Source organism: Triticum urartu, chromosome 7 (assembly GCF_003073215.2).
Source record: "Triticum urartu cultivar G1812 chromosome 7, Tu2.1, whole genome shotgun sequence".
NCBI lineage: Eukaryota > Viridiplantae > Streptophyta > Magnoliopsida > Poales > Poaceae > Triticum > Triticum urartu.
Genome location: NC_053028.1, coordinates 81,377,823 through 81,449,911, shown reverse-complemented (window position 1 = coordinate 81,449,911; position 72,089 = coordinate 81,377,823). Strand labels below are relative to the sequence as shown.

At 46.7% G+C, this 72,089-nt stretch overlaps 2 protein-coding genes across 3 annotated transcripts; both read left to right on the top strand.

Annotated features, from left to right (window-relative positions):
• The first annotated feature begins 37,048 nt into the window (after positions 1 to 37,048).
• On the top strand, positions 37,049 to 40,189 carry LOC125523765 (F-box protein At5g67140-like). The gene is made up of 5 exons (XM_048688835.1): positions 37,049 to 37,268; positions 37,372 to 37,518; positions 37,627 to 37,762; positions 39,342 to 39,440; positions 39,714 to 40,189. Exons 1-5 carry the CDS (start codon positions 37,123 to 37,125, stop codon positions 39,912 to 39,914), a joined length of 729 nt encoding a protein of 242 aa, XP_048544792.1. The 5' UTR covers positions 37,049 to 37,122; the 3' UTR covers positions 39,915 to 40,189.
• Positions 40,190 to 40,927: 738 nt separating this feature from the next.
• Positions 40,928 to 46,028, top strand: LOC125520434 (F-box protein At5g67140-like). Of its 2 annotated transcripts, none has more exons than XM_048685352.1 (5): positions 40,928 to 41,288; positions 41,380 to 41,526; positions 41,662 to 41,788; positions 42,293 to 42,391; positions 45,542 to 46,028. In XM_048685352.1, exons 1-5 carry the CDS (start codon positions 41,161 to 41,163, stop codon positions 45,740 to 45,742), a joined length of 702 nt encoding a protein of 233 aa, XP_048541309.1. In that variant the 5' UTR covers positions 40,928 to 41,160; the 3' UTR covers positions 45,743 to 46,028. The 2 variants fall into 2 exon arrangements, with proteins under 2 accessions (XP_048541309.1, XP_048541308.1); XM_048685351.1 differs by having other exon boundaries at positions 40,929 to 41,288; positions 41,653 to 41,788.
• Positions 46,029 to 72,089: the final 26,061 nt, after the last annotated feature.

Genomic DNA, 72,089 nt, shown 5'->3' with positions numbered 1-72,089 from the left:
GAGCTAGTTCTGTGTCACCCTATGTTATGACTGTTACATGATGAACCGCATTCGGCATAATTATCCATCACTGATCCGGTGCCTACGAGTTTTCCATATACTGGTTTACGCTTATTTACTTTTCTGCTGCTACTGTTACAATCACTACAAAATACCAAAAACATTACTTTTGCTGTCTTTACTTTTGTTGCCGCTACCACCACTATCATATTACTTTGCTACTAAACACTTTGCTGTAGATACTAAGTTTCCAGGTGTGGTTGAATTAACAACTCAGCTGCTAATACTTGAGAATATTCTTTGGCTCCCCTTGTGTCGAATCAATAAATTTGGGTTGAATACTCTACCCTCGAAAGCTGTTGCGATTCCCTATACTTGTGGGTTATCATCGCCTAAGTAACAAAACTACTCCGAGTGTAGAGCAATCCTCCCACTCGGGGGCTTAGCCACGATCCCATACTCGCCTAAGTTACAAAACTACTCCGAGTGGAGATAAATCCTCCCGCTCGGGGGCTTAGCCGCGATCCCGTACTCGCCTAAGTAACAAAACTACTCTGAATGGAGAACAATCCTCCCACTCGGGGGCTTAGCTGCGACCCCGTACTCGCCTAAGTTTCAAAATATGCTTTGGGTTAAGAACAACCTTCTCACTCGGAGGCTTGGCCACGCACCTTGAGCTATGCCACTAGTACAATATCTGGCTGTACTCGGGCCTGCGCCACAAGTACAACGTCTGGGCGCACTCGTAGCTGCGCCACAAGTACAACGTCTGGCTGCTCTCGGAGCTGCACCACAAGTACAACGTCCAGCTGCACTCGGAGCTGCATCACAAGTACAACGTCTGGTCGCACTCGGAGCTGCGCCACAAGTACAATGTCTAATCCGAGTGAAGAGCGACCCTATCACTTGAAGATTCAGTTATGATTCCCAATTCGCTCGAGTCAAGAAACCTGAAGGTGATAAAGACAAAGCAACCACATTCAAAAGAAAAACCAAGGTCGGATAAATACATAAAGGTTCAGAACCACCAGCAGAAGAACTCGAGCATCAAGCTCGAAAGATTTTTAACGATTATAGGATCACTCGGCATTCCGAGGCAAATAAAATCAAGTTTTCACTTGGCAGGAGTAGGACTTGCTGGCTCAACGAAGTTGTCAAGGTCGATGCCGTCTGCAATGTGAGTCGTTGTGTCGATGAAGGTCTCCATGAAAGATTGAAATTGAAGCTTCTTGGTGTTGGCAACCTTGAGCGCCGCCAGCTTCTCTCCTTTGACTTCCTTGCAATGGACCTGGACCAGCGATAGAGCCACGTCAGCACCGCAGTGAGCGGATGACTTCTTCCACGCCTGCACTCGTTCAAGGATGCCATTGAGTCGAGTCATCAGGAACTCGAGGTCATTCTAGAACGTCGCACCAGGCCAGAGCTCCGTGTCGATCCGCGACACTGCTACTTTCATTCGGCCAAGGTAGTCCAAAACATTGGCAAGACGGGATTCCAGTTGCAACACGTTCATGGCGGCTTCATCCTTGACGGGAGAATTGATAGGGTCCAAGTTTGTCTCGATCCGCACGGTTTCTTCCTGATCAAAGTTCTGACAGAATTCTGCACAAACAAAAAGGTGTTGAAATGACAGAGACACAACAGAAAAGTTCTTTGCAGTTAGTCGGATAAAGAACAGTACCTTCAAGCATGAGGAACATCTTCTTGGCAAGACCTCCCAAATAAGCTTCCAACTCGTCCCTCTTCCGAATGAGATCGGTGACTCTGTCTGTCAAGGCCACCTTCTCCTCTTTCAGCTGCACGACTTCCTTCTTGGCTTCATCGACAGTGGCTTTCAACTTGGCGTTCTCTTCTTCTAACTTTCCGACTGAAGCCAACTTTTTGTTGGCGAGTTCAGTTTTCTCCCGTGCCGTCTTCTGTGTTGCTGAGAGGTCAAGATCCTTCTGCTCCAGAGCCTGCTTCATTTTGTCTAAAGAAATAACATTCTTCAGACGATCCTGGAGTTGACGATTTTCAATACGCACATCTGTTCGAGTGGAATCACTCGGTTTAAAGGGTGAAAATAAAAGATGGCAAGACTGACAGTCGATAGAATTGTTACCTCCCATAATGGTTGCTTCGTCTTGGGCCTTCTTCAAATTCTCCTTGGCCAGCTCCAGATCGAGGTTGAGTCGAATTTGTTTCCTCTGCAATTCAGCAAACTGGGCCCCAAGCTCAAAAGATTTCTGCAGTCAACGAATAAGACTCGTAAGTCGACAGAAACAAAGATCGATTGCTTTTGAGCGATAAGTTACAAGTTCAAATTATTGCGACAAAAAGAGTTCCAAGACTACTGCCGAATCGAACATTCAACAGCAGTCTCCGTGATTACACGCAGTGGGTGCACTTGGCGTGCCCCCACTGGTTCGATTTCCCACTCGCCATGGCCCGTCCAACCCGAGTGGAAGGAGTAAAACAATAGCAACATTTGTTCTCAAACCACCACCGACTGCCCGCAGTCGGCCGCGGTCTCGGGAACTACACCCAGTGGGTGCACTTAGCGTGCCCCCACTGGCTCGGAGTTCACTCGACACGATCCGTCTAAGACCGAGTGAATGTACTACAAACAAACAAGTTCTAGGGATCCCGTGGTGAAATAACACTTTGGAAAGACCCCCGCTGAATCACATTCGACGGCGGTCTTAGGGACTACACCCAGTGGGTACACTCAGCGTGCCCCCACTGGTTCAAGAGTTCACTCGACACAACCTGGTCGATTCAACTGAAAAAGCTACGAAGCAAAAGAGGACACCCACTGGGTGAACAGATGCAAGGTGCAAATTCATGATAGATGCTCATAAGGTTTGAAAACGCTCATCCACGGACATCTTACAAATAATAAAGCAGTAGTTTTCAAGTAGCATATCCTAACAGAACAAAGATCAAGCTGAAGACCAGTCAGAAATCAACTTACAATCCCACTTACCTATACGTTTGTTTGAAGGGCAGAGCTAGCATCATAGGCAGCCTTGCTGGCCTCATACACCACCTTCATTCGGTCCATCATTAGGCCTGCTTGGCGTATGGCTTCCTTAGCAGCGCCTACCTAGTCCTTCGGGACATGATGGCTAACAAAGAGCAGAGTTGGTGGAACAGACGAGGCAGCTAGGGGATCTGAAGCATGGAGTTGCACAGTTGGAACAAGGGCTTGAGCAGTCGATGCCGAAGGTTGATCAGTCAGCACAAGATCAACGAAAGAAACAGAAGTCCTAATTGGATCTCCATATTGCTGAACGACTGGTTCTGGCGCTGAAGTTGAGTGAGACACTTTGCTGGCAGGCACCTTCTTGCTCGAAGTCCTGCCCCTTCTCCCAGTGTTCTTCTGTGGCACGTCTTCATGGTCATCGTCGTTTGGAAATTCAATAACATTTGGTGGCGCTACAAAACAATCGACCATAAGATTTCAGTCGACCAACAGGACAATTGTCAAATTAAGAGCATGGCTGTGGAGCTGTACCTACTCGAGAAGTGGCCGCATCTGAGTCTCCTCGTCATCTTGCTCCTTGTCGATATCCATGGACGTCCCTGAAGTAGCAGCACTTAAAGTTCCAAAACTCACTCGGTTAAGCAAGCGGATGAGTCGACAATAACATAGAAAACAAAAAGAAGAAGCAAACACTTACGCAGAAGCAACAGTGACATGCACCTTGATCTTGGGCAGGGCCTTCCGAGTCTTCGGTGGGACAACCTTGGGCTGCTTAGCGGCCTTCTCTGACGGTTCTGGAGATGAAGTCTGAGTGCGCTTTGGCACGTGCGTGCTTGGTGGAGCTGCTTTGCCACACCCACCTGCAGGGTCTTGGGATTGTTTGGATCGATGCTCTGAGCGGGCCAGTGAGCCGACCTCCTCCTTGTTACCCGAGTCGTCACTGTCGTCTTCACTATCATCTCCGGATTGCCAGTCGGCGCTTTCGTCTGCGCTCTCCTCTCCCTCCTAGAGTTGTTTCCTGCTTGGCATCGAGTACATCTTGGTGTAAATCTGCAAGGCGCAAGTCATCAAGACTCAATCAGATTCAAGGACAATTGCAAATCGGAAGGAAAAAGCACTCGGTATTTTGGGCCTGACCTCTTCTGGCTCGCGGTTGGTGTCGAATGGCTGAACTCTCCTGGACCCCCTGGGGTTATCCTTGTTTCCGGTGATGCTTCGCAGCCACTGAGCCACCATCTCCTCGATGACCTCCTCTGGATGGACCCGAGCGGTGTCTACAGGGCCTAAGTACATCCACATCGGGTGGTCTCTGATACGTCTCCAACGTATCTATAATTTTTGATTGTTCCATGCCATTATATTATCTATTTTGGATGTTTAATGGGCTTTAATATGCTCTTTTATATTTTTTTGGGGACTAACCTATTAACCGAAGGCCCAGTGCCAGTTTATGTTTTTTGCCTATTTTAGTGTTTCGCAGAAAAGGAATATCAAACGGAATCCAAATGGAACTAAACCTTCGCGAGGATCTTTCTTGGAACAAACGCAAACCAGGAGACTTGGAGTGGAAGTCTGGAACTCCGCGAAGCTTCCACGAGGCAGGAGGACGCGCCCCCACCCTCGTGGGCCCACTGAGCTCCAGTGACGTACTTCTTTCGCCTATATATACTCTTATATACCCTAAAAACATCAGGAGGAGCCACGAAACCACTTTTCCACCGCCGCACCCCTCTATACCCGTGAGATCCCATTTGGGGCCTTTTCCGGCGATCTGCCGGAGGGGGATTCGGTCACGGATGGCTTCTACATCAACACCATAGTGTCCCCGATGATGTGTGAGTAGTTTACCACAGACCTTCAGGTCCATAGTTATTAGCTAGATGGCTTTGTCTCTCTCTTTGGTTCTCAATACAAAGTTCTCCTCGATGTTCTTGGAGATCTATTCGATGTAATACCTTTTGCCGTGTGTTTGCCGAGGTCCGATGAATTGTGGATTTATGACCAAGTTTATCTATGAACAATATTTGGTTCTTCTCTAAATTTTTATATGCATGATTTGATATCTTTGCAAGTCTCTTCAAATTATCGGTTTAGTTTGGCCTGCTAGATTGATCTTTCTTGCAATGGGAGAAGTGCTTAGCTTTGGGTTCAATCTTACGGTGTCCTTTCCTAGTGACAGTAGGGGCAGCAAGGCACATATTGTATCGTTGCCATCGAGGATAAAAAGATGGGGTTTATATCATATTGCTTGAGTTTATCCCTCTACATCATGTCATCTTGCCTAAAGCGTTACTCTGTTCTTATGAACTTAATACTCTAGATGCATGCTGGATAGCGGTCGATGTGTGGATTAATAGTAGTAGATGCAGAATCGTTTCGGTCTACTTAACACGGACGTGATGCCTATATTTCATAATCATTGCCTAGATATTCTCATAACTATGCGCTCTTCTATCAATTGCTCGGGAGTAATTTGTTCACCCACCGTAATACATGCTATCATGAGAGAAGCCACTAGTGAAACTTATGCCCCCCGAGTCTCTTTCTTATTATATTACATCTCTTTTATTATCGCATCTCGTTTACTATTTTGCAATCTTTACTTTCCAATCTATATAACAAAAATACAAAAAATATTTATATTACAATCTCTATCAGATCTCACTTTCGTAAGTGACCATGAAGGGATTGACAACCCCTTTATCACGTTGGTTGTGAGGTTCTTGATTGTTTGTGCAGGTACTAGGTGACTTGCATGTTATCTCCTACTGGATTGATACCTTGGTTCTGAAAAACTGAGGAAAATACTTACGCTACTTTGCTGCATCACCCTTTTCTCTTCAAGGGAAAACCAATGCATGCTCAAGAGGTATCAAGAAGGATTTCTGGCGCCGTTGCCGGGGAGATCTACGCTCAAGTCAAGACATACCAAGTACCCATCATAAACTCTTCTCCCTCGCATTACATTATTTGCCATTTGCCTTTCGTTTTCCTCTCCCCCACTTCACCTTTGTCGTTTTATTCGCCCTCTTCCGTTCGTCCTTATGTTTGCTCGTGTTACCATGCGCCTTCTATTAGCTTGCATCTTCGCTTGCTAAATATCTATTGTTATGGATCCTCATCCTCTTGCTAATCTTTTCAAAAGATCCAATTATGATGAACCAATTGCTAGTGAGTTGAGTGCACTAGATTATCTTTATGGAGTTTTGCTTGAAATCCGTGAATCTGAAAATTGTGATGAAGTGCTTTATAAAGTGATTCACGATAGATCTTTGAATAAAAATCATGATTGCAATGATGTTATTATAAATTCTATGAATGTCAATTGTGCTAATAATATGCAAAACCCTAAGATCGGGGATGCTAGTTTTGCTATGTCCACTACTTGTTGCAATGATCATGATTGGGGTGATTCTTCTTATGATCTTGAAAATTTATTTAAGCCCCATGATGAATATAAGATTGATAATAATGTTTGCAATATTGAAAGTGGGTTTGGAAGAGTGTCAACTTTAGATCCCATGTATTTGGAGAATGTTCAATCTTATGCAATTTTCGATAAAAGTGGGTTTGGAGAGGTCATGACTTTAGTTAATGTTAATCCCACTATTTTGGAAGAGTGTCAACTTTGCATGCATGTGGATCGTGTTGAAAATATTTTATGTGATAGCTATTTTGTTGAATTTTCTTATGATCCCACATGTAATTATTATGAGAGAGGAAAATATGATTGTAGAAATTTTCATGTTACTAAATTACCTCCCGTTATGTTGAGATTGCTATTATTTCTTTCCGCTTCCTTGCATATGCTAGTTTTTGCTTGCTATGATGATTTGTTTGCCTATAAGATGCCTATGCATAGGAAGTATGTTAGACTTGGATGTGTTTGTCTCGTGTTTCATGATGCTCTCTTCGCGCTTCAATTCTTGTCTTTCATGTAAGCATCATTGAAATTATCAATGCCTAGCTAGGGCGTTAAACGATAGCGCTTGTTGGGTGGCAACCCAATTTTATTTCTATTATTTACTTTTTGTTCCTTTTTAGTAATAAATAATTTATCTAGCCTTTGTTATTATTGTGTTTTCTATGTTTTAATTAGTGTCTGTGCCAAGTAAAGCCTTTAGGATCTTCTTGGGTGATTGTTGTTTGATCTTGCTGAAAAAAAACAGAAAGTATGCGCTCACGAAAATAATTTTCCTTTTTTACCAGAGTGCGATAAAATACCAATTCCAACTGCAGTAGATCAATATACATTTTATTTAGGTCGTCCTAATTTTTCAGAATTTTTGGAGTTACATAAGTATTCGAAACCTCCAGATTTCTACAGACTGTTCTGTTTTGACAGATTCTGTTTTTCGTGTATTGTTTGCTTATTTTGATGAAACTATGGCTAGTATCGGGGGATATGAACCATAGAGAGGTTGGAATACAGTAGGTTTAACACCAATATAAATAAATAATGAGTTAATTACAGTACATTAAAGTGGTGGTTTGCTTTCTTATACTAACGGAGCTCATGAGATTTTCTATTGAGTTTTGTGTTGTGAAGTTTTCAAGTTTTTGGGTAAAGATTTGATGGATTTTGGAACAAGGGGTGGCAAGATCCTAAGCTTGGGGATGCCCAAGGCACCCAAAGGTAAAATTCATGGACAACCAAAAGCCTAATCTTGGGGATTCCCCGGAAGGCATCCCCTCTTTCGTCTTCATCTATCGGTAACTTTACTTGAGGCTATATTTGTATTCACCACATGATATGTGTTTTGCTTGGAGTGTCTTGTATGATTTGAGTCTTTGGTTTTTAGTTTACCACAATCATCCTTGTTGTACAAACCTTTTGGGAGAGACACACATGAATCGGAATTTATTAGAATACTCTATGTGCTTCACTTATATCTTTTGAGCTAGATAATTTTGCTCTAGTGCTTCACTTATATCTTTTTAGAGCACGGTGGTGGTTTTATTTTATAGAAATTATTGATCTCTCATGCTTCACTTATATTATTTTGAGACTCTTTTTATAACAGCATGGTAATTTGCTTTGGTTATGAAATTAGTCCTAATATGATTGGAATTCAAGATGGCTATAATAAAAACTTTCATATAGAGTGCATTGAATAGTTTAATACTTGATAATTGTTTTGAGATATAAAGATGGTAATATTATAGTCGTGCTAGTTGAGTAATTGTGAAATTGAGAAATACTTGTGTTGGGGTTTGCAAGTCCCATAGCATGCACGTATGGTAACCATTGTGTGACCAATTTGAAGCATGAGGTGTTCTTTGATTGCCTTCCTTATGAGTGGTGGTCGGGGACGAGCGATGGTCTTTTCCAACCAATCTATCCCCCTAAGAGCATGCGCGTAGTGCTTGGTTTTGATGACTTGTAGATTTTTGCAATAAGTATGTGAGTTCTTTATGACTAATGTTGAGTTCATGGATTATACGCACTCTCACCCTTCCACCATTGCTAGCCTCTATTGTGCCGCGCAACTTTCGCCGGTACCATAAACCCACCATTTACCTTCGTCAAAATAGCCACCATACCTACCTATTATGGCATTTCCATAGCCATTCTGATATATATTGCCATGCAACTTTCCACTGTTCCGTTTATTATTACATGCTTCATCATAGTCATATTGCTTTGCATGATCATGTAGTTGACACCGTATTTGTGGCATGACCACCATTCATAATGTTTTATACATGTCACTCTTGATTCATTGCACATCTCGGTACACCACCGGAGGCATTCACATAGAGTCATATTTTGAGTGTCGAGTTGTAATTCTTGAGTTGTAAGTAAATAAAAGTGTGATGATCTTCATTATTAGAGCATTGTCCCATGTGAGGAAAGGATGATGCAGACTATGATTCCCCCACAAGTCGGGATGAGACTCCGGACGAAAAAAAGAGGCCATAAAAAAAGAGACGGCCCAAAAAAGAGACAAAAAGAGAGAAGAGGCAATGTTACTATCCTTTTTCCACACTTGTGCTTCAAAGTAGCACCATGATCTTCATGATAGAGAGTCTCTTATTCTGTCGCTTTCATATACTAGTGGGAATTTTACATTATAGAACTTGGCTTGTATATTCCAATGATGGGCTTCCTCAAATTGCCCTAGGTCTTCGTGAGCAAGCAATTTGGATGCACACCCACTTAGTTGCTTTTGTTGAGCTTTCATACACTTATCGCTCTAGTTCATCCGTTGCATGGCAATCCCTACTCACTCACATTGATATCTATTGATGGGCATCTCCATAGACCATTGATATGCCTAGTTGATGTGAGACTATCTTCCTCCCTTTTGTCTTCTCCACAACCACCATTCCATTCCACCCATAGTGTTATGTCCATGGCTCGCGCTCATATATTGCATAAAAGTTGAAAAAGTTTGAAAAGGCTCAGTATGAAACAATTGCTTGGCTTGTCATCGGGGTTGTGCATGATGGGAGCATTTTGTGTAACGGAGATGAAGAATACCCAAACTATATGATTTTGTAGGGATGAGCTTTCTTTGGCTATTTTATTTTGAGAAGACATAATTGCTTGGTTACTATGCTTGAAGTATTATTATTTTTATGTTAAGATTAAACTTTTCTCTTGAATCTTTGGATCTAAACATTCATGCCACAATAAAGAAAATTACATTGAAAATATGTAAGGTAGCATTCCACATCAAAAATTCTGTTTTATCATTTAACTACTCGAGGACGAGCAGGAATTAAGCTTGGGGATGCTTGATACGTCTCCAACATATCTATAATTTTTTATTGTTCCATGCTATTATATTATCTATTTTGGATGTTTAATAAGCTTTAATATGCTCTTTTATATTATTTTTGGGACTAACCTATTAACCGGAGTCCCAGTGCCAGTTTCTGTTTTTTTGCCTATTTTGGTGTTTCGCGGAAAAGGAATGTCAAACGGAATCCAAACGGAACAAAACCTTCGTGAGGATCTTTCTTGGAACAAACGCAAACCAGGAGACTTGGAGTGGAAGTCTGGAACTCCGTGAAGCTTCCATGAAGCAGGAAGGCGCGCCCCCATCCTCATGGGCCCCACGGAGCTCCACCGACATACTTCTTTCGCCTATATTTACTCTTATACCCTAAAACATCAGGGGGAGCCACGAAACCACTTTTGCACTACCGCAACCTTCTTTACCCATGAGATCCCATCTGGGACCTTTTCCGGTGACCTGTCGAAGGGGGATTCGATCACGGAGGGCTTCTACATCAACACCATAGCCTCTCCGATGATGTGTGAGTAGTTTACCATAGACCTTCGAGTCCATAGTTATTAGCTAGATGGCTTCTTCTCTCTCTTTGGTTCTCAATACAAAGTTCTCCTCGATGTTCTTGGAGATCTATTCAATGTAATACTTTTTGCGGTGTGTTTTCCGGGATGCGATGAATTGTGGATTTATGATCAAGTTTATCTATGAACAATATTTGGTCCTTCTCTGAATTCTTATATGCATGATTTGATATCTTTGCTAGTCTCTTTGAATTATCGGTTTAGTTTGGCCTACTAGATTGATCTTTCTTGCAATGGGAGAAGTGCTTAGCTTTGGGTTCAATCTTGCGGTGTCCTTTCCCAGTGACAGTAGGGGCAGCAAGGCATGTATTGTATTGTTGCCATCGAGGATAAAAATATGGGGTTTATATCATATTGCTTGAGTTTATCCCTCTACATCATGTCATCTTGCCTAAAGCGTTACTCTGTTATTATGAACTTAATACTCTAGATGCATGCTGGATAGCGGTCAATGTGTGGAGTAATAGTAGTAGATGCAGAATCGTTTCGGTCTACTTAACACGGACATGATGCCTATATTTCATAATCATTGCCTGGATATTCTCATAACTATGCGCTCTTCTATCAATTGCTCGGCAGTAATTTGTTCACCCATCGTAATACATGATATCATGAGAGAAGCCACTAGTGAAACCTATGGCCCCCGGGTCTCTTTCTTATTATATTACATCTATTTTATTATCGCATCTCGTTTACTATTTTGCAATCTTTACTTTCCAATCTATATAACAAAAATACCAAAAATATTTATATTAATATCTTTATCAGATCTCACTTTCGTAAGTGACCGTGAAGGGATTGACAACCCCTTTATCGCGTTGGTTGCGAGGTTCTTGATTGTTTGTGCAGGTACTAGGTGACTTGCGTGTTATCTCCTACTGGATTGATACCTTGGTTCTCAAAAACTGAGGGAAATACTTACGCTACTTTGCTGCATCACCCTTTCCTCTTCAAGGGAAAACCAACGCATGCTCAAGAGGTAGTATTCTCGGGCTTGGAGAGGCTGGATGCGTCGACTGAGGAACACCTCCAACAGATCCATGCCAGTCACACCCTCCCGGACTAAGTTGACAGCCTGGTCGACTAAAAGAGACACCTCGCCTTTCTCCTCTGGGGTCACAGTCAATGAAGAAGGTTGGCGGAGTCGCTCCATAGTGAAGGGGGGAAGACCGGTCAACTGACCAGGAGTCGGGACGTCCTTGCAGTAGAACCAGGTCGACTGCCATCCCCAAACTGACTCGGGAAGGGTTATGGAAGGAAAAGTGCTCCTACCCCTAGTTTGAATTCCTAAACCCCTGCACATTCGGATCACATGTGTCTTCTCATCAATCGGATGTGCCTTCTTCACCGACTAAGAGCGGCAAGTGAATATGTGTTTGAACATACCCCTGTGTGGTTGACAGCCCAAGAAACTTCCACACAGCAAGATGAAAGCAACAAGGTACGTGATTGTGTTTGGGAGGGTGATGAATCTGAGTGTCGAAGAAGTTCAGGAAACCCCTAAAGAACGGATGCGGAGGAAGAGAAAGACCTCGGTCGACACGAGTAGTGAGGAGGACACACTCACCCTCGCGCAACTGAGGCTCGGTTTCCCCCTCCGGCAACCTTCAAGATTTGTCAGCAATCATACCGTCCACAGCAAGCCTCTCCAGGTCATCCCGCTCGACGGTGGAGTGGATCTAGTCCCCCTGGATCCAGCCCGGCGGCAGACTAGACGGCGACGACATCCCCCGAGCCGTCTTCTTGCCCTTCTGTAATGCCCTCGATGCGGCTATATCTCCTACGTGTCGAAGCACGACTTAGAGGCATAACCGCATTGAAAGCAATGCCGCAAGTAAGGTAATCTTCACAACAACCCATGTAAATATAATGATAAGGGGAAAGGAACATAGTTGGCTTACACTCGCCACGTCACACAAAGTACATAAATAGCATTACATCATCCAATACACTCATGGTCCGACTACGGTACCAAAATAAAAGATCAACCCCAACATGCGACATGGTCCCGATCGCCCCAACTGGGCACCACTACTGATCATCAGGTAAAGACACATAGTAACGGCGTGAGTCTTCGTCGAACTCCCACTTGAGCTCAAGCGCATCATCTGGAACGGAGTCATCGAGCCCTGCATCTGGTTTGGAAGTAATCTGTGAGCCACGGGGACTCAGCAATCTCGCACCCTCGCGATCAAGACTATTTAAGCTTATAGGTAAAGGCAAGGTAATATGTGGAGCTGCAGCAAGCGACTAGCATATCTGGTGGCTAACCTGTTCGCAAATGAGAGTGAGAAGAGAAGGCAAAGAACGAACGAAGAACTAGAGAACAACCTGCGCAAACATTACTCCAACACCGTGTTCACTTCCCGGACTCCGCCGAGAAGAGACCATCACGGTTACACACGCAGTTGATTCATTTTAATTAAGTTAAGGTTCAAGTTATCTACAACCGGACATTACCAAATTCTCATCTGCCCATAACCGCGGGCACGGCTTTCAAAAGTTCAAATCCCTGTAGGGGAGTCCCAATTTAGCCCATGACAAGCTCTCACGGTCAACGAAGGATATACCTTCTCCCGAGACATTCCGATCAGACTCGGTATCCCGGTTCTACAAGACAACTTCGACAAGTTAAAACAAATCCAGCAACACCGCCCGAATGTGCCGACAAATCCCGATAGGAGCTGCACATATCTCATTCTCAGGGCACACTTAGATAGGTCAAGCTACGAGTAAAACCAACCCTCGAGTTTCCCCGAGGTGGCCCCGCAGGCTGCCCAGTTTGGACCAACACTCAGAGGAGCACTAGCCCGGGGGGTTTAAATAAGATGACCCTCGGGCTCCGGAAACCCAAGGGAAAAAGAGGCTAGGTGGCAAATGGTAAAACCAAGGTTGGGCATTGCTGGAAGAGTTTTAATCAAGACGAACTGTCAAGGGGTTCCCATTATTACCCAACCGCGTAAGGAACGCAAAATCCGGGAACATAACACCGATATGACGGAAACTAGGGCGGCAAGAGTGGAACAAAACACTAGGCAAAAGGCCGAGCCTTCCACCCTTTACCAAGTATATAGATGCATTAAGATAACAAGATAATATAATGATATCCCAACAAGAAAATAATGTTCCAACAAGGAACGATCTCCAATCTTCACCTGCAACTAGCAACGCTATAAGAGGGGCTGAGCAAAGCGGTAACATAGCCAATCAACGGTTTGCTAGGACATGGTGGGTTAGAGGTTTGGCATGGCAATTTTGGAGGCATGATAAGCAAGTGGTAGGCAACGTAGCATAGGCATAGCAAAAGAGCGAGCATCTAGCAAAGTAAAGATAGAAGTGATTTCGAGGGTATGATCATCTTGCCTGCAAAGTTGTCAGAGTTGACTGGATCCTCGAAAGCAAACTCAACGGGCTCCTTGTTAGCGAACTCGTCTCCCGGCTCTACCCAAACAAGACAAACAAGCAAAAGGAATACAATCAACCACGTGCAAATGCTCGAACAACATGATGCAAACATGGTATGCTATGCGGTATGCGATATGTGATGCATATGCAAGATTTGACAAGGAATGATTGAACCTGGCCTCAACATGGAAATCCAAATGTGCCACTGGAAAGGTGAGGTGATTTCGGTTGAAATCGATATAAAGAACACCAGAATCGGAGACACGGTTTGGAAATGGCAAGCAAAACAAATATGGCACCGGTCTGCGATAAACAGCAAGTAGCCATCTAAATGCATCGAGATAATTATGCTACAGCACTCAAACATGACAACAAAATACATGGAATGGATCCACTCATAATGCTTGACAAAAGATGAACACTGAGCTACGGCCAATTCATCCATTAACAGATTCAAAACAAGCATGGCAAAAGTGCAATTGGTAAACAGGTTTTAGACTTGGTGAAATTAACACAAGCCTGGAATTTCAGATCAGGTAGCACACTTTGGAGCATGAAAACTATATGCTACAGGAACTTAACATGACAAAGAAAAGCATGGCATGGAGATACTCAAAGAGCTTAACAAAAGTCCCTTAGTGACCTTGAGACAAAAGGGATCATAAAATACAATTGCAAGCATGTGAACATGGCAAAAACATAATCAGAACTCGGACTTAGAGAAAAACTGGAATATGCAAATTCTCTTAACAACTAGGCATGTTTACGAGCTCGATGCACTCACTACAGAGAAAGGAATGACAAACTAAGCATACACCCATCAAGAACACACATTATATAAGCTAGACATGGCAAGAACAACAACATAGCATGCACGGATCAACAACAACATCCTCGGCAAAATCGCTAACAAGTAGATAATCTGCCCAGATTCACGAAATAGCAAAAGTAGAGCTCGATTGACTCAAGCTAGGGTACTCCATAAATGCAAAAAAAGACATGGATGGATAGAGCACTACAAGATTAACAAATCATCCTTACTGATCATCCTCAAAAGAGGCACGGATCACTAGGAAACAACATGAACATATGGCATAAAGATAAAAACAGACCAAGGACTTGGTGGAATTTCTAAGTCCCTGAAATCAGCATTAACGAATGCACCACTTTGCAAGCTTGTGCTAGTCACCACACATATCACACAAATACATGGATATCACCTCTGGAAATATGGCATGACATATAACAAAACACATGTAGAGCTCAGGAGCATATCATGCACACATTAATCATGGCAAAAATGACAAATAGCTATTTGGTGCAGCAGATCTGACAAATGACTCAAATAGCTCTCTTCCAACAGCATTTCGGGCATCAAGATGAGCTCAAATGAAAATGATGAAATGAGATGAAATGATGTGCTCTCTGAGACGAACATTTTGATATGCTACACACCCAAAACGGATCTATGGATGCGGAGATATAGCATGATGAAAATGTAAAATGTCTAGGGTTTCGGGAGGAAAGTCAACTGAATCAGATCTGGATCTGGGAACACTGTAGCAGCACGGACTTTGAGGTTGAACGTCGCCGGAGTCAACGTCGCCGGAGGAAGGAGGGGAAGGAGCTTCCCGAACTTGGGCCGGCCGGAGCTTCGCCGGACGACGAGGAGGATGAAGGCGGCGGTGGTGGCGTCCGCGGCGCCGGCGCCCGAAGCGGCGAAGTGCGGCGGGACCGGCGCCTTCCGGCGACGAGGCGCTCCGCGGCGGAGCGGGAGGCCGGCACGAGTGGCGCTGCGAAGGAGGAGAGAGGCGCGGGCGGCGCCTGGCGGCTGGGCCGCGGGGGCCGGCTCCGGGCCTGGCGGGCCCGCACGGTCGGCGGCAAAGCGGGCGCCCGCCCAGGACACGTGGCGCTCCCGGAGTGACCGGCGGGGGAGCGGACAATGTCCGGCCTGCGGGATTTCGTCCGGCGGCGGCGGGGAAGATGGATCTAGGGTTTAGGGGGGAGAAGAACCGTGAATTTCGGAGGGGGTGCTATTTATAGACATAGAGGGAGCTAGGAGTGTCCAAATGAGGTGCAGTTTTTGGCCACGCGATCGTGATCGAACGCTCTAGATGATGGAGAGTGTTTTGGTGGGTTTTGGGCCAAATTGGAGGGGTGTTGGGCTGCAACACACACGAGGCCTTCTCAGTCCCTCGGTTAACCTTTGGAGTATCAAATGAAGTCCAAATGGTACGAAACTTGACAGGCGGTCTACCGGTAGTAAACCAAGGCCGCTTGGCAAGTCTCGGTCCAATCCGGAAATGTTTAACCCCCACACGAAAGGAAGGAAGAAAGGACCACCGGAGGAGATAGGAGCGCCGGAATGCAAAACGGACAATGGGGGAAAAGCTCGGATGCATGAGACGAACACGTATGCAAATGCAATGCACATGATGACATGATATGAGATGCATGACAACGACAACAACACACGGAGACAAAAACCCGAACCCGAGAAAATAAAATAACTTAGCGCCGGAAACGGCAAGAGTTGGAGTACATATTAGGTAAATTACATCCAGGGTGTTACAACACTCCACCACTACGAAAGGATCTCATCTCGAGATCTAGGACTGGAAGAACGCCGGGTACTCAGAACGGAGGTGATCCTCGCGTTCCCAGGTGGCTTCACGGTCGGAATGGTGTGACCACTTAACTTTGAGGAATTTGATTGACTTATTGCGAGTCTTGCGTTCAGTCTCTTCAAGAATAGCAACGGTGTGCTCACAATAAGAGAGATCTTCTTGGAGATCAATGTCTTCGACGTTGACGGTGCGGTCAGGAGTCTTGAAGCACTTGCGGAGCTGAGAGACATGGAACATGTCGTGCACATTGGCAAAGTTTGAAGGAAGCTTGGGTTGATAGGCGAGATCGCCTCTCTTGCTGACGATCTTGAAATGACCCAGGTATCTAGGGGCAAGCTTCCCTTTGATACCGAAGCGACGAGTACCTTTCATTGGAGAGACGCGGAGGTACACATGATCTCCGATCTCGAAAGCCAAATCACGATGCTTACTATCATAGTAGCTCTTCTGGAGCGATTGCGCGGCTTTGAGGTTATCACGAATGACTTTACACATCTCTTCTGCCTCTGTGATTAAGTCATTTCCAAGAAGTTGACGTTCACCGGTTTCAGACCAGTTGAGTGGAGTACGGCACTTCCTGCCATACAGAATTTCGAATGGGGCCTTGCCCGAACTCGCTTGAAAACTGTTGTTGTAGGAGAATTCGGCATATGGAAGACAATCTTCCCACTTCATGCCGAAGGAGATCACACAAGCCCTGAGCATATCTTCAAGAATCTGATTGACACGCTCGACTTGACCGCTAGTTTGAGGGTGGAAAGCTATGCTGAAGCGGATGTGGGTGCCCATGGCCTTCTGAAAAGAATCCCAAAACTTGGAGGTAAAGATGCTGCCACGGTCTGAAGGGATCACCTGTGGAATACCGTGCAGCAAGACAATCCGAGAGGTATACAGCTCCGCCAATTGAGCTGCAGTGATAGACTCTTTGATAGGCAGAAAGTGAGCCACTTTAGTGAGTTTGTCGATGACAACGAATATAGCATCATTGCCATGCTTGGACTTTGGAAACCCAGTCACGAAGTCCATCTCAATGTGGTCAAACTTCCATTCTAGATTGGCAAGAGGTTGGAGGAGACCAGTTGGCCTTTGGTGTTCTGCCTTCACTCTTCTGCGCACATCACATTCATTCACGAACTTAGCAATCTCGCGCTTCATTCGAGTCCACCAATAAGCCTGCTTGAGGTCCTGATACATCTTCGTACTCCCAGGGTGGATGGAGAGGAGTGAATTGTGAGCCTCATTCATGACCACTTTACGAAGGTCACCTTTGGGCACAACAATACGATCCTCGAAGAAGAGAATATCCTTGTCATCAAGGCGGTAGCACTTGTACTTGGGTTGACTCTTGGCAATCCCAATCTTCACCTTCTTCACCATAGCATCAAGAAGTTGAGCCTCGCGAATCTGATCTTCCAAAGTAGGAGAGACTTGAAGGTTGGCGAGGAAACCTTGAGGAACAACTTGCAAATTGAGTTTGCGGAAAGCTTCACAAAGTTCGGGTTGGTAAGGCTTGAGAATCAGACTGTTGCAGTAAGCCTTCCTGCTCAATGCGTCAGCAATCACATTGGCCTTTCCTGGAGTATACTCGATACTCGGATTATACTCTTGAATCATTTCGACCCAACGAGTTTGTCTGAGGTTGAGATTAGGCTGAGTGAAGATGTACTTGAGACTCTTGTGGTCAGTGAAAATGTCCACTTTTCTTCCCAATAAGAGATGTCTCAAAGTCAAAAGAGCATGCACAACTGCCGCCAACTCGAGATCATGAGTGGGGTAGTTCTTCTCGTTGGGCTTCAACTGGCGAGAGGTATAAGCCATAACTTTCTTCTCTTGCATCAACACTGCACCAAGACCTTGAAGAGAGGCATCGCAGAAGACCTCGAACGGTTTGGATTCATCAGGAGGAGTCAGAACTGGAGCAGTGACCAATTTCTCTTTCAAAGTGTTGAAAGTGATGTCACATTCCGGAGACCAAACGTACTTGACGTGCTTCTGGAGAAGGTTTGAAAGAGGCTTCGCGATCTTTGAAAAGTTCTCAACGAACCTTCGACAGTAGCTTGCGAGACCAAGGAAGCTACGGAGTTTCTTCACGTTCTGAGGTGGTTCCCAATTCACGATTGCAGACACCTTCTCACGATTCACCGCAATGCCCTTGGCAGAGATGATATGCCCAAGATAAAGAACCTCATCGAGCCAAAACTCGCACTTAGAGAACTTGGCATAGAACTGATGTTCCCTGAGCTTATCGAGCACCAAACGCAAGTTCTTGGCATGATTTTCCTTGTTCTTTGAAAAGACCAGAATGTCATCGAGATAGAACAAAATGAAGTCATTTGTGTAGGCGTTGAAGATGAAGTTCATCATGCGAGAGAAAGTCGGAGGAGCGTTGACGAGGCCAAAAGACATGACTGTGTATTCATATGAACCATAGCTTGTTCTGAAAGCCGTCTTGGGAATATCTTGCTCACGGATTCGAATCTGATGATAGCCCATACGGAGATCAAGCTTGGAGAATACTTGGGCACCTCTGAGTTGTTCGAACAGCTCGTTAATGTTGGGAAGTGGGTATTTGTTCTTGATAGTCTTCTTGTTCAAAGGACGGTAGTCAACACAAAGTCGGTTCGTTCCATCCTTCTTCTTCACAAAAAGAACTCCACAACCCCATGGAGAAGAACTAGGTCGGATGAGACCCATTCGCTCTTGAATATCGAGTTGCTTCTTCAGCTCCTTCAACTCTTCGGGTCCGAGCTTGTAAGGACGTTTGCACACCGGTTCCATGCCAGGCTCAAGATCGATGATGAATTCAACTGGCCGGTGCGGAGGCATTCCTGGAAGCTCTTCTGGAAAGACGTCTTGATATTTGCAAACGACTAGAATTTGAGAGATGGCATCCAATTCACCCTTCTCATTGAGAGAAAACAGACGGATGGTATCATCATGAGCGGCAAAGACAATTACATCCTCAGACAAAAGAGTCAATTGAATCTGCCTGGCAGCACAATCAAGCTGAGCCTTGTGCTTAGAAAGCCAATCCATTCCGAGAATAAGATCAATATCCGAGTTACCAAGGACCATTGGGGAAGAAAGGAACTTGTAGTTGCCCAACGTGATAGTAACATCTGGAACCTCCAGACTTGCACTCAAACGATTGCCAGGAGAAACTATATCCATTTTGTCGGATTTCGGGTTCCGGCAGACCCTTGAGGTTCGAACACTTGGGTGCGCACGGAGATTTCGCCTCCTACCTTCCTGCACCCCTCCGCCGTGCTAGGATCTAAACTAAGGAAAGAACAACACAAGGGACACAGGGTTTATACTGGTTCGGGCCACCATTGTGGTGTAATACCCTACTCCAGTGTGTGGTGTGTGGATTGCCTCTTGGGCTGATGATGATGGACAATACAAGGAAGAACAGCCTCGCGAGGGTCTGTTCTTGGCTGAGGCGATGAACTGCTAGGAGGAGTTCAGCCGCCTTTCTCTCTCTCTCTCTGCTCTGACCGTCGACCCCCTTGCTGTGTGGGTGGCTGGTCCTATTTATAGAGGCCCTGGTCCTCTCCCCAAATATTGAGCGGGAAGGGAGCCAACAATGGTGGGCTAATTTGAAGGGGGACAGCAAGTATCAACTATCCTGACAAAAGTAGTCTTCGCCTGCGCAAAGCTCTGGTGATGACACCGTCTTGGGCTCCACGGTGACCTCCGTCCCGTAGTCCTCCTGGTCTTGGTCTCGTTGCACCGAAATGGCAACCTTTGCCTGATGCCTCGGTACTCCGTGGCTGCGCTTGCCCACTTTGCACCAAAGAGGAAAGGAGGACGCTGCGCGGGCTGGCACCCGCCTGGCGCCCTGAGTTGTCACGGCTTGCGTCATGGGCACCTCGTGAGGTACCCCGCCTTGATCTCTCCGCCTCCTCGTGAGCCAGCCTGACGAGGCCGTGCTTGAGGAAGCTTCGCGTCGTCCGCCTCACGAGGCTTGGCCCCTCGCGAGGGTCTTGGGTTTGTGTTGGTGAAGATGGGCCGTGCTGGGCCCCCCTTTGAGCCACGCCGCAGGCCGCAGGCAGGCAAGTCTGGGGACCCCCGTTCCCAGAACGCCGACAGTAGCCCCCGGGCCCAAGGCGCGCCCGGACTTGGCCGTGCAGAGAGGCGGAAGGGCAAGAACGAAGCGCCGCAGGCCCTAACAGCCTGCGGCCTTGGGCGCCGCGTGGCGGTTGACTGGACGTGGGCGCCTCAGCGACCGCGCGAGCTGATAAAGGAGTGGCATCCGCCTAGGCCCTGCTTCTTGCTTTCTTCGGCTGCTGCTCAGATCCCCTTTCTTGCGCCTCTTCTTCCTTCCTACGAGATTTCCAGATCTGCTCTGACCGTGCGGCCTAGGGAGCCATGGCGCCTCGTCAGCCCCCGGCCGCAGCTTGGTACTCGTCTGCCCTGGACTCGCCGAACGTGTCGGAGGCGGGCCTTGCCCGGTTGCGTCGGATGGCGACAGCGTGGGGCATCGACGGGAAGAAGGTGTTCAAGGCCGGCTCCGCCACCCCTGAAGGTCAAGGGAGCACCTTCTATCCACTCTTCGTAAGTGCCATTGTTGCTGGCCTGGTGCCTCCCTTCTCCGAGTTCTTCTTCTCTGTCCTCCGCCATTACAAGCTACAGGCTCTGCATCTCCATCCCAACTCCGTCCTTCTCCTGGCAATCTTTGCTTATTATTGCGAAGCACATGTTGGGGTGCAGCCCTCAGTGGCCTTGCTGCGCCACTACTTCTACCTCTGAACCTCTCGCGGGACCGCTTCCGCGTGCGCGAGCTTCGTCGCGTCCGGCGGCGCCATTGCCATCTCGAACTCTGGGAAGAGGATTGAGGGCTTCAGGAGCAAGTGGATCTTGGTGGATGCTGGGCGCATCCACCCTCGGCTGATCTTGCCCACGGAGCAGCCCACGAGCTCCAGCGACTGGGGTCGAGCGAAGCTCACGGATCCCCGCGCGAAGATGGTGTTGGAGAAGATGGACGCAGATCTGAGGCCGGCCGACATGGCGGCGGCGAAGCTGACCGGCGCGTCGCTGCTGAGGGAGTTCCTGGAGCACCGGCTGGCTCCGCTTCGGTAGTACTCGCTTCCAATGTGGAGGCTCTGTCCGAACCCCGCGGCCTTGGCCGCCAGAGACCTGGCTGCGGTTCTCCAATCTCTGGTCGGGGGCAATGTGGCGAGGCTGGAGGACGCTCCTACGCCCTTGTTCCTCCGCAACGACTGGGAGCAGGTGGTGAAGTCCATGCCCGTCTTCAACGGGGATGGGCCAGTGCCCCTGGAAGCTCCCGAGGAACCGGTGGACGTGCCTTCCGGCGACTCCAGCAAAGAGGAAGAGGGAGGAGAGCGCGAAAAGGGGCCTAACTACGAGGCGACTGACGGAGAGTCGAGGGCTCCCCTCCCCCGGCGCAAGTCCCGCGTTCTCGGCCTCTCTCCGAATGATGACGACGAGGATGACGACGTAGACGACGATGAGCAGGACGGCGGGAGCTCGCCCCCGATCCCGAAGAAGTACAGGACCGGGCTGATCTCCCGCGGGTCTCCCCCGGCCCCAGGGCGAACCGCAGACGCACCTTCTGCCTCCAAGCTTCCCGAGGTTGATCCTTCCAGCCGGCTTTCGGGCTTCAAATTTGGCCAGAGGCCGCTTGAGCTCACTAGCGACGACCCGTAAGCATTCGATTCTTGTCTTTATCTCTTGCTCTGCTTCTGAGGCTTGACGTCCGCATCTTTGGATAGGTTGGCGCCCACAGCAAAGAAGCCGAAGGGGGCTCCCGAGGTTCCATCCGTGGCGGCGCTTCTGCCCGCGAAGGAAGGTGACCGCGACGCACAGGCTTCTCCTGCCCGGTCGTCCTCATGAGGTCTGGCTGAGCCGGCTGGGGTGAGCTCAGCCCCCGCGGCCCAAGTGGCTCCCGAGGTGCTCTTGCCTGCCGCCGCCACTACAGCTGTCGGGGCGCGGCAGACTCCGCCTCAGGATGCTGCGGCTGCGCTGCCGCCTTCTCCTCCTACTCCACCGGCCGCTATCTCTCCGACTCCTTTTGCCGTTCTGGATCGCACAGTTGCTGAGCTGGACCGACTGCGGCAGGATCTTCTTGGCGCCGACCCCCGCTTGGTGGCCGGGCATTTGGAGCTGGCTTCTGGATGGGTTCGCTCCGACGCCTCGATTCGGGCGGCGCTGGTCCAGGCCTTGATGGCATGCGACGAGGAGAAGCAGGCCGTCCTGGAGGCGAAGGCTGCCCGTGATGCAGCCTTGGGGGAGGTGGTCGACGTCCGCGGTCACTGCAAGGCGCTGGAGGATGAGCTGCAAGGCCTGCGGGATCGGCTCGCGGAAGAGCTCCGCCTTCGCCAAGAGCAGGAAGAAGGCATGAAGGCTCGCGAGGCAGCCGTCGAGGGCCGGGAGGCCAAGCTTAGGAAGCGCCGCGACCGCCTAGGTGCGCTGGAGCAGGAGTTGGGGGCGACGAAGGCCGAGCTGGACGGCAAGGCCCTGGTTCTTGCCGAGGACCGCGTGGCCTTCACGGCGTTGGAGGCGAAGGCTCGCTCCTCACTGAGGACGCTTTACGACAGCGGCCTGGAGAGCCCGCTGGCCGGCACCAAGGACGGTCCCGCCAAGCTGCTTCCCTTCCTGGTTCACGCTCTTGAAGATGTCGCCCTTGACCTTGGCCCCACGGCTGAGGCCGAGGCGCGTGTCCTGTCTTCTGCAGCACTGACGCGGGTCCTCACCCACATCTACCTCCACGATCCCGGTGTCGACCTCGACAGCCTACTGGAACCAGTGAGCGGTGAGCGTGCCCTGCCGCTACCGAGGCTGTGAAGGGTCGCGCGGAGGCTCTGCTGCGGAAGTTTCGGGCCTTCAGCACCAAGCCGGAGCAAGGCGCTGCCGACCCTGCTGCTCCGTGAGGCGAACCCACTCCGCGCTGCTCCCACGCCGCCAAGTGACTCCGTCGTGGCTCCTGTCCTGCTTTTAATTCCTGCACACATATCATGCCTCGAGGAGGCGTTTAAAATTGCGTTTGGCATTGAAATAACAGTGTGGACTGTAATATTTTCTTTTGAATTCCTTGAAATTAGCGCCTTTCCTTCCTACTTGCTTACGTTCTACGCCGGCAGAGCCCGGCCTCGCGCGTACCTCACCCAGCAATAGTCCCGACCGGAAACCAGGACGGGACCAAGGAGTGAGGGGCTACGTGACAAGTTAGGCTCCTGAGTCACGATGCTCAGGAGTCCCCCTTGGCGCACGAACAGCAAGTAGGGAGGTGTGATGCGGGTGGATCCACCGTTCTACGTCTGCAGGGCCCGACCGCGCGCGTGCCTCACCCAGCGATGGTCCCGACCGGAAACCAGGACGGGGCCACGGAGTGAGGAGCTACGTGACCAGTTAGGCTCCTGAGTCGCGATGCTCAGGAGTCCCCCTTGACGCTCAAACGGCCTTCGTACCTTGGCTCCGCTCGGGGAGAGACACGCGACGAACCAGGCCCGGGGGGACCTGGCCGGGCGGCATGCGTCTGGGTGTGACCCAGGCGCAGCCCCGTGCCCAGCCCCCTCGCGCGGCACTCCCGAGGGGAGGCGTTACGATGAGGCTAGACACTGAGCTCTGGGCTCCCTGAGGTTGATGCGGCCCGGGGGCCACCCTCAGTTGTTTATCACCAGCGCAGAGCATAGTGCTACCGTATGTGTACGGGCATAGCCGCTCCTCAGCAGTGTCGTCAGCCAGCGCGGAGCATGGTGCTTCCACTGGTATGTGGGAGGGGGCCCCCCTCCAAGAGGAGCCCCTAGGCGTGTACAGCCCCGCCCTGACACGTGGCTGGCACAGTAGGGCCTGGCGAGGTGTATCTGGGCACCCATGAGCCAGCGCGGGACTCACGGGGCCCTACCTCTAGGCGGGTTGCGCCTGGCACTGGGCCTTATCTTGTGATGTGTCCCTGCAAATTTGGTTAGATGTCGGCACTCTACGTCCTCGGGTCCCGGCCCTCGAGCTGGTCTCAGCCGTCGCTGGTATGCCAGGTCACGATGCCATGGACAAGGCCAGAGGATGAGGGCTGGAGAGCCAGTAAGAGCCCTGAGTCGCGATGCTCAGGTGCCCCCCCTTTAACGTGCAAGTGGTCGGCATGGAGGAGAAGAGGTGTCGTGGACCGGCGTCAAATAATCAAGCATGGTGGGTCTAACGCATGATCGGAAATAAACGCAAATGGGATACATGCCACTGGGCCTGGCCCGAGCGGCTTGGGGATCATGCAGCCTGAGGGCGCCCCCAAAAAGGTAAGCTAATCGACGTGAAATGAAAGGGATACACGCCGCAGGGACGGACCCACGCGGCCTGGAAATAATGCGGCCCTGGGGGCGCTCCCAGCTGGAAGTAAAACTCGAAAGATGTCACCTGATGATGTTGAGGATGAAGGGGTGTTGGTGTAGCTGGCTCGGGGGGCCGCGGGAGCCGATCCTCACGAGCCCCCAGGCCCAGGGGCCTCGGGAGGCTCCGGATGCGCTGGCGACTCCTCGCGGGCCATCTCCATCTCTGCCAGGGATGCGGAACGCCTGGCCTCTCGTGCCTCCGTGATGCCCCTCATGAGGCGCTGGTACGCGTCAGCCGCGTTCGGCAAGCCGTAAGGCATGCGAACGTAGCTGTGGGGTGGACCTCCGCAGCACCCCACTCGCGAGGGCCAGAGGCGCTCCAGAGAGACGACTCGGTTGAGCCCTGGTATGTCGATGCAGACGCGCAGCCCACCATCCTCGCCTGGATGGGGGGCCACTGCTGGTAGGCGGCTGGCGCCTCTCATGACTCTTGACTCCTGTAGCTCCTGAATGGCCTTGCTGACGAACACCTGTGGGTCTGGATCTCCTTGCCTTGCTCCTTCTTGAGGGAAACGTGCTTCAAAACACGCCTCCATGTGGTGCCCAAGTGCCTCCCTCGTGACCCTAGCTAGGTCGGTGGCCCTCCAGGGGAGAGCCCCCGAGGGCGCCGGGCGCGCTTTCCTAGGCGATGGAGGGAGGTTCCCCCTGGGCAGGCGCGGGCCCTGAGGGGCCTGCCTCCTAAGGGGCTAGGCCGGACGATGTCTTCTTCTTCTTGGGGCGGTCTCGGGAAGCCTCCTTCTTCCGCGATCCGGGTCTTCCAGTGATGCGGCCTGAAAGGCTCGTTCCAGGGAACACACCGCGTCCTTCTCTTCACAGGGCACCATGATGACTCCGCCGCTTCCTCGCATCTTGAGGACGTTGTAGCCGTGGTGAGTTACGGCCATGAACTTGGCCAGCGCTGGGTACCCAAGGATGGCGTTGTACGGCAGGCGAATGTGAGCGACGTTGAAGTCGATGAGCTCGGTGCGGTAGTTGTCGCGTGCCCCGAAGGTGACAGGGAGGCAGACCTGCCCAATCGGGACCGTGGAGCCGTCAGTGATGCCGGAGAAGGGCTTGGTTGGCTGAAGCTGGCTGTAGGGCACTTGGAGGTTGTTGAACGTCTCCACGGACAGGACGTTGAGCCCTGCCCCGCCATCGATGAGGGTCTTGGTGACCACCACGTTGCTGATGATTGGGGAACAAAGCATCGGGAGGACTCCGGCGGTTGCCGCACACTTGAGCTGATCTGCTGAGATGAACGTGATGGCGCACGCCGACCACCTGAGAGGGCGTGTGGCTTCGAGTCTGGGGAGTACTGCGTTCACTTCGCGGGCGAACTGCTTGAAGATGTGCTGAGAGGCTGGGGCTTGTGCTCCGCCCAAGATGCAGGCGATCGCGCGCGGCTCTTGAAAGCCCCCAGCCTCCTCGTCCTGATGGCGGTCATCGTTTCTCCTTGGCTGCGGCGACAGCGGTGGGAGGCCTGCGTTGCCTAGCGGGCGATCCTCGCGAGGCTGATCCCTCCTGTCTCCCTCGCGAGGCTGATCTTGCCAGCGATCCTCGCGAGGTTGATCGCGCCACCCTTGGCATGGCCCACGGTCTTCCCAGCGTCCTGCGTTTCTTCCTCCTCCTCGACCATAGCCCCGGTCACCGCGGTCGGGGTGACAGCCGATCCTTCCTTCACGCACGGCTCGGAGTTCTTGGCATTCGTTGGTGTTGTGGGTGTGGAGGTCGTGGTACACACAGTACCGGCTGCCCTTGGGAGGTTCGGGCTGATCTCTGCCCCGCTTGGTGTCTGGTTCTGCCGCGAGCACTGCAGCCCCCTTGCGCTTCACATCCTTGGCCTTGAGCTTCTTCTCTTCTGGGTCTGCGGCAGGCAGCTCGAGGAGGGAGAGACGCCCCTCTTCAGCCCTGGCGCACTTGTTTGCCAAGTTGAACAGCTCCAAGGAAGTGCACAGGTCTTCATGCATCGCCAGCTCCTCCTTCATCTTGACGTCGCGCACTTCGTCGGAGAAAGCTGAGATGATGGCCTCCTCAGTCACCTTGGGGATCTTGAGGCGTGCGTTGTTGAAGCGCTGGATGTACTTCTGCAGGGTCTCCCCGGGTTGTTGCTTGATGCGGCGCATGTCGCTCACGGCGGGTGGCCGGTCGCGAGTACCTTGGAAGTTGGCGATGAAGCGGGTGCGCATCTCTTCCCAGGAGGAGATTGTGCCTGGAGCCAGGTTCAGGAGCCAGGTGCAGGCCCCGTCCTTGAGCGCCATGGGAAACCAGTTCGCCATGACCTTCTCGTCTCCGTTGGCAGCTTCGATGCCCAGCTCGTAGAGCTGGAGGAACTCCGCAGGGTCGGCCGTGTCGTCGTAGCGAGGAGGCAGGTCTGGTTTGAACTTGCCGAGCCATGCGACACTGCGTAGTTCGGTGGTGTAGGCGCGGCAGCCTGCTGTGGCCACGGGAGGCCTTAGGTGACAGAGAGCCTGGCCTTGCATGTCCCCACGCGCTGGAGCAGGGGGATGGTCGCGACGTGCTGGAGCAAGGAGCGCCCGGGCAGCTTCTGGCGGGCGAGGGACTTCTTGGCAGCTCTGTTCTTGCTGCGTTGGCACCTGACAGAGCGGGTTCTGCCCAGGGGCCATGCGCCTTGGAGCCATGGCGTCTTCTTGAGGAGGAGGCGGTCGGGGCGCCGCCGGAGCCTCTTCGCCCACGCGGGGCAGGGTGCGGTGCAGCGGAACGGACGGCGTGGAAGAGCCCCCTGCAGCGCGGACGAGCTCGGCGACGCGGTCAAGCCATTCTTCGTAGACGTCGTCGACGGGACGGTAGCGCAGGAGCTTGTTTTCCGCAATGAGCGCAGCCCGAGCCTCCATGGGCGCGCGGAGCGCGCGGGACGAAGATCCAGCTGGGGCGAGCGAGGGAGTTGCGGTGCGGCCGTCTTGCCGCACGGACGGATGCTGGGACGATGCTTGCCGCTCGTCCCCCGCCGGGCCAGTGGCGGCGTTGACGGCAGGTGACGGGGAACGGCGTGAATGCCCGCCGACAGGGGCCGTCTGGGCGACGCGGGAAGCGAGTGCGGCCCGGCGCTCGGCGCGGGCCCGACGAGCGTCAGACATGGGCGTGACGGTCGGAGGAGAACGGGGCGGTGGAAGACGAATTCCGGCGCACCCCTACCTGGCGCGCCAAATGTCGGATTTCGGGTTCCGGCAGACCCTTGAGGTTCGAACACTAGGGTGCGCGCGGAGATTTCGCCTCCTACCTTCCTGCACCCCTCCGCCGTGCTAGGATCTAAACTAAGGAAAGAACAACACAAGGGACACAGGGTTTATACTGGTTCGGGCCACCATTGTGGTGTAATACCCTACTCCAGTGTGTGGTGTATGGATTGCCTCTTGGGCTGATGATGATGGACAATACAAGGAAGAACAGCCTCGCGAGGGTCTGTTCTTGGCTGAGGCGATGAACTGCTGGGACGAGTTCAGCCGCCTTTCTCTCTCTCTCTCTCTCTCTCTCTCTCTCTCTCTCTCTCTCTGCTCTGACCGTCGACCCCCTTGCTGTGTGGGTGGCTGGTCCTATTTATAGAGGCCCTGGTCCTCTCCCCAAATATTGAGTGGGAAGGGAGCCAACAATGGCGGGCTAATTTGAAGGGGGACAGCAAGTATCAACTATCCTGACAAAAGTAGTCTTCGCCTGCGCAAAGCTCTGGTGATGACGCCGTCTTGGGCTCCACGGTGACCTCCGTCCCGTAGTCCTCCTGGTCTTGGTCTCGTCGCACCGAAATGGCAACCTTTGCCTGATGCCTCGGTACTCTGCGGCTGCGCTTGCCCCCTTTGCACCAAAGAGGAAAGGAGGATGCTGCGTGGGCTGGCACCCGCCTGGCGCCCTGAGTTGTCACGGCTTGCGTCATGGGCACCTCGTGAGGTACCCCGCCTTGATCTCTCCGCCTCCTCGTGAGCCAGCCTGACGAGGCCGTGCCTGAGGAAGCTTCACGTCGTCCGCCTCGCGAGGCTTGGCCCCTCGCGAGGGTCTTGGGTTTGTGTTGGTGAAGATGGGCCGTGCTGGGCCCCCTTTGAGCCACGCCGCAGGCCGCAGGCAGGGAAGTCTGGGGACCCCCGTTCCCAGAACGCCGACACATTTGTTTGCCCAAATGAGAAGAAACGAATTCATGCTTGGCAAAAAATGGCTTTGACATGAAACAATGCGATGCACCAGTATCAAAAAGTACTTTTGCAGGAACATCGTTAACAGGAAGGTTACCCATGATGACATCTGACAAGTCCTCTGCCTGAGCTGCATTCATCATGTTGACCTTGGCGTACTTGGGGTTATGCTTGACCACAGCTGTACTTGCCGATCTCACAAGAGGAGGAGGGAGGCGCCTCTGGTTGAAGCATTTGTTGACATAGTGACCCTTCTGTTGGCACTTGTTGCACGTGACCTCTGAAAGCGGACGGTGATACGGACCACTCGATCTTGGAGCTTGAGACAAAGTCTTGTTCTGAAAGCCAGGGTTGGGTGGGTGAGATGATCCACTGCCACCTTTGCTCTTGTGCTGAAAAGGCTGACGGAACGGAGGAGGAGGGAGCCAATACTTCTGCTGCTTGGCCACTTGAGTAGAGGAAGAAGGAGTAGCATCTCTGACTCACTTCTTGGAAGCATCACACTTCAGTTAAGCAGCCTCTTGCTTCAATGCCATGTTGTAGAACTCATCGTACCTCCTGGGCTCAAAGAGAACGAGAGCTAGCTGGATTTCTTCTCTGAGACCACCCCTGAACTGGTATATCATGCTCTTCTCGTCAGGGACGTCCTGCTTAGCAAAGCGGGCGAGCTTCTGAAACAACTTGTTGTAGTCATAGACAGACATAGAGCCTTGCTTCAGGTTGCGGAATTCCTCACGCTTGCTTTCAACCACACTCTGAGGAATATGATGAGCTTTGAAGTCTTGAAGGAATTCATCCCAGGTAATCTCACGGCCTCCTCTGAAATCTTTGTACTGCTGAAACCATTCTGCAGCTTGGTCTTTGAGTTGGAAGGAAGCGAACTTGACAAAGTCCTCAGGCCTGACGTTACTGCACTCAAAATGCTTGCACAAGTCCACGAGCCAATCGTCAGCATCAGTTGCCTCAACACAATTGCTGAAAGTCTTTGGCTGGTTATCAAGGAACTGGTTGAGTGTAGCAAAGCGATTCTAATTGTTGCCTTGGTTGCCTTGGTTCGCTTGGTTGTGCTCTTGAAGAATTTGCATGATCAACTGCGTGTTTGCATTGGTAGCGGCCATCACAGCTTACCATGCCTACGGAGGAGGGGGTGGTGGTGGCGGATCAGGATTCAGAGTCATGCGCGTTGGAGGAGCCATCCTGAAGAGGTTGACATCCATTAGCACATTGACAGACAAAAATTGAAGCTGAATCCAACGGGTTGAAATTGCAACATATAGTCTTCACACCCGAACAAAACGAACGAATGCATTCCAATTGAAATGGTCACATATCCATAAATTGAGAAGCCACTTAGAATTTAGGTAGAGGAATAAATCAACAAGGTACGGAGCCAGAACGAATACTCGGTAAAGATCACCCAATCTCAAACCAAATATCCGTGGAAGAAGAACTAGAGCTACAAGAATTCCCACCTATGAAACTCCCGAACCTTTCCGGTTATGCAATCGGGTGTTGGGGATACAGGGGAAGCATAATATCTCACCCAAATCTAGCAATTCCTACATCCAGCTGTATCCATCCTTCAACACATAACCGAGAAAACTTCGGAAATCGTCTACCTCAACCTTCGAAAAGCATCCGTTATACAAGTTATGGCAATACTCCCGAACTCCCGCCCCAGTACTGGGTGGCGTCGAGGTTATCTCACCAACAACTGCATAAAAGAGATTTTCGATGTCGGCGAACTAAACTCAGGTATTCCAGAACTGCAACGATAAAATTGTGACGACAACACCTCGAAGCTCAACTCCCCGGGACACTGCCACAACCCCTAAATGACAGGAGGCACCAAGAACAATGTTCTCGTCACAAATCGATCGGAACGATTCCAAGATACCCGCATGATCCTAAAAAAATTTTAGTGAAATTTGAGAAGAGAAGAGTCAAAACTCTACATCAGGATGCCTCACCAGAGCGATGAAGGGACTGGGGAGTAAAAAGAATTCCTAAACTCTCCGATATATAATTCCTAAATGACTCAAAACATTTTTCTAGACTCAACTCGTCCGCTAATTCGATCAAGCAATGGGGCTCCTAAGGTCGGGGAAGGCTCTGATTACCAACTTGTAACGCCCTCGATGCGGCTATATCTCCTACGTGTCGAAGCACGACTTAGAGGCATAACCGCATTGAAAGCAATGTCGCAAGTAAGGTAATCTTCACAACAACCCATGTAAATATAGTGATAAGGGGAAAGGAACATAGTTGGCTTACACTCGCCACGTCACACAAAGTACATAAATAGCATTACATCATCCAATACACTCATGGTCCGACTACGGTACCAAAATAAAAGATCAACCCCAACATGCGACATGGTCCGGATCACCCCAACTGGGCACCACTACTGATCATCAGGGAAAGACACATAGTAACGGCGTGAGTCTTCGTCGAACTCCCACTTCAGCTCAAGCGCATCATCTGGAACAGAGTCATCGGGCCCTGCATCTGGTTTGGAAGTAATATGTGAGCCACGGGGACTCAGAAATCTCGCACCCTCGCGATCAAGACTATTTAAGCTTATAGGTAAAGGCAAGGTAATATGTGGAGCTGCAGCAAGCGACTAGCATATCTGGTGGCTAACCTGTTCGCAAATGAGAGTGAGAAGAGAAGGCAAAGCACGAACGAAGAACTAGAGAACAACCTGCGCAAACATTACTCCAACACCGTGTTCACTTCCCGGACTCCGCCGAGAAGAGACCATCACGGTTACACACGCAGTTGATTCATTTTAATTAAGTTAAGGTTCAAGTTATCTACAACCGGACATTACCAAATTCCCATCTGCCCATAACCGCGGGCACGGCTTTCGAAAGTTCAAATCCCTGCAGGGGAGTCCCAACTTAGCCCATGACAAGCTCTCACGGTCAACGAATGATATACCTTCTCCTGAGACATTCCGATCAGACTCGGTATCCCGGTTCTACAAGACAACTTCGACAAGTTAAAACAAATCCAGCAACACCGCCCGAATGTGCTGACAAATCCCGATAGGAGCTGCACATATCTCGTTCTCAGGGCACACTCAGATAGGTCAAGCTATGAGTAAAACCAACCCTCGAGTTTCCCCGAGGTGGCCCCGCAGGCTGCCCAGTTTGGACCAACACTCAGAGGAGCACTGGCCCGGGGGGGTTTAAATAAGATGACCCTCGGGCTCCGGAAACCCAAGGGAAAAAGAGGCTAGGTGGCAAATGGTAAAACCAAGGTTGGGCATTGCTGGAAGAGTTTTAATCAAGACGAACTGTCAAGGGGTTCCCATTATTACCCAACCGCGTAAGGAACGCAAAATCCGGGAACATAACACCGATATGACGGAAACTAGGGCGGCAAGAGTGGAACAAAACACTAGGAAAAAGGCTGAGCCTTCCACCCTTTACCAAGTATATAGATGCATTAAGATATCAAGATAATATAATGATATCCCAACAAGAAAATAATGTTCCAACAAGGAACGATCTCCAATCTTCACCTGCAACTAGCAACGCTATAAGAGGGGCTGAGCAAAGCGGTAACATAGCCAATCAACGGTTTGCTAGGACATGGTGGGTTAGAGGTTTGGCATGGCAATTTGGGAGGCATGATAAGCAAGTGGTAGGCAACGTAGCATAGGCATAGCAAAAGAGCGAGCATCTAGCAAAGTAAAGATAGAAGTGATTTCGAGGGTATGATCATCTTGCCTGCAAAGTTGTCAGAGTTGACTGGATCCTCGAAAGCAAACTCAATGGGCTCCTCGTTAGCGAACTCGTCTCCCGGCTCTACCCAAACAAGACAAACAAGCAAAAGGAACACAATCAACCACGTGCAAATGCTTGAATAACATGATGCAAACATGGTATGCTATGCGGTATGCGATATGTGATGCATATGCAAGATTTGACAAAGAATGATTGAACCTGGCCTCACCTTGGAAATCCAAGTGTGCCACTTGAAAGGTGAGGTGATTTCGGTTGAAATCGATATAAAGAACACCGGAATCAGAGACACGGTTTGGAAATGGCAAGCAAAACTAATATGGCACCGGTCTGCGATAAACAGCAAGTAGCCATCTAAATGCATCGAGATAATTATGCTACAGCACTCAAATATGACAACAAAATACATGGCAGGGATCCACTCATAATGCTTGACAAAAGATGAACACTGAGCTACGGCCAATTCATCCACTAACAGGTTCAAAACAAGCATGGCAAAAGTGCAATTGGTAAACAGGTTTCAGACTTAGTGAAATTAACACAAGCCTGGAATTTCAGATCAGATAGCAAGCTTTGGAGCATGAAAACTATATGCTACAGGAACTTAACATGACAAAGTAAAGCATAGCATGGAGCTACTCAAAGAGATTAACGAAAGTCCCTTAGTGACCTTGAGCCAAAAGGGATCAGAAAATACAATTGCAAGCATGTGAACATGGCTAAAACATAACCAGAACTCAGACTTAGAGAAAAACTGGAACATGCAAATTCTCTTAACAAGTAGGCATGTTTACGAGCTCGATGCACTCACTACAGAGCAAGGAATGACAAACTAAGCATACACCCATCAAGAACACATATTATATAAGCTAGACATGGCAAGAACAACAACATAGCATGCACGGATCAACAACAACATCCTCGGCAAAATTGCTAACAAGTAGACAATCTGCCCAGATTCACGAAATAGCAAAAGTAGAGCTCGATTGACTCAAGCTAGGGTGCTCCATAAATGCAAACAAAGACATGGATGGATAGAGCACTACAAGATTAACAAATCATCCTTACTGATCATCCTCAAAAGAGGCACGGATCACTAGGAAACAACATGAACATATGGCATAAAGATAAAAACAGACCAAGGACTTGGTGGAATTTCTAAGTCCCTGAAATCAGCATTAACGAATGCACCACTTTGCAAGCTTGTGCTAGTCACCACACATATCATAAAAATACATGGATAGCACCTCTGGAAAGATGGCATGGCATGTAACAAAACACATGTAGAGCTCAGGAGCATATCATGCACACATTAATCATGGCAAAAATGACAAATAGCTATTTGGTGCAGCAGATCTGACAAATAACTCAAATAGCTCTCTTCCAACAGCATGTCGGGCATCAAGATGAGCTCAAATGAAAATGATGCAATGAGATGAAATGATGTGCTCTCTGAGACGAACATTTTGATATGCTACACGCCCAAAACGGATCTACGGATGCGGAGATATAGCATGATGAAAAATGCAAAATGTCTAGGGTTTCGGGAGGAAAGTCAACCGAATCAGATCTAGATCTGGGAACACTGTAGCAGCACGGACTTCGAGGTTGAACGTCGCCGGAGTCAAAGTCGCCGGAGGAAGGAGGGGAAGGAGCTTCCCGGACTTGGGCCGGCCGGAGCTTCGCCGGACGACGAGGAGGACGAAGGCAGCGGTGGTGGCGTCCGTGGCGCCGGCGGGAAGCTGTGGCGGCGCCCGAAGTGGCAAAGTGCGGCGGGACCGACGCCTGCCGGCGACGAGGCGCTCCACGGCGGAGCGGGAGGCCGGCTCCGGGCCTGGCGGGCCCGCGCGGTCGGCGGCGAAGTGGGCCTCCGCCCAGGACATGTGGCGCTCCCGGAGTGGCCGGCGGGGGAGCGGACAATGTCCGGCCTGCAGGATTTCGTCCGGCGGCGAGGGGAAGATGGATCTAGGGTTTAGGGGGGAGAAGAACCGTGAATTTCGGAGAGGGTGCTATTTATAGACATAGAGGGAGCTAGGAGTGTCCAAATGAGGTGCGGTTTTCGGCCGCGCGATCGTGATCGAACGCTCTAGATGATGGAGAGAGTTTTGGTGGGTTTTGGGCCAAATTGGAGGGGTGTTGGGCTGCAACACACATGAGGCCTTCTCGGTCCCTCGGTTAACCATTGGAGTATCAAACGAAGTCCAAATGGTACGAAACTTGACAGGCGGTCTACCGGTAGTAAACCAAGGCCGCTTGGCAAGTATCGGTCCAATCCGGAAATGTTTAACCCCCACACACGAAAGGAAGGAAGAAAGGACCACCGGAGGAGATAGGAGCGCCGGAATGCAAAACGGACAACGGGGAAAAAGCTCGGATGCATGAGACGAACACGTATGCAAATGCAATGCACATGATGACATGATATGAGATGCATGACAACGACAACAACACACGGAGACAAAAACCCGAACCCGGGAAAATAAAATATCTTAGCACCGGAAACGGCAAGAGTTGGAGTACATATTAGATAAATTGCATCCAGGGTGTTACACCTTCGCTGTCGTCGTCGCCTTCTTCGCGCGCTCCAAGGACACCGTCTTGTCCTTCACCATTGTGGCGGAGTGCACACGGGCCGAGCGAGGGCGTCGAGAGCGGACGAGGGCACGGTGGAGAAGCAGAGGAAGGAGAGAAAGAATGAGGCGTATTGTGCATTGCATCGGCTTCGACACCTTTTATGGGCCTGCTTTCGAGTGGCTGGCCCGTGGGCCTGAGCAATCCTGTCATATCCTGCAACAGTCGCTCACCCGATACGTGGCGAAAAAGGCGGCACGGGGATCGAGGTGCCCCTGTCTACCCGCTCCGATTACTGCGGCCCGCTCCGTCTCGCGCGCTTCTCCAAATTTCGAATCCCGTGAGATCCGGGAACCGCAGGACAACCAATCGCGCCGAAGATTTCGCACCAGAACAACACTCGAGGATTATCAACATAATCCACTCAACGACCTCTTAATTGATCAAGGCGACTGAAACAAGGTTGAAGCTTTAGCACGATTTTCAGACTCCAATGAAATGCCTCCAAAGCGTGCAATCAAGTCGGAACCAACTTCAACCCTTTTTCACTCGGACCTCAATCCATTCGGGGGCTAATGATGATGACATGTACCTAGGGTAGGGTCATAGGCCTGACCTAGACACCCTACCCAAGGATACTAGCCTAGAGTCAAAGACATTCAAAGTACAACCGAAGATACCGACTGAAATCACCTTGGAGTCCAATCCACTCGACCAGATATACCACTCAGATATCTCAATTACACTCGACTAAGATAGAGTCATTTGACCATACGAAGAATCACTCGGAATACAGAAGATCTAAAGCCACCCAGGATAGCAACGGTCAGGCATTCACTCTGTAGTCTTAAAGGTCATTTATAGTCCTTTATAGCTAGCGTTACCAGTAACGCCTTGTCTTAACGAATATTGAACCCTGTGTAACTGAGGGCTAGAGGGTTCCGGCGCACTCTATATAAGCCACCCCTCCCCTCTGGCACAAGGGTTCGCACCCCCTATAACTTTCACGCATAATCCAGTCGACCAAGCCTCCGGGCACCGAGACGTAGGGCTATTACTTCCTTCGAGAAGGGCCTGAACTCGTAAATCTTGCATGCACATCCTCACCGTAGTTAGGACATTGCCTCCTCTTACATACCCCCTATTCTTACTGTCAGACTTGCTCCCACGACAATGCACTCCGCCCGGGAGCATTGGAGAGCGGCGCGGACGACCATCTGCTCCTCGAGGCTGCAAGGGATGAGCTCCCAGTCCTCGTATCCGGACATGTCTAAGTCGGATCCAGGCGCCGCCATGGAGAACACTAGGGTTGTTCTGAGAGGAGCTTGCTAGTGTGGGAGGGGAGAGAAGTGGAGTGGAATACGACCAGGGTTTCAGCCGGAGTGTGAATAGGGTTCATTTTATTTGGGCCGGAGTGGGCCGGATCAGACCTGGCGGGTGCGCCCGGACGTCCCTATATCCGCCCAAGATCATCTTGGGCTGGATATGGGAAGGGCCGATCAGTCCAGCGTTTGGGCTGGCTATGAGAAGTTCGGTTCGGTGACGTTTTTGCGTCCCGACACTAACCGGGCAGCCCGTCCGGACGTTATGGGTCTGGTTGTAGATGCTCGCATGCATTTCAGAATCAACTTTGACCATTTGTTTCGTCAGCAAAATATTTGCTATCCCCACAAAAAAATATTGTTATATATCAGTAAAAATACTACTAGTATAAAATTACATTCACTTTATGGGCAAAGTACTTTGTACTGTACATGCTCTAAAAGAATACGAGACCTCGAATACCCACGATCTCAAATTATTTGTTCTCGACTTTAGGGTCATAGCCGTAATTTACTTATTTTTAGTAGCGCGGCTGACCGGTGGGCGCCTCCATCTCCATGTATGACGCGATGATGTGCACACTCCGGAAACATGTCCACAGTCCACACTCAACTCCAATACAGTGCTCCACCCGATCTGCCGTGCCAGTATAAGCCTTTCCATCCTCGCGACGGCGAGAGCGAGACCTAGCAAAAATGGGGATGCAGCCACAGACAGAGCAAGGAGGGGGCGGCGCCGCCGCGGCGAAGGAAATGGAGGAGGAGCCGCACGTCGAGCGACTTCCCGCCGACCTCCTCGCGCACGTGCTCTCCCTCCTCTCCTCCTTCCACGACCTCGCCATGTACGTATTACTACCAATAATCATGGCCGCGCCATGGTTCCCAGGCTTACGTACGGCTCCATTGTGCCGAGTGATAACTCGCTTATATTCTGGTCGTCGTCAGGGCCGGGGGAGTGAGCCGGCGGTGGCGCCAGGCGGTGGGACGGTCGCTGGCGACGCGGCGGCGACTGAGCTTCGCGGGACAGCGCACGGGCGACGACTCCGCCGCGCGCCTCGTCCGCGCCGCCGTCAACCTCCGCGACCTCGACGTGTGAGTAGATCGGTCGACCTGTTCCTGATCAGATCAAACTGCATTTTCAAGCTTATTTCTATATTTATTTTTTCTAACTCTGTCTCACCGTGAATTTTCTTGGTGAAGTTCGCGGGGCTGCTGGGGCTGCCACATCACCGACGGAGGGCTGCTGCAGATCTCCACGGCGGAGTGCGTCGGCAAGCTGACCGCGATCTCGCTGTGGGGATTGGCCGGGATCACTGACAAGGGCGTCGTTCGTCTGGTATATATGCTCTGTTTTCTCTTGTTCCTTTTTTGATGCAACTGCTTGGTTGTATTCTTCTGCAACGTTGATAGGATGGCATTGTCACGTCACGTGTATAGCACAAGGATTTCAGTATGGAACTGTGAAGTCGCTGGATGTCGTCATATATTTATTAAGCCGGAGCGTTCGTGATAATTGGCTTTCAGATAATTGATCTTACACTTTTGCTTCGATACATCCCCTAAACACAAAAAGAGCTGAGATTGCTCGATACCCATAATCAGAGGCATGATAGCCATATTATGAAAAAAAAGGCCACCCGCCGCCCGCCCCATCCGCGTCTTATACGTAGACGAATACATTAGTACAGAAACAAGGGCCAAATCCTATTTGGCGCCTTCTGTGCTCGATACAGGCGTTTTCACAAACGTGCGCACGGCCCCCTCCCTTTCCTTCGCTACTAACGGGCCGGCCCATCTGTTTCTATATAATGCAAAAAAGGGCGCTCCAGCGAAGATCGAACCTGCGACCTCCTGTGGCCCATCCCAACCACCGCGCCGCCTAGGCAACTATGTAAATTAGCATATTTTCTCCCCTTTCTTCTTGCATCTTTCCTTTTTCCCTTTTTTCAATTTTTTCCAAATCCGAGAAATTTTCTTTCTTCACGTTTTTTTGAAATATTTGTTTTGTACAAATCGATCTTCATTGCCGAAATGGAAAGTTTTATATGCATTTGATCGATGAAAAAAACGTTGCGTCACGTGCAGCCAATGTTTTAGTGTTTTTTTCTCCGGGAAAATCCCAGGAAATCCATCGAGCGCCGGAAAAGGATGCAAATTGGCGTGCGTGCTGTTGATGTTGATGAAAACGTGTGGAAAAAGTTTCCGGCCATTTGGCAGTGGTGAAAACAAATACTCCTTCGGAACCCCCCTCCGGAAGACCGAAACGGTGCTGGTTGCACATGGTCTACGTGATCGCATGCATGCAATTGCGCCAGACTGTGCAGACATGTGGGCAACTGTCCAAGACGTGGCCGGCCACTTCCCTAACCGCCGACCGCGACGTGGGAGACGACGGGGTTGGAACCGCTGGCGTGGGAGATCGGGATGGTTAGAGGCGGCCGTCAATGCGGAGAACGGCGACGTCCAACACCGGGCCGGCCACCGGCGACGGCGGTCTTCCACTCCTCAGCCCACCCGCGACGATCTAGATCAGCCGCCGCGTGATCGCCGTGCGGCAGGCCAGATCGATCGAGTCCTCGTGCAAGTATTTTTTTTCCTCTACTCGGGTGGCAGGCCAGATCGATCGAGTCCCTCTACTCGGGCGGCAGGTGGGATCGATCGAGTCCTCCTGCAAGTTTTTTTTCTTCTTATTCACATGTACTCGTATGACCGGGATTGTACGTCTACGATATAAGGTGGGTATACGTTTCTTCCATATGACCTTTCTGTCCTTCTACGTTTTGTTGTGGGGGGAGGGGGGAGGGGGTGTGTACCGAAGCACTCCTCCTAAGAAAATGTAGTTTTGGTACATAATCTGTTATTCTGAGTTACCATATCAATTAATTTGTTTATGGTTTTTCAACTTTTCCTTGCAGGTTTCAAGAGCACATTCTTTGCGGCATCTCAATATTGGTGGAACATTTATCACCGATGAATCCTTGTATGCCGTTGCAAACAACTGTGCAAATCTGAAGGTATATATGTTTTTCTTGCTAAAATTTAGGATCTTAGTGTGCAAATGACGGCCTTAAAACAGTTGAAGATACTCTGTTGCAGCCTGCCTCAGCACGATACGAACAAAGTGAAACTTCATTCAAAAATTGAACACTGAAGCCATTATTATATTATTAAAAAGAACATATGACGCCGTCTGTAGAGTGTTCGAACATACTTTGAATTTTCAGCATCAGTTTTGCTGCTGAGCCTGCGTGCACGCAACCACTGACGTGCCGAGTTTTCTTGTGCAGAGCATCATGCTGTGGAGCTGCCGCCATGTCACGGCGGCCGGCCTGGTGGCGCTGGTGAGCAAGTGCCCGGAGTTAGAGTGCATCAACGTCGGCGGGATGAGGGTGTCGCCGGAGAGCTTTGCCGGCCTGCTCTCCATCAGCCCTGCTCTGAGGATCAGGTCCGTCCCGGAGATCGTCAACGCCAGCGTTCAGGTTTCATGAAGGAAAATGCGCTGCCGTAATCCAGTGGTTCATGCAACTGAAAATACAAAGATTGACGAGAAGGATTTGTGGCGCTTTTTTATTCCTGGTGTGTTCATGCTCTGTCTGTATGTGACTTGTGTTACAACAAATAAAAATTAGGGTTGCCCGTCCATAGCCCACCTATGTTTTTCCATCAAAATCAGGCACACAAAAACCCTATCAACATTCACTTGTTACCGAGAGGTGAGGAGCACCTATTTGTGATCGGTGGATCTTTGTGAGCATGATTATAGCCACTGGAGATTCAAAAAATGCTCAGAAATACATACTTGTGCTGTGCATTAGTATAGATTTTGTATGCTTCGGTACAATCTCCTAAACACATCAACAGATGTGATCTCGTCATCCATTTTATAATAAAGGATACTATAGTCTTTTAGAAAATACATCGCCTCGCCGCCTGTGTACGCCGCGCTGGGCCGGTCCATTGACGGATGTTGTACACTTGTACGATCAGTTCGCCAGGGGAAAATGTCACAAAAAGATTAGTGCTAGGTGAGGATTCCAGCACGCGACCTCCTGCTGTAAAGAGTGAGCTTAGAGCATATACAGCCGGACTTGACAAATCCGACTCGTGAAACACCTCGAATAGTGACGGGTCATCTTCAAAAAACGCATTCCACATCTGGACACCTCAATTACCATATCTCAAATCCATACAAACTCATGTAACTACGTCGACGCACATGCATCGTCCGGCCAATTCGCCTCAGTTCATTTTTTTTCTGCCAGAAAATTGCCGTGCTTGTAAACTAAATTTGTCATCCTCACGTCAACTAAATTGATTTGTCATGCCTAAAAATCATTCCCGAAAATATTAGGAACGCCGAGTTCATAATCTTTCAGTCTAGTTATTAAATCTCCCAACTAATACCGTTGTACAGGTCCAGGGACCTATCATCAATTGATTGATCTTTTTTTCAAACGTGGCGGGCAGGGGCAGGGCGGCTGCACGGCGCAGCGCCGTCCGCACAATCCAAAGGCGCCCCTGCTCCAACCGTGCAGGAACAAGAATCCAAGCCCCGTCTGTCCCCGCTCTGCGTCGTCCACTCGCGCCTCGCGTCGCCCTCCCGCCGCCCGCATCACCATCACGTGAGCCTTCGCGATGCTGCCGGCCCGCCGCTGGTAGTATAGTCCTCCCCTGCTTTCCTCCGCGCGGCCGGGGAGCCAGAGAGCGCGAGCTCGAGAAGCAAGCGCGCAGGAGATGGCGGGAGACGACGCCCGGACCGGCGCGGTGGCGCCGGCGGAGGAGGAGCCGCACGTGGAGCGGCTTCCGGCCGACATCCTCGCCCACGTCCTCTCCCTCCTCCCCTCCTTCCACGACCTCTCCATGTAAGAACCAAGAACGCGCCCGCCTTTGATTGATTTCCATGGGCACCGCTTCTGCTCTATCTTGAATTTGGTGGTCGTCGTCGTTCGCCAGGGCCGGGGCAGTGAGCCGGCGGTGGCGCCGCGCGGTGGGCCGGTCGCTGGCGACGCGGCGGCGGCTGAGCCTGGCGGGGCAGCGCACCGGCGACGAGTCCACCGCGCGCCTCGTCCGCGCCGCCGTCAACCTCCGCGACCTCGACATGTATGTGAGCCGATCGGTCAATCGATCGCCTGAGCAATCATGGCCAGTCAAACACTCAATTCCCGCTCCACATCCCCAATTATAACTTAATCATATCTTTCTAACTCTCTCCGCCCGTTCTTGGAGTTCACGAAGCTGCTGGGGGTGCCACATCACGGACCAGGGCCTGCTCGACATCTCCTCGGCGGCGTGCGTCGGCAACCTCACCTCCGTCTCGCTGTGGGGGCTCGCCGGGATCACTGACAAGGGCGTCGTCCATCTGGTAATTAATTTCCTCGTCGGTTTTTCCTCCATCGACCAAACTTTTTAATTTTGATGACACATGCCCACCAAATTGTCAAACTGATGGTGTGTTCATCGATCCTATCTACCACCGGCTATTGCTATCAGCCTATCATAGTGTAGAAGGTGGATTTGGATACTGGATTCTGAGGTCGCATCGCGCGGGATGTCGTCAGGCATACTATTATGGCGTTGCTTTCAGAATAATTCATTGTACAGGTCAATGAGTGGACAATATACGCTTATCAGAACCATTTATTATGTGGGTCTGAAGAATCGTACTGATGCATGGTTCCCAATTTTTTTAAACAAAAAAAAAATCATGAATCCACTTTTTTTTTTGAGGGAATGAATCCACTTGGTTACGTCCAAAAAGTCAAAAAAATATTTTTGCCAAAGTTAATCTGAACTACAAGAAATCTGTACTTTGTTGTGATAATTTTTACCAATATGAATTTGTCAAACCTGATTCAATTCCCTGCAGGTCTCAAAGGCTCGTTCACTGCAGCACCTGAACATTGGTGGGACATTCATCACTGACGAATCGCTCTATGCAGTTGCAGACAGTTGTACAAACTTGAAGGTGTGTATGTTTCTCTTCCCTGAACTTTACTGCTTCCTTTGGAACAGCTCTCGTGTATCAAGCTGCAGCTGATAAATTGTCTGAAATAAAAGGGCCTAATTAAGCACGTTAATTTATAGTTTGGAATATTAAGTGGTGTATGCAGTTCATGAAAAAAAAGGAACAGTTATTCGTACATGTCATGCAAGTAGGTTAGTTGGACCTATCATGGAAAATGAACTAATTGTCATTAGTCAAGCTCAACTCTCTGGATGGAGATAGCCTCATGATTATTGCACTCTCTTGGGTACTTTTTAGTTTTTACAGTTGAGCGGCTCATTTCAGACTTTATTGAGATTTGCAGTTAAGGTTGAGAGTAACAATAAGGTTGCTTTGTGGACTTCATTTAGCTTTATATGCAGCCATTTCCAAGCAGCTCATATCACTTTCCAAGGCATATGATAGTTTGATTATCCGTGGACGATTTCTTTCTCGTTCAATGCCCTTTTTCAATAGTCTCGAAGAGAGAAAAATTACTTTTTTATTTATTGAGTCACAACCGAGGTCGTGGTAAATCCATGATAAAAATAAACTTTATTTACTATAAAAACAAACTTTTGAATTCAACATTATTTCATGACTGCTATTTCAAAGTCTATCTTTTAAGGGGGAATGGAAATAAAAGTAACCCCACTTTCCTCATTCCCTCTCTATTGCATGGGTGGAAGAACTAAAATAAAGGATTCTGAAGAAAAAAATTAGACCCTCGAAATCAATTTTTATGAGTAGCGCAAACGAGTTGCGATTTCTTCTTATTCCTACATAACATCTAGTTACAAGAATTTGAAATCGTAAATAGTGTTGGAATGAGAACTTCAATGGACAGTAACGGGTTTGAGAACGGTGTCCACTCGGAAAAAGGAGAATATACATCTAATTTTATATAAATGTCACAAAATCTCCAAATGGATTTTGGACTCCTTTAAGCCCAACTTTAAAAAAAATGTTTCAAAATCTAAAAAGTATATGAAAACAATCTCACATGTTTATATAAATGTGAAATCAAATTGTTGGTATCTCCAATTTGAGTACACACAGCTTACACTAGTTCTTTGTAGAAGTACTAAGTTGGAAAAAAAGTTCAAATGAATAACATGAATATACAAAAATTAAAATTCGAACTGTCGGTGCATGTTATGATTGCTATGATGTTGATACCAAGTAAAAATAACCCCCACCCCACCCCTACCCGAAAGAGTAAAAATGGCTTATTCGATCAAAAGTGAACACTACTAATGAGCGAGAGTTCAGATGATCCGAGGACAAACTAATTGTCAACAATTAAACATTTATAAAATCTTTAATTGATCACACCTAAACTTGATATTATTACACTCAAAATAATTCTATGGAGCTATTCTGTTAGGTTCATACACTCTAGAACACCCCACGAAGTTTGTAGATATTTAAGATTACTATTGATAATGACACATAAACACAATTGTAATAGTACAATGAAAATGCGTAAATTAGTTCGTGAACTGATGTGCCACTTTTGGTTTTCCCAGATTTGGAGAAAATTGTAACAAAATATTCCTTAAGGAACCCCATTGAACTAAGAAAAATACTATTACAATTTTCTTAGTTCAACATAAGAAATGCATATGTATGGATAAATATTAGAATATGACGAATATGTATATTACTATAGTGTGGTTTAATTATTAATTGAAATGGCCATCGCAAAATATTATTTAAATGGGTGTGCCGAAAATAAATACATGTAATGCATTAGACGAATAGATAAGTTATAACAAAGTAAAAAAAACATAGTTATGACTCATACTTTATTATGAGTTGGTTGTGTCTTTTGTTTGTGTGTTCTTTTTAGGTAATGATTATGTTTGTGTCGTGCTATCTTTTAATGATGTAAGAGTCATGATTAACTTTAGTTTCTGCATTTCTTGCCGGTGTAAAAGTCATAATCTCTCCACTACCGCCTCTTCATTAAAATATAAGGGTTGTGACGATGTTGATGTATATACATACAACTCTTCTGTGTGGTATAAAAGAAGTTAAATATAAATAAATACAAATAATTATTTTTAACTCATTTTCGATTTATTAGCACTAATGAAAAAATTATTGTACTATTACAAATAAATGTATTAATTTAAATTTCTATTTGAATAAAAGTCTCATCGATTTTGTACTCAATTATTTGTGACAAATACTCATTTATAAATAGGTGCATATATTTGAATTGTTCAAAAACATGTTTGTTTGGGGAGACATATAAATTGGAGAAAAATTCAGGTCTATTTTTTAAAATGTTATCAAATCATAGCATAAATTATTAAACATAAAACAAGTTAGCAATATCTATTAAGAAACAAATATTAAGGGACAACTCATTCAACTCGAAATTGTTAAAATTATCTATTTTTTATTGTTTTTTATAAGTTTTCTAATATTCAGAACAATTCTTGCGTTTAGCCATATTTTCCAATATAAGTTGTATCATACACCATTTCTCGATCTAGCTAAAGGTTAGTGATTTTTTTTTGAGAAACTGAATAAACAACTTGTTGATACTATTTTCTTCAAAGTGTAGTTACTAAACTAATGGAAAATATTTAAAAATAATGACTCAATACTTCAACTAGATAATATCAAATTTAATACAGAAAAATTAGTCAAAAAAGACACTCAAAGTATATAGTATGAAATACTGAAGTAAATCAAACTATATGTTACTCCCTCTAAACAAATGCAAGACGTTTTACTGTTTTAGGTCATTGGATCTAGAATGTCTTACTTTTTTTTTGCATTTGTTTACAGAGGTAGGATTTTGTTAGCATATACTCGCTCCGTCCCAAATTAATTGGGTTAACTTTATACTAGCTTTAGTACAAATTTAGTACAAAATTGAGTCACTTATTCTGGGAAGGAGGGAGCATATAAGAAAAAGTTGTCCTTGGCCCAAAAATGGCCTAACAAGAAACCACGTCATCACCTTCCAATTTGGCAGATGGCCAAGGTTGTACACATACATAGTCCAGACAATATATTGCCGTTATGTGGTCCTCAACTACACGCTTATATTACCTCAACTACAAACTATAATTCAGTGCTGAAACGAGGATGGTTCCCATGGACTATATTTTGCAGAGTATCATACTGTGGAGCTGCCGCCACGTGACTGAGGCCGGACTAGTAGCACTCGTGAACAAGTGCCCGGAACTGGAGTGCATCAACGTTGGCGGGATGCGGGTGTCGCCGGAGAGCTTCGCGGGCCTGCAGTCCATCAGCCCCGCCCTGCGGATCAGGTCCATCCCGCAGATCCTCAACGCTGACGTGCAGGTCGCCTGAAAGAAAAAAGATACCACTCTTATATACCGCAGTCCATGGCTCCATGGAAATTACTATTGGAAGAAAAGGTGAGAATCAAGTGCTTTATGCCGTTCTTGATTCAGGTTGTGTTGATGTGTTGACAGTGTTGTGCATATGTTGACTTGTACATACATGTTGTAAAGAATAAAAGTGTACATACTCTGCAAAACTATGCATCCGGACTGTTCAAAAAGTTGGATGCTGTACAGTTACAGATTCATTTTCAGTTCATTTGTGAGATCAATTTGACAATAAGTTCCTTTGACTGAGATGTTCATGCCGGTGGACTAGGAACAGGGATCTCAATGTTATCTTTTGGGTCTTTTTGCTGTTTGTTTATTCACTGTTTAGCATTGCTTGAGTAATTGATGCTAGAGTTTCTCAGTTGGACCATGTGTTCCACCAAGATAACCTTCCAAGATGGAAACGTCTCGCCGGCCATACGCTAAGCTGTGAGACAAGGACGCGAACCCAGTCAAAGGGGTAGCTGCCTCTGTTCTAACTGTCAATAGCTGCACGAACAGAGTTTCGTGGGTTGGTTTGCTCTGACGCCATGGATGGAGAAGGCACTAGCGTGGGATAGCACGTCCAGTGAGTGAGTTGACTCACTCATGGGTTAGTCACCTGAACCACCCTACTACAAGACTTGCCGAGCCTACGAAATATTTCATTGTACAGGTCAAGGAGTGAGACAATATATACCAAAATTCATTCTGCAGGCCTAAAAATCGTAAATTGTTTTCAGTTTTGCCATGTTCATTAAAAACTTGTTTATTTATGTCCAAAAAAGTCAAAGAAAAATGGAAGAGCAAAACTGACTGAGGCAACCGTACTTTGTTGTGCTATAAAAAAAATGAACGGGTTAATCCAAACTACGGAGGCAACCCTACTTTGTTGTACTAATAATTTTACCAATATGAACTTATAAAATCAAGTTCTCTGTAGCAGTGGCGGAGCGTGAATCAAATATTAGGAGGGGCAAATGAGTGTATATGGCATAGAAAAGGCTAGGATGATCAGAGACGCCGGACGATTAGTAGAGCAATTAGCAGATAAGTAAGTGTATTTGGTAAATTTTCCTTTTAGAAGGGGGGGCCAGGGCCCGGAATTGTCCCCACTACGCTCCGCCACTGCTCTGTAGGTTCCAAGGGCACTTTGGTGGGACATTTATCACTGACAAATCGTCCTATGCAGTTGTAGATCGTTTCGCAAATCTGAAGGTATGTATTTTTCTCTTCCTTGAACTTAAGGGCTCCTTTGATTCAAAAGAATTCCAAAGGATTTTTGAAGGATTAGAACCCTTAGGAATTTTTTCTATATTGGTCGTTTGATTCGTAGGATTGAATTCTATAGGAATTCTTCCTATGGAATCATGTGTACTACATTTCATTGAAAATCTAGCATCCACTCTAACCTCTTTTTTCATTTCTTTTGTTTTTCCTATGGCATCAAACACTCCATGCTAATCCTATGGGTTTCAAGTGGGCATGCCACTCCAATCCGCGTTTTGAGAATCCTACGAATAAAAGAGGGCCTGGAACAGCTCTTGTGTAGCAAACTGCACCTGACAAAGTCTCCCGAAATAAAAGGCCTAAAAGCACATTATTTGGTACTCCCTCCGTCCGGAAATATTTGTCATCAAAATTGATAAAAGGGGATATATCTAGACGTATTTTAGTTCTAGATACATTTCTTTTCATCCATATTGATGACAAGTATTTTCGGACGGAGGGAGTAGTTCGAATTATGAAGTGGCATTAGCAGTTAATGAAGACAAAACTACTACATTTCATGCAAGTAGCTTGGTTGGTCTCATCATGGAAAATGAACTATAGTAATTGTCCATATGCAAGCTCAACTCTCAGGATGGAGATAGGCTCATGATCGCATTCTAGGATACCTTTTAGTTTTCATAGTTCTGCGACTTATTTCAGACTTTGTTGAGGTTTGCAATTAAGGTTGAGACAAAACACCCGCAAAAAAAAGGCTGAGAGAGAATAATATGGTTACTTTGTGGAGTCCAGTTAGCTTGTTGTGTTTATCTATTGAGAACTTCATCGGGCAGTGACGGGTTTGAAAACAGTGTTCACTTGGGAAAAGGATGATGTACATCTTATTTTTGGAAATGCTCGCAAAAAACCTCCCGCCTCCCTACCAGGCCCGTCCACCGCTTCAAGTGCATCTCCCGTCCTGGCGCGTCCTCATCGTCGACCCCGCCAACCGCAAGAAGCTGCCCCACACTCTCACGGGCTTCCTCTACAGCACCTACGACAGGGTAGGCCCCTGTGTCCATTACTTTCGGTGCGCAGACTTCTCCATCGGCACAGCCCTGCCGGTCGACATGTCCACTACTAGGAAAAGGGCTATAGCCAATATGAACATTAATGGCGCACCATGTATGTGGTGCGCCACTGCTATATAGCAGTGGCGCACCACATACAGGTACACCATTAGTGTCCTCGTTACTAATGGCGCACCAGACACATAGTGCGCCATTACTAACAAATTTTATTATTTGTTTATTTTTCCAAAACTATTAATGACGCATCAGCGCACAGTGCGTCATTAATAGTTTTAACTAGTAATGACGCAGCACAACCAAGGTGTGCCACTACTAACAAATTTTTTTTTTGCGAAACTAGTAATGATATTTCTTCTGTTCTAGTCCTCATGAATATTTATTTATGTGTTTATTCTGGTATTGAATTTCTAACTCACAAAAAGTATTGAATTTGTTAATATTTTTTGAACTCATGAATATTTTTAAATTTCATGGGCACTTTTTGAATTCATGAATATTTTTTCAAATTTGATGATATTTTTTCACATTCATAAATGTTTTACCAATTCATAAATGAATGTAACTAAAAATCCAAAAAACAAATTTGATGATATTTTCAAATAACAAATTTGATGATATTTTCAAAAATAAAAAAAAGTTACTTATGGCGCACCCCTCGGTGGTGCGCCATTGCTAACCTTCCCCCCTCTGTCCCTTTCCCCCTCGCCAGATCGATCCCCCTCCCTCACCCCCCGCGCCCGCTCTCCACCGCCGCCGACGACCCCCCACCGACAAGGAGAAGCAGCAGCGCGTCCACCTCGCCGAGGTGCAGCAGCCACCTCTCGCTGTCTCTTCCTGCGCGTGGCCCCGTCTCGCTCTAGTCCGTCCCCGGCCTCCCGGACCACGTCCCCGGCTTCGTGGTGAGCTTATCCCCCGGATCCCCCTTTACTTCGCCTCGATTCGTCGTCGTTTGTCGTCCCCGAGCTCACCGATGACCTGCTGCCGCTGCTGCACTGCGCCCCCACGTGCCTGTCGTCGCCCGCAGCCACCCACGCTCTCTCCTGGCTGCGCCTCGCACGCGCCCGTTGCTGCCACTCTACTTCTGCTGCTCTCCTGCTACTGCTTCTGCCTATAGCGCCGCTGCCGTTGCTGCTTTTGCTTCCTGCTGCTCTTGCCATCGCCGCCGCTCTTGCACTGCTGCCGCTCTTGCTTGTTGCGCCGCTGCTTCTTTGCTAGTGCTGCCTGCTGCCCCTAGCTACTGCTGCTGCTAATGGCCAGATAGTTGTTTGTCATTCTTCAATGAATTCAGAGCAAAAGAGCCCTCACCAGATAGTTGTTTTTCATTCTTCAATGTACATGTTCAGAGAGCACGCATAATGTTTTCTCAGTTTTTGTAATAGTTCCCAATGTACATGTTCAGGGTTCATAGAACATGCATCATGTACTAATTGTTTAATTTTTGAGATTTTTCTATACACAAGTTCTTTTACGATGGTTTTTATGTAATTTTTGACTGATCGGGCTCTATCAATGCTAGTGTAAAGGGTAGTAGTTGTTGAATCGACATAATGTGTGACTTATGTGAGTGGACTCTGTTCTGGTGTGGACTGTTTTCACAAAGGTGGTTTTATATGTGTGACTTATTGGTTTTCACAAAGCTTGTTCTTGGGCTAAGTTACTTTGTATTGGTTGCTGAGCTAAGTTTTAGCATATCTTGTCACATGCACGGATGCCACAAACACACTGCCGTGATCATTTTGTGGTTTTAGCATATCCAAGGAGGTGTTTGTTATTTAGGTGGTGGTAGCTTTCTGGTTTTGTTAAAAGGAGGATTAAGAAGAGTAAGAAAGCAAAGCATTCTGGCTTTGTGGTGGTCTCTTTTTGGAGATGGTGTCATGCAGCTCCTCCCTGGATGCTGATGCTGATGCTGAGAGGTGTCTCTTTTTGGAGATGGTGCGTCGCCGCTCTCTACTGCTTGCTGCCGCTCTCTACTGCTTCTACTCCATCTCCTTGCACCCCTGTTGTTCCTCTTCAGAGTCTGAACCTCAACTTCTTGCTGCTGCTATCTCTCTCAATCTATTCTCTAAATTTCAGTGAACATTGAGAAGTGTATTTGATGTAAGGTTCAGATCTGACTAGCACCGATGACAAAAATGCCTTCTACCTAGATCAGCAAGCCAAAATATTTGTGAGGTGTAAATAAGCAATTTTCTCCTTTTATTTTAGCTAGATAAGAACCATAGCTAATGCACTCTAGATATACTTATCATCTTAGCTTCAGTTAACAAAGATTGGCAGAATATCTTGTTTCAAATATAGCCTATGCATGTCTTGTTTTCTTGTTTCAAATATACTTATCATCTTTGCTGTTACCATTGTTCTTTGAGCATAATTCTTTTTCATTTCCTACTATCCTTTTTCATTTCCATTTATATGTGTCAACTTTTATTTTGTCCATATGAAAGCAGAGGACCATATGGTTTGTGGCCTTTTCATCCATACGAAAGTAGAGGTAGATTGTGGTGCTGCTTTGTTTCTGTGATCACATTGAGAAAGACTTGTAAAGATGATGATCATCTTTTACAGAAAACAATTTCTGTAAACACGTCAGTAACTTTGCTAGTTTGCTGGGTTTTGTCTCCGACCATCGTGTCGTGATGATTTTGCAGGTACCCCGAGAGGCCCTTAAGTTTGCCGGAATGTCGATTAACTTCCGTTTCGGCAAATTCGGGTACTCCATATGTCCTATTTTCAGCAAAGGTCATGCTGAAATTTTCCGTGAATTTTAGCATGACTTTGCTAAAAATAGGACATATGGGGTACTTGCGACTAATGCATGGGCTGGGGTATCTTAGTACTTAATTAAGTAGGATCAACTGCCTCTTGTGTTATACATATAGAAGTGTGATATCAACTCATAGTTATTACTAATGTCAGTTGCTCATCATCGATAAACCCTAATCTGGTAGGATGACCTACTAATGTCAGTTGCTCGTCATCGATAAACCCTAATATGGATGTAGCAGGCTTAAAGAAAGAAATGTTTTTAGGCCAACTCCACTAGGCCTGGCTGAAAATGCACAAGTCATCGGACGCAAGAGATGATGTAGTTTTGAATTATGAACGTATGAAATGTCGTCATCAGACGACGAAAGTCTCCCGGGGGAGTGCTGAAGGAAATATGCCCTAGAGGCAATAATAAAGTTATTATTTATTTCCTTATATATCATGATAAAAGTTTATTATTCATGCTAGAATTGTATTAACCGGAAACATAATACATGTGTGAATACATAGACAAACAGAGTGTCACTAGTATGCCTCTACTAGACTAGCTTGTTAATCAAAGATGGTTATGTTTCCTAACTATGGACAAAGAGTTGTCATTTGATTAACAGGATCACATCATTAGATGAATGATCTGATTGACATGACCCATTCCATTAGCTTAGCACCCGATCGTTTAGTATGTTGTTATTGCTTTCTTCATAACTTATACATGTTCCTATGACTATGAGATTATGCAACTCCCGTTTGCCGGAGGAACACTTTGTGTGCTACCAAACGTCACAACGTAACTGGGTGATTATAAAGGAGCACTATAGGTGTCTCCAAAGGTACATGTTGGGTTGGCGTATTTCGAGATTAGGATTTGTCACTCCGATTGTCGGAGAGGTATCTCTGGGCCCTCTCGGTAATGCACATCACTTAAGCCTTGCAAGCATTGCAACTAATGAGTTAGTTGTGGAATGATGTATTACAGAACGAGTAAAGAGACTTGCCGGTAACAAGATTGAACTAGGTATGAGATACCGACGATCGAATCTCGGGCAAGTAACATACCGATGACAAAGGGAACAACGTATGTTGTTATGCGGTCTGACCGATAAAAGATCTTCGTAGAATATGTAGGAGCCAATATGAGCATCCAGGTTCCGCTATTGGTTATTGACCGGAGACGTGTCTCGATCATGTCTACATTGTTCTCGAACCCGTAGGGTCCGCACGCTTAAGGTTACGATGACAGTTATATTACGAGTTTATGCATTTTGGTGTACCGAAGGTTGTTCGGAGTCCCGGATGTGATCACGGACATGACGAGGAGTCTCAAAATGGTCGAGACATAAAAATTGATATATTGGAAGCCTATGTTTGGATATCGGAAGTGTTCCGGGTGAAATCGGGATTTTACCGGAGTACCGGGAGGTTACCGGAACCCCCCGGAAGGTATATGGGCCTTAGTGGGCCTTAGTGGAAGAGAGGAGAGGTGGCCAGAGATGGGCCGCGCGCCCCTCCCCCCCCTTGGTCCGAATTGGACAAGGAGAGGGGGCCGGCCCCCCTTCCTCCTCTCTCTCCTCTTTCCCCCCTCCACGAATCCTATTCCAACTAGGAAAGGGGGGGAGTCCTACTCCCAGAGGGAGTAGGACTCCTCCTGGCGCGCCTCTCCTGGCCGGCCGGCCCCCCTCCCTTGAACCTTTATATACGGAGGCAGGGGCACCCCCTAGAGACACAAGTTGATCCACGTGATCATATTCTTAGCCGTGTGCGGTGCCCCCTTCCACCATAGTCCTCGATAATATTGTAGCGGTGCTTAGGCGAAGCCCTGTGACGGTAGTACATCAAGATCGTCACCACACCGTCGTGCTGACGGAACTCTTCCCCGACACTTTGCTGGATCGGAGTCCGGGGATCGTCATCGAGCTGAACGTGTGCTAGAACTCGGAGGTGCCGTAGTTTCGGTGCTTGATCGGTCGGGCCGTGGAGACGTACGACTACATCAACCAAACGCTTCCGTTGTCGATCTACAAAGGTACATAGATCATACTCTCCCCTCTCGTTGCTATGCATCACCATGATCTTGCGTGTGCGTAGGAATTTTTTTGAAATTACTACGTTCCCCAACAAGTGCGGCTGGTGCCACGACGATCGAGGTCTGTGCGACAGGCCTCATCTGGATGATGATCGGCGCTTCAGCATTAAGCTCGAGGAGACCTTCGAAGTTGAAACGGTACACAACGACGACAAGTGTTTTTTTCATAATTAAGCATGACTTCAACTATTTCAACGTGTAATTTTCATCTTTTACAATTCGGGTATAGCTTATCCCATGCCATGCAAGACGCTATGTCTTGGAGAGGATGGATTTTGAAGACCATGAAAGTTATTATGAAACAAAGAAAATTCACCTAAGGACTCATCATGATGTGGATTTTGAGGTAAATCTGTATAATTCTAAGAGCGTAACCCATTTTGGTTGCAAAAATTAGGAAGCATTTTGCAAGATGTATGGTTTTGATGAGGGTATGCTTGTCACCATGGATCTTGGTGATCCTGACATCGACCAAGACAATATGGATATTTGGGTCCTTGTTGATACGCCTCTAATTCTACCGCTATGTGAGTTTCTCAAACATAGTTAATTATTAACTAATTTATATTGTTCATTTCGAAATAGTTGACAACTTATTTCCATTGACAGTTTATTTTCATTCTTCAAAGAATGTGCGGGAGATGGTAGACAAAACCCACTATACCAATGGCTCCGAATTAACTTACAAGGAGAAAAATCATCTGGTCGGATTTTGTACTGACATTGAGAATTACAATATCTACAATCAAACTCCTTAACATTATGGTCAATACGTGCCACTAGTGCATGTGTTCAACTACGGTAACTACCATGGAGATAACCTGGTAAGATTTTTTATTATTACGACATCCGTGCATCTTTTGCATACTTCTAAAACTAGTACATCATTGCTAACTATGAAGTTATTACTATGTTTTTCAACAGATAATCCCAGAGAATTGTGTGCCTCATTTGATGTATCAGAAAGCTAGCCTTAATGTTTTGAACATACAGCCAGGTCATTCTACGAATCTCAACTGTCCATACCAGATTTTTAAAAGAAGTGGAGACATGCAAATCAAAGGATGGAAAAAATGCATGGACAGTCGTAAGGAAGTTCTTGGAAGCAAAAGGAATCGAAGCGCAAGAATTGGAGACAGGATGATCTCCATTCTCCATAATGGAGAGTCAGGGTCTATTTTGTTTTATACTATTTTACCTTAAAGAGGGTATTTAGGTCCTACCTAATACTGATGATCATGTGCTAAGAACAATTAAGTAGGGTTGGTTCAATGACTATGAGGATGATGATCGTATGACTTGTTTTTAATAACGAGTAGAAGTTGTATGATGATGATTAGTAGGACTTGTTATTATGATGATGCATGATGCGAGCATGAAGAGTTATTATATATCTGTGGGTGAAATGAACATGGATTGGATTGAAGTGAAGGCAACATGCATGTGGTGCATGTCGAAAGTAGTACAATCCAAACTTGATCAAGTTAGGATTAGTATTACTTTCGACATGCACCACATGTTGCCTCAGTTCAATCTAAGTCATGTTTAGGCATAGCAGTAGCAGTAGCACGGAGATAAGAGAGGACACATCTCTCAATTATCTCCGAATGCAGTATTACTTTCGACAAACTCGCTACTCGCGGTCTCGAGGCTTGTAATGTTCTAACTTTGTTCGGTCTTTTGAATTCGGAGACTAATATGATGAATTGTATTCGGAGACTAATCTTCTATTGTATTTGATGAATCTGCTATTTATATGTTGTGCTGTCTATATTCTGTGCAGTAATATATTTTGTAACCTGTGTAAATATCAGAAAATAAAAAAAATCATAATATTCATACTAGTGGCGCACCAAACATCACATTAGTGGCGCACTGCTATAAAAATACTAGTGGCGCATTATCTGTTAGTGTGCCATTAGTAACCCAGAGCACAAGGTAAATATGGCCCCCTGGGAGGCATACTAATGACGCACCGTGTGACTTACTAATGGCGCATTGCCTGGTGCGCCACTATAGTATGGTATACTAATGGCGCATCGAGGGTGCGCCATTAGTATATGTTACTAGTGGCGTGATGATAGTGGCGCATCTGTAGTGCGCCATTAATGGCCAAAATAGGTGCGCCACTAATAAGCCTTTTCCTAGTAGTGGTCCCTCCCTTTCTTGCCACCCAACGTCCTGGACACGTGCAATGGCCTCCTCCTCTGCCTCTACATGACCCCTTCTTCTCCATCCACGGATGAGAATGCGCCGGATGAACTTGAATCCCATTACATCGTGTGCAATCCGGCCACCGAGAGGTGGGCCGCCCTGCCCCCTAGCTTAGAGGTGCCAAACGACCATCCCATCTTTACTCGTTTGGCTTTTGATCCAGCGGTCTCGTCACACTTCCACGTTCTTCAGTTTAAGGGGGGCCCATCAGGGGGGATGCATCACAGGAGTGAACATCTACTCTTCGAAATCTGGAGCTTGGGTTCGTAGAGAAAGCCTCTTGGTTGATAAATTTCTCCTGCAGTTTGGCGCTACAAGCGTCTTCTTTCATGGCATGTTGCACTTGCTTGGTTGGCTGCCGGCAAACCTCCAAAAGATGAGGTTTTCGACAGCGCTGCGTGCCTCCCCGTTTAAGAGAAGTAACAGTAGAGGAGGCTTCATAGTGCCAGAAACAGCTAGTGCCAGAAGGTTCCTTCACTTCGACCCCGCGGCAGAAGGAGAAGCACGGTCTGCACCACCAAAGCTTGCTGCGGAGAGATACAGAGGGGTACCAGAAGAAGTTCTTGCTGATCCGCTGGTACAAGAAGCGATCGCTGCTGTCAGCGCCATAAAATTGGGCACTGAGAAGGAAAACATTGCTGAAGGAAATGCTCTGATGAAGACGCCCAGACTTCAAGGGACAGGGTGTGTGCGCAATGGGAATGATGAAGGCACCAACCAACACCAGATGGGCAACCTCCCAGTGAACACAGCCGGGCATGGTGGGTTGGGTAGGGCTCAAACACCAGAGTTTCCACCTGGTTTTGAACCGGCCCCCTATTCTCACAAGGACTCTGAATTATCACCGGACCTGGCTCTGCTAGGGTCAGAGGAAGGAGGTACAGGCAAAACCAAGGGACAGATGGCACCAGGCATGGAAAGCATGAAGGAGGAAGGTCAAGGACAAGGATTCGGCATGGAGAAAGAGCAGGAGAAGCAGCAAGTAGTCGCTTCGCTCGGACAGGAGAGCCAGTTTCAGCAAGGTATCAAACCTGACATGAAGACTACAACAGCAAAACTGGCCACAAGATCAGGGAAGAACGGACATGGAAAGAAGAAGCTTGGGGGAAACCTCAAGAGTAACATCTCGGTGCTTGGGAAGAGAGGTGAACGCATGATTGAGGGGGGTACCCTGACAGAGATGGACCACACCACTAGGGAGTCTGATTACCATAAGAAAAAACGAGGTGCAGAGGGGTAGCTAAACAGGGAAGAGGAAGGACAAGGGAAAGTATTGGCAGCGATCGGGCCAGGGGCTCCCGGTGAACTGGCGGACGCGACTGCAAGCGTCCGCCAGGAGCCATGAAGCTCCTCAGCTGGAACTGCCGGGGTTTGGGACAGCCTCGGACAGTTCAGGAGCTAGTGTGCTTGGTAAGCACGCATTGTCCTTCTATCGTCTTCCTCTCAGAAACTAGGCAGAATAAAGAGAGGGTACGTAGTCTTGGTTGGAGAGTAGGCTTTAAAAATTGCATGCTTCATGATGGAAAAGGGAAAGGGGCTGGAATTGCTATGTACTGGAATGACTCCGTTGAAATAAAGAAGTTATCCGTTGGCCCGCGTTATATTGATGTGCTAATACGGAATAACCCGAATGAGATGTGGTGGAGGGGAACCTTTGTGTATGGGGAGCCGAGGGTACAAGACAGGCGACACATGTGGAACCTCCTGAAAAGAATTAAACACCACTCCAGCACCCCATGGCTAGTAATTGGGGATTTTAACGAGACACTCTGGCAAAGTGAACATTTTTCAGTCTCTAAGAGATCAGAGAAGCAGATGGCAGACTTTAGAGAAGTGTTGAGCTGGTGTAACTTGCACGATCTGGGATACCGGGGTCCAGGTTGGACTTTTGATAACAAGCAGGAGGGAAGGAGAAATGTAAAGGCAAGGCTTGACTGTGGTGTGGCCACACCATGTTGGAGTAATAGGTTTCAGAATGCGCAGTTAGAGCACATCTGATCCACCAAGTCAGACCACCTGCCGTTGCTCCTTCAGTTTGGAATGAAGTTAGAATACAGGAAGAAGAAAGAATTTAGGTATGAAGCACTCTGGGAGAGAGAGGAGTCCTTACAATCTACGATAGAAGAGAGTTGGAATAGCTCGAGGCCGGCAACAAGTTTACAAGATATACAGGAGAAGCTACGTATAATGCAGCAGAGATTGGGGAAGTGGAGTTCTGAGAAAATCGGGTCCATTACACAACAGACCAGCAAACTCAGGAATCAGCTACGCACATTGATGCACAGACCGGCATGTGCAGCAAACGACACAGAGATAAGAAAGGTTACTAAGGAACTTGATGAACTATTACTAAGGGAAGAGATACTTTGGAGACAACGATCAAGGGCTACATATTTACGGGAAGGAGACAGGAATACGGAATGGTTTCACCGGCAGGCGACGTGGAGAAGGAAACAGAATAGCATCACAAAATTGATGAATGAGAAAGGGGAATGGATAGAGCAAAAAAGGGATCTACATAAAATGGCGACAATTTTTTTCAAGGTGCTCTACGCTGAAGACAAGAATGTAAAACCGCAGGAAATCTTGGGGCTATTCAGTGAGCTTGTGAGTCAAGGGATGAATGAGGAACTGGAGAAGGAATATATGGAGAAAGAGATCAGTGATGCCTTGTTCCAAATAGGCCCACTAAAAGCCCCTGGACCAGACGGTTTTCATGCTAGGTTTTACCAAAGGAACTGGGGGGTGCTAAAAATTGAGGTGGTGTCTGCGGTTAAGAGATTCTTTGTAGAAGGCACAATGCCGGAGGGACTGAACGACACAGTCATAGTGTTAATTCCCAAAGGCAATGATCCCAAAAATATAAAGGATTTCCGGCCGATCAGTTTGTGCAACGTGATTTACAAGGTGATCTCAAAATGCTTGGTCAACCGTTTGAGACCACTTTTGGATGAGCTTATCTCGGAGACTCAAAGCGCTTTCATTCCAGGGAGAATGATTACGGACAATGCGTTGATAGCTTTCGAATGCTTCCATAAGATCAGCCACAGTAAGGTCCCGCAAAACACACATTGTGCCTACAAGCTCGACCTCGCCAAAGCTTATGACCGAGTAGATTGGAACTTCCTAGAGGGTGTGATGGTTAAGTACGGGTTCAGTAAGAAATGGATAACCTGGATTATGGTTTGCGTCCGTTCGGTCAGATACACAGTGAAGTTTAACGGAGAGCTATTGGAGTGCTTTACACCGACGAGAGGCTTAAGGCAGGGGGACCCACTGAGCCCATATCTATTCCTGTTTGTAGCGGAAGGCTTGACACGCATAATGCGAAAAGAAGTAGAGGAAGGACCCATCACGCCAATCAAGGTCGCTCGGGGAAGCCCAGGTATCTCAAATCTGCTATTCGCGGATGACAGTATGTTGTTCTTTCGTGCATCCGTAGAACAAGCAAAAGTTATCCGGAGTGCTCTGGACAGATTTCAAAGTGGCATAGGGCAACTCCTTAGTACTAGCAAATGCTCGGTACTGTTCTCTGAGAGGTGCCCAAGTAACATTCAGACTGAGGTCAAGAACATTTTGTTGGTGGAAACCTCTACGTTCGAAAGCAAATACCTGGGGCTACCAACGCCAGAGGGGAGAATGAAGGATGAGAACTTTCAGCCCATCATGGAAAGGTTCATGAAGAGATGTAGCAACCAGAATGGTAGACATATGTCCTTTGCTGCGAAAGAAGTATACGTCAAATCAATAGTGCAAGCACTACCGACCTTTACCATGGGCGTGTTTAAAATGTCAGTTGGTTTCTGTGAGAAATATGAAAGATTAATAAGAGAATTCTGGTGGGGAGAAGAGGAGGGCCAGCGCAAGGTTCATTGGATGTCGTGGGACAAAATGACGAAACCGAAGAGAGGAGGAGGCATTGGGTTTAGGGATATGCACTTGTTTAACCAAGCACTGCTAGCCAAGCAAGGATGGAGGCTGATCCAAAACCCTGATAGTTTGTGCGCTAGGGTTCTGAAATCGAAATATTATCCAAACGGAGAGCTGATGGATACGGTGTTTGCCGCTGATGCATCACAGTCTTGGAGAGGCATCGGATTTGGCCTTGAGCTGCTTAAGAAAGGGCTGATATGGCGGATAGGAGATGGGAGGAGTATCCAAGTACAGAAGGACCAATGGATTCCGAGAAGGGAGGGCCTCAGAGCGGCAAACTTTACGTGCAGATCTCGAATCCGGTGGGTGAACCAACTCATAGACCCTATATCAAAACAGTGGAACCAGGCGCTTATCCAGCGTATATTTAACCACTTTGATGCCTCTGAAATCCTCAAGATCAGAATACCAGAAGGGGAGGTGGCTGATTGCATAGCATGGCACTATGAGAAGTCAGGTGTGTTTACGGACAGGAGTGCCTATAAGCTAGCGACGAAGCTCAAGGGAATCGGACCTCAAACGTCAAGCTCGACAGATGAGATAGATGATCGTAGCAGCTGGGACCTCATTTGGAAAGCAGGTATACCGGAGAAGATTAAAATATTCGCCTGGAGGGTAGCGACTAATACATTAGCAACCAAGATGAACAAATGCAAACATACTCTTGCCATTGATAATACCTGTAACATTTGTGGTAACGCAGAGGAGAACGAGTACCACGCAGTGGTGGAATGCACCAAGAGCAGAGCACTTCGACAGGAAATGAGGGCCAAATGGGCTCTGCCTAGAGAGGAGCTTTTCCGCTACACTGGAACAGACTGGCTCCAAAGCCTGTTAAATTCATGCGATGGAAAGACACGGAACAGAATTCTTCTCCTGCTGTGGCTGGGCATGATACCTGCGCGACAACATTGTCCACGGAAATGGCAAAGAGCATATATCAAGATCGGCCGCTTTTCTAGTTCAGTATGAGCAAGAGATCAGTGCATCCCAAGATAAACAGAAGCCCGGGAGCGCAGTTAGATGCCAGACTCTGTTTGGGGACCAGGGGATTCAGGTGTCAAAGCCCGTGTCGTCAAGCTGGCTGCCACCACCGGAGGGTGTTACTAAATTAAACACCGATGCGGCATTCGAGGCCGCCTCCGGAGCAAGTGCATGTGGAGCCATTGCTAGAAACGCCCAGGGTGTGATTCTCTTCTCATTGGGATGCAAGCTAGATAATTGCTCGTCGGTGGAAGAGGCGGAGGGGCTATCGCTGCTGCATGGCCTTCAGGAACTAGCTAAGATCTACAGGGGCCCAATCCAGGTGGAGGTGGACTGCTCGTCGCTGGTCCCTGCGCTAACCCCAGGGTCCACGAATAGATCAAGTCTTTTCCCAATCATTGCTGGAATCCGATCAGTTCTGGTTGGATTCAGGGGCGTTGAAATTGGATGGATTAGTAGGACTGCAAATAAAGCAGCACACTATCTTGCAGCGCGCGTGAGGACCCATGACGATTTTATTTTCTTTGGCTATGCTCCGAGTGAGCTGCAGGATATTTTGTCAAACGATTGTAGTCCGGCTGTGTAACTCTTTTGGATTTTCCCTCAAAAAAATAAAAATAAAGGTCCATGAACAAAATACCCCTGCTATATACCGTGATCCATCGCTCCATGGAAATTACCATTGAAATAAAAGTGAAGATTAAAGAATTTGTGTTGTTCTTGATACAGATTGATGTGTTGGCATATGTTGCCTTGTATACATGTTACAAAGAATAAATAATGTAAGGTAAGGGCATCTTCAACGATGACCCTCAAAACATCCGCAAACGCCCGGACCGAGCTGTTCAGACGCACTTTGCAATCCAACGCGGATCCATTTGTCAGCGAACGTGTTTGCGCATCTGTTTTCCCGCAAATCGGACACAAACCAAGGGGCTCTACGAGAGTCCAAATCGCTGCCAAGTATGACTCTGACACCTCTGGCACACCAAAACCGAGGCACGGCCCTTGAATTTGAAGCACTCCACACGAACGAGCGTTATCATTAGAGATTTTTTAAGGGACCAAGGTATTTCTCCTCTTTTTTGCGAGACAAACTCCTGACGCTCACGGAGAAACAGCGAGCTACTTCCCCATCCAACGGCAGAGCTGGCCTGGGGCGTCCGAACTCTGAAAATTTCTCAGCCCCTATATCTAAGAAAAAAATGCCCTAAAAAAATATAGGAAAAATAATTCGGCCTTGGGCGCAGCCGACTTCTAACCCTAGCTGGGCCTGAGACTCGGCCCAATAAAACACAGCGAAAGAGAACAAAAAAAACAGTGCGACCGTGCGGCTGCGCCTGTGCCTGCGCGAGTCCTCTTCTGACGAGAAAGAAAAGAACCCTACCCTGCCGCCGCTGCCTGGTCGTCGCCGTGCCCCGCCCGGCCGCCCCATTGTTCGTTCGCCCAGTCTGATTCGAGCTCAGCGGCTCGCACGCAAAGCAAAGGTACATACTGCTCATCTCAATCCCAACTTCTCTTGCTAGCAACCTTGATTGAAATTCGAAGTTGTTTCTTTTCCTTGGTTGTTTTGTACTAGATTCTGAAGTTTTGTAAATTTGAAACCGATTTAGTAAATTTTGTTTCCATCTAATTTTACACGAAGGCAAAATGAATAAAAGAAACAACACAATGCCAATTTTTTTCAAGTTCAAACCGTCGGATCCACGGACACATGTCCTTTATCTCAATATAAATTGATAATGTTCCTCGTAGTACATCCATTGAAGATGCACTGGTTTGCATTTCAAACCATTGAAGATTTACCTTCTTCTACAATTTAAGATGTACTCATAGGAGGCCCAGATCTATAAATCCTTTGATTTGGTATCATCTTTTGTAGTACGTATCATTTATGCTATATATCATTGTTTGATTATGTCTTACTTTATTAGTTGAGCCACCATTGAACAAATACTACTTTAGAGACCTAAAAGATCTTATATTAATTTATAGCGTGAGTACTTTTGAATATTATTTTTGGGATCTTGTTAGTTATGCAACATAGCTTGACTTTTGTATGCCTTATAATTGGTATTTTAAGGTGTTTTAGATCCCCATCAATTTGTCCTTCTTCCCTAGACTGATTTCTCTTGACCCCTTGTTCTTTTAAGGGGCGCCATGGAGCGGAAGAGCTCTAGGAAGAAGAGGGAGGCAAGGATCACCAATGGTCCGGCGGAGGCGACCACCCTCCTGACGGACGACCTCATTGTGGAGATCCTCTCCCGCCTCCCCGCCAGGTCCGTCCACCGCTTCAAGTGTGTCTCCCCGTCCTGGCGCGACCTCATCGCCGACCCCGCCAACTGCAAGAAGCTGCCCCACACTCTCGCGGGCTTCCTCTACAGCACCTACGACAGGGTAGGCCCCCGCGTCCATTACTTTCGGTTCGCAGACTTCTCCATCGGTGCAGCCCCGCCGGTCGACATGTCCCTCCCTTTCTTGCCACCCAACAAGGACTTGTGCGTCCTGGACACGTCACTACAACACGGTAGCAATTATGAGGCATTTTAAAATGCCTTTAAAGACCCAAAAGGTGCCTTAAAAGACATAAGAAGGTATTTTAGAAAAGCGCTAGAGATAATCCTGAAGGGAAAGGGCTTTTAGAGGCACTTTCGGAGAATGCCTCCGATGATCACGTCTGTCAGTATTGAACAGCAGCTGAGGCGTTCGGCCCAAATCATCCCCGTCCGCACAGCTCAACGAAGGTATGGTCATCACATACAAGTCAAACTGAATCAAATGCACAGGTTCATTTCCTCTTAGATTAGAGAATCTTCATGGGAAGATGCGCGGCTCACCTTATAAACCGGCCAGATTTTAGCTCGGGGGGCGGTATGGACTAATAAACTGCTACGTTGTTTGCGAGCAAGGGGAGTAGCTCACAAAAAAAAAGCAGCATGACTGCAACCTCTCGGGAAAAAGATTACCACCCCAACCAACCTACCATAGTTCTTTGTTCAGTTTTGAGGAAGCTTTACACTTTTATAATGTCTCCATCTGGACAGGTGGCTCGCCCGAGTGGAAGGCCGTATAGATAGATATTTGATACATTAGGGGCTCATTTGAAAATCTGACCGAGCTTTCGAGGCATTTTCCTCCGGAATGCCTTCAAAAGTGCGTGCTGGCAACTTCTGAAACGCCCCCTATACTCTGATCTATTACGGCATTTTCTGAAAACGCCTCTCATTCTGTACTGGCATTTCGCGAAACGCTCCGTAAACTATTACATATTACTGCACTTTTTCAGAATGCCACTAATTAAGCGTGTTTTGAGGCAATTTTTTAGAATGCCTGCTAACGAGGGGCCTTTGAAGGCGTTTTGGACAGAACGCCTTTAAAGAGAGGTAATCCAAGGCACTTTTTTAATGCCTTTTAGAAAATGCCTCTGTTTCTCAACGGTGTTGTAGTGCGTGCAATGGCCTCCTCCTCCGCCTCTGCTACATGGTCCCTTCTTCTCCATCCACGGATGAGAATGCGCGGGATGAACTTGAATCCCATTACATCGTGTGCAATCCAGCCACCGAGAGGTGGGCCGCCCTGCCCCCTAACTTAGAGGTGCCAAATGACCATCCCATCTTTACTCGTTTGGCTTTTGATCCAGCGGCCTCGTCACACTTCCACGTTCTTCAGTTTAAGGGGGCCCGTCAGGGGGGATGCATCACAGGAGTGAACATCTACTCTTCGAAATCTGGAGCTTGGGTTCGCAGAGAAAGCCTCTTGGTTGATAAATTTCCCTGCAGTTTGGCGCTACAAGCGTCTTCTTTCATGGCATGTTGCACTTGCTTGGTTGGCTGTTACCCAATAACATGAGCGACGATGCTGTGCTGCACTGCTGCTAGCATTGGACATGGAGGGGAAGGTGTGGAAAACTATCCGTGTGCCATCTGGTGGTCTGACTTGTGGTAGAATTGGTTTATCACAGGGGTGCTTGCACTACTCTACGGCACCCAGGGTCAAGAAGAAAAAGAAGAATACCACGGTAGCATCAGTTTGGTTCATGGAGGATTATGATAGTAAAGAATGGGTCTTGAAGCATAGTGTTAGCAATGATGAGTTGCGGAACATAAATGGGGTGGGGTGGAGTACAAGGTGGCTGCTTTTCATCCAGACTGCGACACCATTTTTCTGGAAGCATGTGGTGTTGATGCATTGGCATCATACGATATGCAGCATCAGAAATTCCATCAAATCCTTAATCTTCGGGAAAAGAAGGCATCGAATTATCTACCTTATGTTCCACTTTTCTCAGACTCATTAGCAGGTGCAGATGGGCAGTAGTTTTACGTACAGACCTTGCTCCTGCTAGCTTGATTTTCTGTTTGGAGCAATTCCAGGAAACCTTAGATGTTAAGCATACTGCAATTTTCGAAGAACATGGTTTCTATTTTTTTTTTTGGCTAGATATCGTACTGCAGACGAATTAGTTTCATGTGGCTGAATTATTCTGAAGTCTGGTTTTCTTGTCGATGATACTATTAAGGATTATGTGTCCTAAATCCCAATAGCAGTGCGTCTCATTTCTAAACATTTTAGTGTATTGAGAGTCCCAATCAGACCATTGTACTGTCTATTTTCTATGTTATAATCATCAGGATTTCGGTGATGCAGAGTGCCACTTAGCGAGTTTTTATCTGCTTCTGTTGTAGCTATTCAGTCTTCTGCATTTGAAATCATGTGTTTATTCTGCCTGTTAACCAAGGGACTGAAAAATTGCATCAATGCAAACAAAGTACCAGCTTTACTAGAAGTCTTCTTGCTGGGTGAGATAACACAAAGAAATGGCTCTTCCCTATGCTGCATTATTTCTCAGTTGATTTCTGAACCAACTTTAGTGATGTCGTTCAGTACGCTGGTGCTTACACTCCAGCTATCTTGATTCTTTGTTCGAGACTTCGGAGCAATGTCTAGTATCCCTACAGATTAAGCATATTGTGCACAAACAACATGGTTACTGCTGTTGTTTGTTTACCTTTTGGCCTAGACACGGATTTGTTCCACATGGCTTGTATTTTGGGAAGGAGGAAGTACTCCCTCCATTACAAAATGTAACACGTTTTTATGCCCTATGCAAAACCAAAAATGTCATACATTTTTTAGTAGTATTTAAGGAATATGAAAGTCTCAATATCTTAGTCCTCAGCGGTAATGCACTGCATCCAACAAGTTCCTTGTATCTATTTTTGTTCGTAAATAAGAAGTTGCACTACGGGAACATGTTCCAGCCTTCCATCTGCACAAGGGCACTACACATATTAGATGGGAATAACACGTGCACAAGTTTAACCCCGGATCCTCCATGAAAATACAGAAAACAAAATAAACTAAGTGAGTCAAATAAGCTACACATCATCGTCAGATGAGAAAAAAATAGGCTCCCCTATGTATCTCCGTAGTATTTCGTTCGCTGCACTTGAACATCACAATCCTTCTGATAGATTTTTTTGTATATGTACAATAGCTGCATTTGCACTGAGTTTCCATATTTTCTTCAATTCGTATTATCCAGTCTACTAACCAAATGAGTGTTTATTTATCTTACAAAAACAAAATAAAGTGTAGCATTGTGAAGTGCCCTAACAAAACACATTAGCTTATGATAATATTAGACTAGAAGGGTTGGGTGCGCTTTGTTGAGCCATTGGTGTTGTTGGGATTTCATAATTTTTTTACTCCCTATGTTTCAAAACAGAAGGCGTATTAGTTTTTTGAAAAGTCTAATCTTTTAAGTTCGACCAAACTAGTAGAGAAATATAGATTCATCATCAATTGAATTTTTATATCTTATTTATTTAATATTGTGGATGTCGGTATTTTTGGCTTTGACCTTGGTCCAAGTTAAAAAATAATTTCAAAAAACAAATACACCTTACATTTTGGAACTGGCGGGTGGGGGAGAGGATGGAGAAATTTTTGGTTTTGGTGTTTACATGTACTATATTGGTGTTACAATATCACATGTTCACGCTTTCTTTTAGGTGTTGAGAGGGTGTGCCAGACTGATTTGTTTTTGTGAGTCGATTGCTCTCGATGATTTGAAAAATCGTTGACCCGGTCAAAATCATGAACCAAATCCAAAATTGAATGCCTCTATCAAATGGAAAAGCTCCAAAATTAAGGACTATAGTAAACTAAAAGAATTGAACGAGAGTGCTCCTTGAGAAATTGTTGACCCGCCAAAATCAGATGACTCAGTTCTAAATTGGAGACCTCAATTTATTGTGAGGCCTTAAAAATTAGGGAGCATAGTGTATTTACTAGAAGGGTTGAGCATTGCTGCGTCCTTTGTGTTGTTGAGTTAAAAAAACACTCTCTGTTTCAAAATTTACGGCAATTAGTTTTTTGAAAAGGCAATCCACTTTAAGCTTGACCAAAATTTTAGAGAAATATATCATGCTTTATTTAATTGTGGATGTCGATAGTAGGCTTTGAACTTGGTCAAAGTTTAAGAAATGTGATTTTTCAAAAGAAAAACTAATACACCTTATATTTTGGAACTAAGGGAATATTGGGTTTGGTGGGTGGGGAGATGATGGAGTGTGTTTTCTTTTTATTTATAATGTGGAGTTTTAGTGGGCCTTTCTCGGTTGATATGTTTTTATAGGCCAGTTGTTACTGATTGATTTGAAAAATCCTTGACCCAGTCAAAATGTGAACTAATTCCAAAATTGAATACCCTAATCAAATGGGAGAGCACCAAAATTAGGGAGTGTAGTTAATAGAATTAAAAGAATTAAATGAGAGAAGTCCTTGAAAAATTATTGACAAGGTCAAAATTGGGCAACCCAATTCTGAATTGAAAACTAAGGAGCATAGTGTAGTTAATAGAATTAAAAGAATTAAATAAAAGAACTCCTCGAGAATTGTGGACCCGGTCTTGGGTTGTGGGCCCTTAAAAATTGGACCCTCTTATCTAGCGAACGTTCGCCAAAAGATGTGTCATTTGCAAACAGTTTCTTCAGAGCGACATAGCATTTACTAGGATGAAGTCACAAAACTGCCATCTTTCCAGAAAATGTTGTGTGGCTCTGAAGAAACTGCCACCCCACACACAAATAAAAATGCCACCCTTGCCCATCTAACGTCCGCCAGGTAATATTACCGTAAAAATTAGGGAGCATAGTGTACCAACCATTTACATTTTTTTGTTGTCATAGACGAGAAGCATCCCACTTTTTGCAAAAGCATATTCACCTATGAATAGGCAAACACAAATAAGAGGAGATAGAAAATATATTTCAGCGGTTCAACATTAATCCGGTGAATACTTAACGTTAGGCACATGCTGAGAAAGAGTCCATCTAAAACAATAATATACTCCCTTTGTAAAGAAATATAAGACCGTTTAGATCGCTGTCCATGACATCGCTTTCTTGAAAAAAAAGACGTTTTACTACTACATGACTTTGTTGCGATCCTGCATCTAGATGTAGAAACCCACACAATGTTGCTAGTTCCAGAAAATAAACGACAACTGGTGGCTTATAACCATGGGCCAACACACATTAATAGCATATTCATACTATGGTACTCGTGATATAATTCTGAGGAAACGCATAATACAAACAAAACAAAAGGAATACCAAGCTTTGGTCTTAGAAAAGGATGCCCTCAATGTAATCCAGTGCGCCCTCCTTTTCAAATGAAATACACCCTCTTATGGAATCATCACATATACCAAGCAAATTTGAGGCAGATATTTGCATATTTCTCTTGTGATGTACTATTGAGGAAGTGCAGGCTAGGAGCTGCAGGTTTCAATTGTGGGGTGGTATTCGAGAATTGCACATCAATTGCTGCATGTTTCCATTGTGTTCTATTTGAGAAGTGCAAGCTCGCAAAAATGAAAAAATAAATAGTGGATAGAAAATCATTGTAGCTAGTTTATTCCTTTTTTCTTCATACAATTCACAATGTAAACTAATGAAAACCATGACAGAAACCACACCATAACGATAACGATATCAAATATACTGTCACAATAAGAAAGTGCAAACAATATATTATTAGATCGGTGATTGTTGGTTCAATGTTAGCATTAAACTATGGATGATGCAGTAAATTATATTTATTATTATTATTGAGCCCTAGATTATTTTGCATAAAACACATATTTTCAAATAATATCGAGGACAAATATCCAGAAATCGGTATATTCATAACTTGCCACATAACATATGTTGTTACTATGCATTTGTCCTTCGGGCCCTACTTCCATGTTTAATCTCATCGAGATACAATTTTAGCAAGACTTGGAAATGGTGATGCTAGCTTGCAAATATTAAAGATAAAATCATGAAAGAAATCAAGAGCTTTAAAGTATCATATTGGATGAGCAAAAACCGAAATTTCGTGAAAAGTCACTACTATAATTATTGATAACCATGGTAAATTGTTTTTTTTTTGCATGGCAACCATGGCAATTTGGGCCAGGAATTTCAAAGAACTAATGTCCACAATTATATATTGCCTCCTGAATATTGGTGTGATTGTCTTATTTCTTAAAACTATCACGAGCAAAGAGGGCTTGCTTCTAAGCAAGATGCATAAATACGTGGCAACATACAAAATTAAATCAAATTAGAGCATAGAGGGCTGATACGTCTCCAACGTATCTATAATTTTTGATTGCTCCATGCTATTATATATTTTGTTTTGGCTGTTTAGTGGGCTTATTTATACACTTTTATATTATTTTTGGGACTAACCTATTAACCGGAGGCCCAGCCCAAATTGCTGTTTTTTTTTTGCCTATTTCAGTGTTTTGCAGAAAAAGAATATCAAACGGAGTCCAAACAGAATGAAACCTTCGGGATCGTGATTTTTGGAACAAACGTGATCCAGAGGACTTGGAGTGGACGTCAAGCAACCAATGAGGAGGCCATGAGGCAGGGGGCGCGCCTACCCCCTGGGCGCGCCCTCCACCCTAGTGGGCCCCTCGTGGCTCCACCTACCTACTTCTTCTCCTATATATACCTACGTACTCTGAAAACATCTAGGAGCACCACGAAAACCTAATTCCACCGCCGCAACTTTCTGTACCCGTGAGATCCCATCTTGGTGCCTTTTCCGGCGCTCCGCCGGAGGGGGCATTGCTCACGGAGGGCTTCTACATCAACACCATAGCCTCTCCGATGATGTGTGAGTAGTTTACCTCAGACCTTCGGGTCCATAGTTATTAGCTAGATGACTTCTTCTCTCTCTTTGGATCTCAATACAAAGTTCTCCTCGATTCTCTTGGAGGTCTATTCGAAGTAATCTTCTTTTGCGGTGTGTTTGTCGAGATCCGATGAATTGTGGGTTTATGATCAAGATTATCTATAAACAATATTTGAATCTTCTCTGAATTCTTTTATGTATGATTGGTTATCTTTGCAAGTCTCTTCGAATTTTCAGTTTGGTTTGGCCTACTAGATTGATCTTTCTTGCAATGAGAAGTGCTTAGCTTTGGGTTCAATCTTGCGGTGCTTGATCCTAGTGGCAGTAGGGGAAACGACACGTATTGTATTGTTGCCATCAAGGATAAAAAGATGGGGTTTATATCATATTGCATGAGTTTATCCCTCTACATCATGTCATCTTGCTTAAAGTGTTACTCCGTTTTTATGAACTTAATACTCTAGATGCATGCTGAATAGCGGTCGATGTGTGCAGTAATAGTAGTAGATGCAGGCAGGAGTCGGTCCACTTGTCACGGACGTGATGCCTATATACATGATCATACCTAGATATTCTCATAACTATGCTCAATTATATCAATTGCTTGACAGTAATTTGTTCACCCACCGCAATACTTATGCTATCTTGAGAGAAGCCACTAGCGAAATCTATGGCCCCCAGGTCTATCTTCCATCATATTAATCTTCCGTCAACTAGCTATTTCTGGCACCGTTTATGTTGCAATCTTTACTTTCAATCTATATCATAAAAATACCAAAAATATTTATCTTATTATTATTATCTATATCAGATATCACTCTTGCAAGTGGTCGTGAAGGGATTGACAACCCCTTTATCGTGTTGGTTGCGAGGTTCTTATTTGTTTGTGTAGGTATGAGGTGACTCGCGCGTGGTCTCCTACTAGATTGATACCTTGGTTCTCAAAAACTGAGAGAAATACTTACACTGCTTTGCTGCATCACCCTTTCCTCTTCAAGGGAAACCAACGCATGCTCAAGAGGTAGCAAGAAGGATTTCTGGCGCCGTTGCCGGGGAGATCTACGCCAAGTCAAGACATACCAAGTACCCATCACAACTCTTATCCTTCACATTACATTATTTGCCATTTGCCTCTCGTTTTCCTCTCCCCCACTTCACCCTTGCCGTTTTATTCGTCCTCTTTTTCGCTTGCCTTTTTGTGTCTCGTGTGCCATTATGGCTAGTCCTTTATCCGCTCATTTGTCTCCCAAGTTTGAGGTTCTTCACTTCAAACAAAGACAAGGAGAAAACTTAAAAGATGCTTGGTTTAGGATGATGGAATCTTATCGTAATTGCACTCTAGAGGTGAATTTTAGAATTTTGCTTCGCAATTTTTATGTTGGACTAAATATGTCCCATAGGAAACTCTTGGACTGCGTTGCCAAAGGAAATTTTATCGAAATTGATCCCAGTATTGCGCATGAAATTATAGAGGGAATAGTGGGAACACTACCTCAACAAAAGGGGCCTCATCATACCCATGAAGAAATCCAAGCTTTTGAGAAAATTTGCGAAGTGACGAAAATATTACAAAAATCTCTTGAACCTCTTAAGAGTGTTAGCGGGAATCTTCACCACATGAATATGTTGATCACTCTTTGTAATAAGCGGTTGGACTCTTTAGATCTAAAAATTTCCGAATATGAAGGGAAACGTAAAGAACCTCCCGGATTCGAGCATAACTCTGCTAAAAATTAAAAATCAAAGATGGCAATACCTAGATTTGTCCTCGCTTTTATGCCTAGCTAGGGGCGTTAAATGATAGCGCTTGTTGGGAGGCAACCCAATTTTATTTTTATTCCTTACTTTTTGTTCCTGTTTAGTAATAAAAAAATTATCTATCCTCTGTTTTGGTTGTGTTTTTTTGTGTTTAATTAGTGTTTGTGCCAAGTAGAACCGTTGGGAAGACTTGGGGAAAGTCTTTTTGATCTTGCTGTAAAAAACAGAAACTTTAGCGCTCGCGAGAATTGCTGCCATTTTTTATTGGAGAGTGATATTTAGTTAATTCTTTTTGCAGATGATTAATAGATAAATTACTCACGTCCAGCATTTTAGTTTAGAATTTTTGGGGTTCCAGAAGTTTGCGTTAGCGACATATTACTACAGTCTGTTCTGTTTTTGACATATTCTGTTTTTCGTGTGTTGTTTGCTTATTTTGGTGAATCTATGGCTAGTAATGGAGTTTATAAACCATAGAGAAGTTGGAATACAGTAGGTTTAACACATATATAAATAAAGAATGAGTTCATTACAGTACCTTGAAGTGGTGTTTTGTTTTCTTTCGCTAACGGAGCTCACGAGATTTTCGGTTAAGTTTTGTGTTGTGAAGTTTTCAAGTTTTGGGTAAAGATTTGATGGATTATGGAACAAGGAGTGGCAAGAGCCCAATCTTGGGGATGCCCAAGGCACCCCAAGGTAAAATCCAAGGCCACCAAAAAGCCTAAGCTTGGGGATGCCCCGGAAGGCATCCCTCTTTTGTCTTCGTTCATCGGTAACTTTACTTGGAGCTGTATTTTTATTCACCACATGATATGTGTTTTGCTTGGAGCGTCTTATATGATTTGAGTCTTTGCTTTTTAGTTTATCACAATCATCCTTGCTGTACACACCTTTTGAGAGAGACACACATGAATCGGAATTTATTAGAATACTCTATGTGCTTCACTGATATCTTTTGAGCTATATAGTTTTTGCTCTAGTGCTTTACTTATATCTTTTAGAGCACGGTGGTGGTTTCATTTTCATAGAAATAATTGATCTCTCATGATTCACTAATATTATTTTGAGAGTCCTTTAGAACAGCATGGTAA

Coding starts and splice junctions, on each gene's coding strand:
- LOC125520434 (XM_048685351.1), top strand. CDS start 41,161: ATGGCGGGAGACGACGCCCGGACCGGCGCGGTGGCGCCGGCGGAGGAG. Junction 41,527..41,652: donor AACCTCCGCGACCTCGACAT/GTATGTGAGCCG, acceptor CCGTTCTTGGAG/TTCACGAAGCTGCTGGGGGT. Junction 41,789..42,292: donor ACAAGGGCGTCGTCCATCTG/GTAATTAATTTC, acceptor AATTCCCTGCAG/GTCTCAAAGGCTCGTTCACT.
- LOC125523765 (XM_048688835.1), top strand. CDS start 37,123: ATGGGGATGCAGCCACAGACAGAGCAAGGAGGGGGCGGCGCCGCCGCG. Junction 37,519..37,626: donor AACCTCCGCGACCTCGACGT/GTGAGTAGATCG, acceptor TTCTTGGTGAAG/TTCGCGGGGCTGCTGGGGCT. Junction 37,763..39,341: donor ACAAGGGCGTCGTTCGTCTG/GTATATATGCTC, acceptor TTTTCCTTGCAG/GTTTCAAGAGCACATTCTTT.